Genomic DNA, 72,089 nt, shown 5'->3' with positions numbered 1-72,089 from the left:
TTGCTGGCGGGTTATCCGAGCTGATTCACCAATAGGTTCTCATCACGGGTTTTCTCTCTCTATTCTTGTCGCCGTTATTTGATCTGATGCTTGAGATCATTTCACTTAAGTTGTGCCGCGAGTGGGTATAGTCCAAAAAGGGGGGAAAAAACCTGGAAGCATCTTGAGCTTAGAGAATTCGAAAGTTTAAAAGATCTGTAAGTATTCAACCTTCTTAAGTGTTTTATTTATTTCCTCGTTTTGTTTTTCTATTCACATTTATTAGAACAATGTGTTGGAAGAATTTGAATTTTAAACCATATTTTTGGAAGTTGTTGCGTCGGCAACGTTTTAAACGTTGATGTTCTTACTTGTTGGGATCTTATAGTCTATAAAAGTTAAGCATGTGTATATTATCAAACTTAGATAAGGAACTTCACCAGTAGTATATGAAATTCTCATCCATTTTTTAAACATGATCGCGGCCACACATCTAAAGGCTCTAGGCTTGTGATATTACTTTTAAAATCAATGCAATTAAGCGAAGATATCAGCTAATTCTGGTTTAGAGTCTATATTGTCTTGAGCCTACCAAGTTAAAGTTGTATAAACCTCCAAGTCCATGACCCACTTCTATGTGCTCGCGGGCTAAGCTGATCAAGTAATTAGGATTTGTTCTTTATGCTAACATGCTGTATGCACTTGCCAGTCATGTTGTATAGATTCCCATATTTGAAAGTTTGACTTTTTTTTGAATATTCTTTCTACCTTTTCTTTTCCTTATCAGTATACTTGCAAACTAAAACTAACTCCCTTCTCCATTTTGCAGCACAATACTCGATTTCTTCAACAAATTCTTCAAAATAGGAAATCAGATTTTCTAGAGTGGCTTATTAATCATTATTGCACTGACTGGTGCCGAGATTCTTCCTTTTGCATGGTCGGCGTCATTTTAGGCTGAATGTGAGCTGCAAACAGGAGAGCTGGCAATGAGAGAACCCAAGCAACTATGATTCTATGTTTACTAAAATTTAAATCTGAAGATTTTGTTCTTTTCTGCCTTAAATGCATTAACACTTTCTACTTCGTCCCTTATTACAAGATCCTTTTAACTAAATTACGTGGTTTAAGAAAACAGTTAAAATTAGTTAAAAGCAATTAATATATAGCAAATGCAAATTTTTTTCCAAATATACCCCTATATATAAGTGGGTAGATGTGATAGAGTAATAGTGAGATAAACAAAAAAAGAAAATGTATTAAACTAGGGGTAAAATAGATAATAATGCATTAAATATTCAGACAAACTCAAAAGAGATCTTATAAAAAGGGACAAACCTATTCAAAAAATTGGATCTTATAATAAGGGACGGAGGGAGTAGTATTTTACTGGAATTTGCACTCGATTATTTCTACGTACAATACTTTTCTATTTGATCAACCTTTTAGATTATTCATTGGAACCCTAGCATCATGGCATCCAAAGAGAAGCAATCCGAGGGTATTGCTTTGTTGTCTATGTACAATGATAAAGAAGATAATGGGATGGAGGATGTTGAAGGAGGAATGGAGGGAGGAAAGCCATAAGAATAGGATGGTGGGGATCCGAGGATTGCAGAGGAAAATCTACAACCTAATGCTGAGATGATGATGATCCCTGATTCTGCTAATGAGGCTACTTTACTGACTGAAAATGATGGGATGACCCCGGAGAAGAGTAAATTTGGGACTTTAATGCCACCATAGCCTTTGGTTGATATGTTGGTTTCACAGCAGGATCAACAAGTAGTGTCTGTTGAATCTAGGAGGAGTAGGATAGGGACAGTTACCATTGTAGACTATGGTCATGATGAAGTAGCAATGCTGCCTAGGCTTGAGGTACTCTCTCTTACTTGAATCCACCCTTTCATTTTTTTAAGAAATGCATTTAAATAGGACTGAGGACATAGCAATTTTTGTATACTATTTGTCATCTATATGTTCCTTCATCATTATTTTCTTACATTGATGGAGTCCTGTTTCTTAAACTTGAAAATTGCCTAAAATGTTTAAGACCCTAACATTACCTTAAGCACCCTGGCCTTGCCATATTTTCTAGGCAGGTTACCTTCTGTTATGAAACTATTTTCTCCTTCTTTATTTTAGGTTATAAGTTAATAACTTATATTTGGTTCTGATATCAGGATAGAGGGCTTGATGGTAAATGGTCGAGTCATGTTTAGGGAAGAACTTCAAACAACAAACGGTATTTTCCTTTTTCAGTAAAGTATGTTTTGCTAAATTTATTGTATCCTTTCTTTGGACACCTCATCCCAATATAGGTTATTGATAGAACCCAATCTTTATATGGTTTTTTTCAAGTATTTTCTAATGTTTTGCAACACTTTTACCCCATTATGCATGCATTTATATTCATTTGATTATATTGAGTCATGCATTTCGTTTTTGTTATTTAAGGGGTAAAAGGAGTCATTTTTATCCTTAATTGTAATTGCCTTGATCTGTAATCAGTTAGTCTTTACAAAACTCCTTTGTTGTGATTTTTAAGCAATTGGAGAAGGACTTAAGACTCAAGGTGAAGCATGGATAGAGCCACAATGTTACAAGGACCAAAACATAAGAGTTTGGAGTGTTCTGCCTCCTTAGGTCGCAACATGGACTTCTGAGGTCGTGACCTGGATGCCTTTTTAATGAAACTATGCATTTTGGACCTGAGTCAAGATGAAAGCTCTCTGTCTTCCCAGGTCACGACATGAAACTTCTGAGGTCATGACCTGACACTCTTGAGGTTGTGACCTGAGTGTGTTAAGTGAAGTTGTGCGTTTTAGAATAGGTTTCTGAGCTTCTACACCTAAGGGGGTAGCCACCACAAACAGACACTCTCTCATTCAGCAGATTTGCATAGGGTTGAGCCACCATCATCTCCTCTCAAGTCTCCATTGATCCTATACCTAAACTTCTATTTTTCTTCATCTCTTCATCATTTTCTGTATTTCTGGACTGATCAAACTACTCTAACCACCTTCTTCTCTATTTTTTGAACCCCGTTTTTAGTTCCTTCATGGCTTTTCATACTTGGAGTGATTGCGATCAGTTTGAAGACATGAGAGGCTAACTCTTTAGCCTCTTGGTGATGGAGGATGAAGCTTGAGCTCAAGGATTTAATTGGGGAGTTTTTCTATAGTCTAAACTTGTGCTTAATGTTGTGTTGAATGTTTCTAGATTTAGGAATTTTTTACACTTGTATCAGACTTGGTTTATGATTGTAAATCTTGTGTTTAGACTATTTTATTGTATTTGGATTGGATGATATCAATGTTGATTTATATATATAATATTTCAGTTTGATTTCTTGTGTTCAGTTTGATTATCAGTGATTATTGTTGATTAATCTGTGTGCTTCGTATTCTGTGATTGTCAATTGACATTCCGAGGGCATTTGGATCATCCTTCCATCTATACTCTAAGTGGTTTTCAACAGTGTTTTAAGAGATGTTAATTAACTTTGATTAAAGTGAGTTTTGATTAATTAAGATATTGGACCCAAGTGATTACTTGGGGTTTTCTTCAGACTTAGAAGCTTTCTAAAACTCCCAATCATTTTTAAAGAGTAGTGATAGTTGAGTTTTCATCATCAAGAGACTATTTCACCATACTTCCATTTTAATCCAAAACATCTCTTTATTATATTAAAACACCAAAAATGTTTATTTCTCTGCACTTTACATTATTGCACCATCTTTTAAATAGTTAAAATCCCCCTTTTCTTCACCCAAATTTACAATGCTTTTGACAACCAACCTAGACTAGGATTTCCAATAACAAGCTCCTCAAGAAGAATGACTAGTTGTACCCTATGCTGTATTTTTCTGGTGCAATTCATTTTCTTAACGATCCGCAAGGCGACAATCCGGCCTCGATCAATACTACCGTTGTTGGGGAGCCATTGAATTGGTTCCCTAGTAAGTGGTTTTCCATACCATTGTTATTTGGGTCGATTCTCATTGAGTTTTAGTTTTTGAACTTAGCTTTTGCATTTCATAGCATCAAAATTTTTGAGAAATAGAAACAAATATCTTGCTTTTCTATACTTTGACATTTGCATTCTTGCACAGCATTTTGCATTTTGTTCCAGTTTGATCCTAAGTGTTTTAGCCAATTGCTTGAAGTTTTGAACTCTGTACATAGTTTGTTCAACATCTGGTTAAAGTACTCAATGATTTTTTTGAAAGGTTTTGTGAAAGTAGCTTTCTGTGACTTGAAGTCGCGACTTCAAATTTTTAGGTCGCGACCTCAGTGCTTACATCGTGACCTGACTTGTGGCTAGTCGCGACCTCAGCCTTCTATTTTCTAGTATTGCTCTTGGTCTGTTCAAGTTGCAACTTGACTTTTGCCAAGTTGCGACCTCCATTCCTTTTTCATTTAGGGTTGCTTTCTGTGCATTCAAGTCGCAACCTGGATTACTTAAGTCGCGACCCAAACTAGTTTTTCACTTTCTTGAGTGTCTAGATTTACTCTTTTGCATTACTTTGCTTTTTGCACATACTTTGAGAGTGTATAGCACTTCATACACTTCAAACTCACTGAGCACTATTTGAAATCATTGAGTTTGCCTCAATTTTGAACTACACACTTGGTAAATACGCAGTTTTGGAAACTACCTCTTTCTTGAACTCTTTTTTGCGCTTGAATTTTTGAGTAATTGTGCATGCCTAGAGCGCGTAGAGACAGGAGAGGTAGACTTGCAGCATCTCGTAGCCCGCTTATTTTACGAGACCTATCCCATTCATCTAGTGAGAGTGAGGAAGTAGAAGAAAAAATCATGACTGAAGTACCTTCTCATGGTCTAAACGGTAGGAATGGGAATGGTAATCATAATAGACCTAATAATGGTGATAATGAGGGGCAAGGAGAAAACAATGGCCAGAATAGGATTAATGAACAACCTAGGGGTAGAACCATTATAGAACTAAATCTGATGGGAATGTCTGGTGCTTTTCCTACTTTTAATGCAAATTTTGAAATTAAAGGTCAGTTGATCCACTCACTACCTAAGTTTCATGGCCTTGCAGGTGAGAACCCATACTTGTACCTCCGGACTCTCTACATACAGTGCTTGTCCATGAAACCAGTAGGAGCAAGTATTGATGACGTTATGTGGAAGGTGTTTCACCTATCTTTGGAGGGCAAAGCTAAAGAATGGTACATGAATATGCTCTCTACGTGGATAATGTTTATGAGTCATGGACCAGTTTGAAGAAAACATTCTTGGATAAATATTTCCCCTCTACCAAGATTTCAGCCGCTCGTAAGGAAATTTCGGTAGCTAAGCAAGAGCCGTTCGAGATATTCTTCGAGCATTAGAGCAGATTCCAAGAGATGCTTACCAGGTGCCCCAGTATTTCTACAATGGTCTGTCAGTATACGATGCACAAGTCTTGGATGCTACTACAAATGGGTCTATGGAAAATATGGAACCAAAGGCTGCATAAGAGTTAATAACGACCTTTGCTCTTAATAGACAACATGTGTGCTCAAGGGATTCAAGGGACCACAAATCTGAAAGAGACCCCTTTTTGGTCAAGTTAGCACAAGACATGTCTAAGCTTGCCAATACTGTTGAGAGTCTCCACTCCAACAAGACTCAATCTCTTGCCTTAGTAGCTATAAGTTGTGAAGTTTGTAATTCACCGATGCATACTACTCTAGATTGCCCTGGGCTAGTTGAAGAAGTGAATGCCATATACCAAAGAAGAAAGGGGCAATATCAGAAGAGAGACCCCTACTCAAACATTTATAACCCCGGTTAGAGAGACCACCCAAACCTTAGATGGGGTAGGTGAGCAAATAGACCAAATCAATTCCAAAGCAATCAATTTCACAATGCCAAAGCTTCCTCAAGTAATTTTTAAGACCCTTCAAGAGCTGTAGTGACAACTCCACCTAACACCATAGCATCTCAACCACTGCCAAGAAGGGATGACACTTCTAAGCTTTTAAAAAGTATGGCTGCACAGATGACAAACATAAAGGGGCGAATAAAGGAGAGTGATGAAAGGTTCGTCTCTATAACTACCATCTTACTAGGAATGCAAAAGGATAACTTAGATGTGCATAAGAAGTTGGAGGAACTCACTCTGAAAAATACTAATGTCACCAGTCATTTGACCCAACTGTTTAATACAGTCAATGACATACAAGCCAAAAGTAGAGGAAGCATTCCCTCCAATACAGTGATCAACCCAAAGGGCCTCAACACCATAACTTTAAGAAGTGGTAAAAAGGTTTGCTTTGAAAGTGAAAAGATAGACAAAGATAATTCTAAACAAGAGGTAGAGAGTCCTCCATTTTCCCCAATGAGGCTTGGCAAATCTGAGAGCTCCAAAGAAGAAGAGCTCATGATGAAGGCAAGAGGACAAACTGGGCTAGAAGAGAAGTCAACTCAAGAACAAGACCAAGACCAAGTACCTCAAGAAGCCATACCGGAAGATGAGAACACTATGGAGAGCTCAGCTTACAAAGGCAAGCAAAAAGAGGACAAGGTAGAGACTAGCATGCAAGGAGCCTCTAAACCTTCAGGTAAGGAGGTATGTGCTAGAAACCTTCCTTTTCCTAAAGGCTATTTCTTTGGTAAGAAAAAGTTTGATGCTGAGTTTGTTACTGATGCTTATACTTTGTTTAACAAACTAGAAATTAATGTGTCCATAAGCCAATTCTTGAGAGGAAACCCTAAATACTTTAAATTATTAAAGGAACTGTGCAATGACAAGCTAAGGTTTAGGCCCCTGAGAGAATTCAGGTAGGTGCTAATGTGTTATCCTTATTCAAGGTTGAACTACCTGTTAAGTGCCAAGATCCTTGATCTTATACAATCCCTGTACCATAGGAAAGGTTCACATCAATGGTGCGTTGTTAGATTTAAGGCTTGCTATAAATGTTATGCCTTGGTTGGTTTATTTGGCCTTAGGGATTAATGGGATTAAAGACACAAGTGTAGTGCTCCAACTGGCAGATCGGTCTATTAGGTATCTTAAAGGCATAATCGAGGACATTCTAGTTCAAGTCAAGGACCTAGTATTCCTTGCTGATTTCTATGTTTTGGACATGTCAAATGAACTTGCGAATAAAAGCACTTTGATTTTGGGAAGGCCTTTCCTACAAACCTCCAAGACTATCATAAGCATGAAATACAACCGTATAACAATGGAAGTAGGAGACCATGTTGTAACCTTTAATATGAATGAAGCTATGCGTTATCCCTTTGACAGTTCTGCATTTATTGGTTTAAATGCTATTGATTTAGCTGTTGAGCAAGCAAGGGAAGAACATGAGCTTAGTATGCATGATAGTTGTGACATGAGTTCATCTAAGTTGATTGGTTCTTCTGCTGAATCATCACATGAATCTTATGAACTTGACTCATCTTTGAGTGCTTATAATGAATACTTCATGATTGAACCCAATTGTTCTATGTTATTTCATATCATTTTAAAGGCATTTATTATAGATTTTGGCTCCTTTTGATGATAATTATACTTAATTCAGATTAAGAGTCCTTGCTTTGAGTTAGTGTTTTTTTTAGGGTAAAATTGCCATAATTGGTTATTAATTGTATTCAATTGATTTCTAGGACAATTGGTGCTTCAAATTGTTGCTTTTCATTGTAGGACACTTGAGAATTAGAGCTAAGATTGAAGACCAAAGCATTACACAACATGAGAAGTGATAATTTTGAGTTTAGAATAGTTGGTTACGGCTAAGAAAATGCTGTGCTGTGGCAAAAAGTCTGAAAATGTGCATCAGTGACTATTCTGGAATAGTTCACCGGGGTAAACTTTTGAGTTCACCGCGACAAACTCTCAAAGTCTCACTAAAATTCCTCTTCGGAATAGTTCATAGTGGCAAACTATCTCATATCAATAACGTCATATTCGGATCCAAAACGCAACAGTGGACCCTCTACTCATATGATCCGACCCAGATGGACCTCTAAAACCCTTAGAAACCCTATCTTCATCCAAGAACTCCATTCTATCATCTCCAACACCTCTATTCTCTCATCTTCTTGCCTCTCCACCTTCATCTTCTTTCCCTTCCCTTTCCTTCACCTTTCCTTCACTCATCTCATTTCTTTCCACTCCCAACTGCCATGGTTGACAGATTCACTTCCGTTAGATTTTCTTAAAGCTATGGAGGGCTAGGGTTTATCAACTCTTGAAGAATGGTGGAGTGGCATGAGTTTTCAGACTCTAAAGGGAAGTTTCATTTCAATTTGCAATTTTTAGCTATGATTTATGGCTTTCTAGGTCCAGGAGTTGTAAATTCTTAGTTAGGAACTTGGGATCGTTACTGTAATCATTGGTTAATGATTTACATTTGTAGTTTGGATTGGTTAATGTTGAATTCTGTGCTTCAATATATGTAGTCACATATATGTTTCCTTGTAGCTCTTTTGATTCTCTCTTATCTTGTATGGTCATGTTTTGATATTGAGTTGATTTTGGTTGCAATGAACCAATTGCATGATCATTCTCAAATTACACATTAGGAGAGCTTAACAATGTTTTCATTAATGAAGTTCATTGATTTAAGCATTGGACTCAATGAGTTATTGAGGTTGTTATTAAGAAAACCTAATGGATTTGTGAAACTCCCAATATTTTAAGTGAATTATGATTGCCATCAAAGCCATTCTCAAGAGATTTCTTATCATTCATTTCTATTTTATCATCATTATCCAAAAATACCAAAAATATAGTAGCTTAGGTTTGTTTTCATTGCATTTAGTTTAGTTACATTTCAATTTAATCTTAAAAACCAAACCCCCTTTCATTACATTACATGGAATTTAAGTTAGCTTAGGTCCATTTCATTAGGCTCCATTTAAGTGAAACGACCTGAGTTTGCACTATATTGCGTAACTTGGATTTATTTTTGATTGAGAACCCCAAAGCGAACGACACAAGTCCTCATCAAATGGCGCCGCTGCTGGGGAGCCATTAAGTGGTTCCCTAGACTAGTTAATTGTCAACTTTGATTGATTAGGGTTTTTATGAGCCTCTTAGGTTACATTTTTGCATTGTGCATGATAGGTTTTACATTGCATAAAAATTTTGAGATATACAAATAAAGATCTTGATTTTGATTTTTTCATATAGTTTCATACATTTCATAGCATTCTTTGCATTTTTGAGTTTCTGTTGCTTTGTGTTTTTGCTGCATTGTTTTGGTTTTCTCGCTATCTGTGAGACTTCACCATGGCCAGCTCCTTGTTTCGCTACGACCAGCTCCTTGTTTCGCCGCGGCCAACTTATCAAATTTTAGTGAGAATCCCTCTCAGGACACCTTTGCCACTGCCTACTTTGTGTTTCGCTATCACATCTAGTAATATGGCATTTAGGAATAGGGGTGTTCCTAAATAATTAAAGGTAAAAAATGACAAGGAGAAATAGAAGAATTTTGGCGGAAAATATAGTTTTCCAAGCCAATTATGAAAAGTTTGACCAACTAAGGAAAATTGGTCAAGAATAATTATGAAAAAATATTCAAGCCTCAAAAATAAAGAAAAAATAAGGACAATGTTCCTTGAGAATTATATGGGATTATAAAATTATTTTTATGACCAAATTGCCCTTAGAGAAATTATAAATGAATTTAAGGACGATTTAAGCTAGTTTAAGGTCCTTTATTTGGAAAATTCCAAATAAATATTGGGAAGGAGAATAAAATCCCAAGAAAATTCCTATGATATCCCAAGGAATTATAAGAGATTATAGAATTAAAAGAAAACCCTCAAGTATCCAAGATTTTTCCCAATTTCTTTGAAAAGTGGAAAAATCAATAAAGAGAAGGAAATTAGTTTTTTCTTTTATTTAATTATTGGGAAATTCAATTTGAGACAAAGAGGCCAATTTGAGAAGATAAAAATGAGGAGAATAATTTATAGATATGACAGAAAATAATTACAGAAATCAAAGCAATGTAATTATAGAAAAGAAATTAAATTCGGAGTAAAAGTGCACCGATAAAGTGGATACTAGAGTCTTGTGGCCCACAAGTTGCCACTTGTCAAGCCTCTAATGGATGGTAATTAAAGCTTTCCAAGTGTCAAGCATTAAGTGGAGAGGATCTTGACTTTGGAATTTAATTACATTATGATTTACTTAATTAAGAGAGAAATTTCAAGACTAAGTAGGAAGGTGACACTTGGCAACTCATTTATGATAGTGGTTGGGATATTTTGGTGCATTAATTGATCTCTTCCTCCCCCTAAATCAGATGTTTGTTTTTACCAAGAGCAAACCAAGAGGGAAAAGAGAGAGTTCAAGGAGAAATCAAGAGAAAAGGGCACCAACATTGATCATCCAACTAAGATCCGAGGTTAGTTTTTGGTTCTAAGATGTTCCCTGCCTTGTTTGCTTGAGTTGTATGGTTGGAATTTCTGGTTTTCTTCCTTCTTTGGTGCTGGCCGAAATGTATATTAAGTAAGGGAGGAAGTTTTATTGTTGAATCTTGCTAGAACACTTCAAAACATGATAGATCCTAGTGGTTGCAAGTGGTTATATGTTGTTTTTGAAAAGATCTCTTTGTTGGAACTCAGATGGTATTGTTTGCCCAAGACTAAAATTGAACCTTAGGATTCGTTTTTTAAATTTTTGAGGCTTCCATTATGTTCAAAATGAAAAATGGTGTGGGATAAACCTAAAGAACAAGTGTTAGAAGCCATAGAATCAAAGTCGCAATTTTTGGATTTTAAACCCTAATGGTTCGGTCAGTTCAAAACTAAAAGAAGAAATTTTATTTTGTTAAATCCAAGTAGATATTTGGGATCTACATGAAAAATCACGTAGGAATGAGTCAAGAGAGAATTTTTAGGGTTTAAGGAAACAAACTCTAAAAATTAAAGAACAAAGGTGGAAGCTTTAAGGGACAAAGGTTGTCCTTGAGTTATGTTGTTCATTTTTATGTGGAATGGTTGATTATTCTTACTGCTCTTTTTGTTGATTGCCATGTTAAGGTTTGGCATTTGTGGAAGTAAGAAAGAAGAACAAGAAAATCAAAGAGCATTGGATCAAGGTAGTAATATTTAATTAACCTTAATGTTGATTGTTGCATTGATTGCTATGCAATTTCATGTGCTATTATGTGGTTGAGCTAAATGAGGATGATGATGATGATTGTGTAGCTATACTCCTTGCTTTATGTGCCTTGACTATTGCATGTTAGAGTGCTACATGTATGAGGTAAAGTAGTTCCCTATTAATAGCAAAAGGTTGGAATGCTTGTAATTGATGCATGTTGATATTTTGGTTGATTGATCTTGCTACTGGGATTTCATGGAAATCTCATCCCCCATATGTAACTTAACATTTTAGGGACTAAATCATCAAAAGGGAGGCTGAAAATCCAAGGATAAATATGATGATGAACCATGAGGAAACATTTATATTTGGTTATGTATAAGCATGTATGGTTAAAGCTATAATCCCTAAGTAGGACGCCAAATTAGAGCCACGTTTTATTAAATTACCGAACAAATTTCTACACGAAATTTGATATGCTGAAAGTTGACGTCATGAGCTTCAAATCGTCATGAGCTTCAAGTTGACATTAAAAATGGCCAACTACATGATTTTTAATGATTTTTCAAAGTTAAGGTTCAGAATCTGGAAAAAAGATTTTTGCCAAATGGACAGAGGTAACTTTCACAAAAATCTGACACTTTTTCAAATAGAAATGGTTCACAAGATTATTTTTTCTTGAAAGAGCATTCAAAGAGCTTTTTATAGAATTTTGAACCACTCCATTTTTATTTTTCTAGATTAAGTTATGAATTTTTTAAGTTGGGTCAGAAAACTGGATTTTCCCCCCCAATAAACAGTAAAAATCTGAAAATCAGCATTTTTCATGGATTTTTGAGTCCAAAACCATCCAATGTGGTATAAAATGGTTTTGCTTAAACCCTAAGACGATACAATAGTAAGGTGTGACATTTGCAGCAGCGTATCGTGTTGAACCAAATTTCATTCTCCCCCTCTGGACATCTTTGCCGCGGCAAACCCTTCTTTTTGCCACGGCAAAGGGTCCCCTATTTAAAAAAAAAATTAGCTTCTTACCCTGTTTCTTTTACTTTATAGGTTAGGCTTTAGAACTCCTTGGGAATTGATTATTTTGCTTTCTTATGGCTTAGTTTAATAATAATTTATATCCATCTTATCACCCTTCCTCTTTTGTAGATGAAAACTCTATAATGGGTGATGATTTCTCTCCAGAGTTTAATGCCATATGACAAGAGTTAGATCTTCTTCAACCAAACATGGATCATAGAGAACATAGTGGGGCCTATCAAGGATATGATACCCCTAACCCTAACCATAACCATAGCTATGATTAGATGAATGACCCTCTACATTCCCTTTACCATACCTCTTCATTCCATTCACACCTAAATCAATATCCACTACCAGAACCATATTATGACTTATTACCTCCACCATACAACCCACACTTTGAACTCTTCCCTTCCCATCATCCATGTCATGAGCCAAACATTCCATCACGTGAACCCGACCACCAATACACTTCCTCATCTCACTAACCATTTTATGAACCATTACCATCATTCCATCCATGTTCCATTTCATAGCTTGTGAAACATCTTACCTTTAACCCCTCAGAGTACGCATTAGTAAGCGTTATGGTTCAAGCATGTCAAAATACAAGCCCGTGGATTAAAAATTTCAACATAATTACTCAGATTACTTTTCACTGTTTACATTCAGATTTTAGGTCCAATTTTGAAAAATTATAACTAATTCTATAAAAATCATATCTCCTTGTGTACACATCCGATTGAGGCGATCTACCTCTCATTTTAAAGCTTGGGATGTGTACTATGAATCTGCCAAATTTTGTGGCTTAACTCATTCATTTGATAGGTCAAACTGGAGTTACAAACTCACTGCTCCATAGCCTACGTTTTATCCCTTAACCTCTTTTTACTTTAATTCTTTCTATTTCTTTGGCATACATAAATTGGGTTTACGCTTTCCCAATTATCCTCATACATTTCTATTCCTCCCATAAACATTATAATTAAACACATGGCATCATTGGCATCCATAATATAAATTACATAATAGGAGAATTACACATTGAATAATAACATCATTCATTAACGTCAATAATTCTCCACTTTCTTCTTCTTGCCTCTCGTGCCATTACTACCCACCATTTGATTGACCTAAATGGTTGGTTAGGGAGGGGTGAGATTTGGGAGAATCTCAGTAGCAAACACTACCTATAAGCATGCAAGACATAATGCACATGCTTGACATGTTATAACATTAACACATGAATGCCATGGAAAGTAAGCTAAAGCATTTCATGCTTTCATAACATATTACCAAGGCAAAACATAACATAAACTTGCAACATAACTTTGCAAACATCTCATCATAGCTTAGTCATATCATGGCAACACAACCACATCATGCAAGCATACATATCAAGCATACAATATAGGTAAGTTCACTACCTTGTAACATAGCTTTCCTCTTGCTTTTCCTTTGATTCCCTTCTCTTTCCAACCATATGGATTTTCGGTCAACACCATTAAACGTCCTCTTAGATGTTCCAAGGCCCTAAACACATCAATACATGATGCAAAACAATTATTAGAATCAAGTCATCAACTTATCTTTACTTGATTCTTTCTTGAAAACTCTAACTTTTGAGTTTCAATTCCAACCGTCCTAAAATTATTTCCACATACTATCCCCACATAATTTTGTATCTAGAATCCATTTCCAAGTTCAAAACAATCAAAATCCAATCCTAACCATTCAAAATAGTCAAGGCCGAACAGAATCACAAACTAAGGGAAAGTTGGATTTCTTGCAAAATCAACACAGAACCATTTGATTCTTGTTGTTTCCAAGCCTTTAAACATGCTTTTAACATCCATATCATCTTCTCCTATTCCAATAAATTTCGTGCAGCACCTCCCCATAGGATTTCAATCATCAAAAATCCAATCAAACCAACCACCAACTCCAAAATAACAAGGAAGGTAGAAACTATATCAAAAACAGCACACATGCCTTGTTTTAGAGCTTGATCTGGCTTGGAACCGCTTGGCCTTTCTTTCTCTCTCTAGAAACCATTTTGCAAGAGCTTTCCTAAGGTTTCCATGGCTTAGGACGAAATGAGAGGGAGGGGAGGGGTATTTATAGAAAATAAGACTGAATCTCGGTCATTGATCTTAAAAATACGTGGCTTGATCTAGACCGTCCATTTTTTCTTTTTATCTTGTGATGACACGTGTCCTATGACATCATGCTTACCTCATTTTGATGACATCATGCTTATATCATCAAGCCACATGTCTTTAATCTAACCGCACACGTGTGTTGCATCCGATCGTACACGTGTCTTGCATCCAACCATACATGTAATACCTTCTTTTCTGATCTAACCGTATACTTGTCCCTTCCATATTCCTTCATCATTTTGGCATTAAAATATGGAAAAAATTAATATAAAATTCGTCCAAAATATAGCCCTTAGGCATTCCTCTACGTATTTTGCCATTCTGCACCGTATCGGGTACATTTTTGAGTCTTGACTTACCCGGTACCATTAGAACATGTTCTGGCACCATTTTCTCATCTTAATTAAGTACATATATGGCGCCATCTTAGAGGATCATAGATAAAAATAATTAGCTCTACTTACAGGCTACTTAACCTTACTAAGTCACGCAGTAGAGATTTCACTACAACGGGTAGACAAAGGACTGTCTAAAATATTCCCATACTCCGTACTGCATTCTGATTTTTATGCCGTCCATAAATATCTTCTGCTGACTCAACATGATGACTCGTAGGTGTCATGATTGCACTTGGTGACTCAGCATGATGACTCGTAGGTGTCATGATGGTCTTTAGATATTTTCTTTCTCCTTTTCTTAGAAATATTATTAAATAATACTTAATCGGGGTTACCTTTTCTGAATTCTTTCTATCGGCTCGTAACTTCGTTGATTTGTCTCTGGGTTTCATTCTTTCCCTTTCATCACAGGAAATTCCTCTAATTTTTCTCAGGTCAAAAGTCAAACTCTAAACAGCTATTTTAACTTTCCCCAGATGGGGTATAAATAGGCTTTAAATTTAATTAAAGCTAACCTTGCCAGTTTCTGGGGACAGAATTAATTTTACAATCTGCGTAAATTCCTCAACTACTGTTCCCCAGTTTTTCCTGATTATCTGAGGCCGTCTCATAACTTAAATAATTCAATTTAAGTTACTATCTGAAATTGCTCAACACCCTAGAATGACTTCAGGGCATTTCCGTCATTTCTAGCCTTATATCGGCTCTTGGATCCTATTCCCATTTTTCTGGAATTTTTCTAAGTCATTTGGGCCCTTTCTGCTAACTCTGAGCATTGGCCAACCAGAACTTTTATTATTTACAATTAGGTCCCTACTTAGCCTAGGAATCTTTTCTTTACAATTTGGTCCCTCCTTAGGCCTAACCTTCGGAACCATCTCTTGCAAGTTTCTGGCATAACCTCTTGCCCTTAGTTGTTTCTAGTTCATCATTTTTTAGTCCCCAAATACTATTGTTTTATACATTTGCCCTTGGAAAATCTCCTTTTCCTTCCGAGGGATCTCCGGGACTTTCGTTGCATTGGACTTAGTAATCATCCTTTCCTTATGCTATTACTTGTATCTATGAGTCAAAATTTGGGATGTTACACCTTGAACCATTCTCACTACATAATCCCTTCGTTGAACAACCTCCTCTACCAAATGAATGCTAGCACCAACCCTCATCCCAATCCATATACCAATCTCTTCCCCAATCTCATGAACATCAATTCAGTGAACTTGACCTATTTCTCACTACTCCTAAGAATGACCAGATACGATTTTTAAAGGCAGTGTATGGTTGCTTGAATTCATACTACTAATGGATCTACAAACTTCTGCTCTTTTGTAGATGGAAAACTCTATAATAGGTGATGATTTCTAGTTGGCCGCTTGAATTCATACTACCAATGACCAAATACGATTTTTAACGGCAGTTTATGGTCGCTTGAATTCATACTACCAATAGATCCATTGTAGATCCATTGTTTTGGTTTTCATCTCATTAAACCACTTTAACTACCTTCTTCTCCATTTTTCCAACCCCATTTTTAGTTCCTTCATGGCTTTTCATACCTGGAGCGATTGTGATCAATTTGAAGACATGAGAGGCTAACTCTTTAGCCTCTTAGTGATGGAGGATGAAACTTGAGCTCAAGGATTTAATCGGGGAGTTTTTCTATAGTCTAAACTTGTGCTTAATGTTGTGTTGAATGTTTCTAGATTTAGGAATTTTCTGCACTTATATCAGACTTGGTTTATGATTGTAAATCTTGTGTTTAGACTATTTTATTGTATTTGGATTGGATGATGTCAATGTTGATTTATATATAATATTTCAGTTTGAATCCTTGTGTTCAGTTTGATTATCAGTGATTATTGTTGATTAATCTGTATGCTTGGTATTCTGTGATTGTCGATTGACATTCCGAGGGCATTTGCATCATCCTTCCGTCTACACTCTAAGTGATTTTCAACAGTGTTTTAAGAGATATTAATTAACTTTGATTAAAGTGAGTTTTCATAATTAAGACATTAGACCCAAGTGATTACTTGGAGTTTTCTTCAGACTTAGAGGCTTTCTGAAACTCCCAATCATTTTAAAGAGCAGTGATAGCTGAGTTTTCATCATCAAAAGACTATTTTATTGTACTTCCCTTTTAATCTAAAACATCTCTTCATTCAATTAAAACACCAAAAAATTTATTTCTCTGCATTTTACATTATTGTACCATCTTTAAAATAGTTAGAATCCCCCTTTTATTTACCTAAATTTACAATGCTTTTGACAACCAACCTAGACTAGGATTTCCAATAATAAGCTCCTTGAGAAGAACGACTGGTTGCAGCTTATACTGCATTTTTCTGGTGCAATTCATTTTCTTGATGATCCGGAAGGTAACAGTCCGGCCTCAATCAGTTATTCTCAGAGAATGAATATTACTTGATTAATTTGTTGGCAGTAAAGAAGAATATCTCAAGAGCTTCATAATGTCATTGATTTGTTTTGGAACAGAAGAATTTTACAATTTTGACAAGTAATTTGTTCTCTCATTTGGCCAAAAAGTCTATTCTTTCTGGAACTTGTATAAACAGTTCTAATAAGATTATTATGAATATGAGCTAATAAATCTGAACTTTCATATTGTTAGGGTAATAAACATATAAAATAGTTAAAATTAACTTCCGCATGAAATATATTCAATCAGGAAAAATTGTTCAACTAACCTTTTATATGCAATTTTTTTTGCCTATATTTGATTGTTCAGCTATTTAGTTCTGGATAATTAAAGTGCATGAGAGTTTGTCTGGGACTATTAGTTTGAGAATATGCTAATCTTTTGGACTTTAGTTGGGGATTTAAGAATAAGATTATTGAAAAAGAAGTTGGGGTAGTTTTAGTTCACTTTTCCATGAAGTATATTAGATTGGAATGATCCTATTTTTTTATTTTGTTTTTCTGTTTATCATTTTGCTTCTTGGTCCACTGTTTTTCCCCTCTGAGTTTTGACACCTAGCAGTCAAGTTAACACTCCTTAGTTTTCTAAGCCATCTCATACCATGCAAGTTGATGCTGTGGCTGGATCAGATGGTGCAGAACATGAAGAGACAGCTAAGAAAGAGCAGAAGTTTGTAGATCCATTGGATAGATTTCTCCCATCCAGGTAACTCTGAAAATTCTTTCTTGTACATGTGAATTGTGTATGATTATATTGAGAATTTACTGATTTTTATATTACTGAAATATAATATTATGAATTTTTTTAAATAAATGTTTTGGTATGTTACTGATTTTATTGATTTATTGCTAGTAATTATGATCAATATTTAAATATATTAATAGCTATGAAATTATCATGAGTTGCTATTAAATGGTATATGAATTTTATTGCTATCTTATTTTTAATAATATATTTGAGAATATATTTATGATGTACCATTATTTACATATGACATGCATTGTTAGGGTAAGGATAGAAGGAGATTGCATGGATATAAATTACCACGTGGTATGCCATCACTCGGTACACAGTGGATGGCACTTGTCAGGCCCCTTCATCCATGTTTTCCTTTGGCAGGAATTCGTTAGAGCTGTGGGACATGTGACACCTCCCTATTCATAAAGGAGGGGAGCCATAGTCGAGCTTGAGCTCTATATCTCTAGTATGGCGAGCTTGGAATAATTTAGTAAAATGGATTAGTTCCTATCGGACTATGTGTTAGCCTATGGCTCCAGTCAGCGGTATAAAGGTGGACGGTGATATAAGGGAGGCAGCATATTGCATTATTTTTGGATATATTGAAAAAAAAAGAAATTGAATTGAATGTATCAAATTCGTGATTTTTAATATATACATATATATAGACATATAAACAGATTTTTGATTTATCATATATGGTTTGCTTGTATAGGTTAGAATTTCAGTAGTTACTGAGACGTTTGATCTCACCCCCTATATTAACAATTTTCAGGCGAAGGATCTAGTAAAATCAAGGGAAGGCACCAATGGAGTGAGCCGTGAAGACTTTTGTGCTCCTTAAGCACATGCTATGTTATATTTTTATTTGCCATGACTATAAGATTTCAATAGTTTATTTTGTTATGTTAGAAATGTTTTGAAATTATGACTTGTTTGAAGTGTTAGAAATATGTATGGACTTTTGAATTAAATATTTTGTTGTGTATATTGATATAATTATGTGAGGTGTTACATTTTTGGTATCAAAGCTGCAACGTTCCATGGCTTTTTATTTGACTATAGTGAAATAATTTCAAAAAAAAAAAAGGGGCTAGAGGGCATGGCAATTTAAATATAATATCATGTGCACTTCCCTTTAGTTTTATTTGTGTAACACTGCTTAGTTTACCTAGTGTCCCTGTGCTATTCTACATAGGAAGAAAGGATAGTGAACACTCGAAGGACTAACTCTACCCCAGTTCCACATCAAAATGCTTCTTCTCGCCAAGATAATAATGCTATTTTGCGAGAATTACGAGATCATATTGTGAGCATTGATCAAAGAGTGAAGAGACATAAGGACGAGCTGCTGGCAATCAAAGGTCAACATGATAGTCATCAAGAAGAAAATGGCCCTGTTGATGATAAAGCTCCTAGTGACCGCCAGTCAATAGGTGATACCCTTCGAGGCACTGAATCGAAAGGTGATAGCAGTGCACATTCTCAACACGACCTCGCGTGTATCACATTGCTCTGGGAAAGTTTTAGGAAGTTCGATCCTCCTAAGTTTGAGGGCAGGCTGAATCCATCTGAAGCTGAAGAATGGATCGAAAGGCTAGAGACTATATTAAGAATAGTAATCTGCACCTCGCAGGAAAAAGTGCAACTTGCTGAGCAGCTGTTACAAAAGGCAGCAAGGAAGTAGTGGGACAACATTAAGCCTTTTGAGAGTGTAGAGATAACTTGGGAAAGATTCAAGGAAAAATTCTTCCAACACTATTTTCCTAATGCCTTTAGAGCTGATCAAGAAGCAGAATTCTATGCCTTCAAGCAAGGGAATTTAAATGAGGAAGACTTCATTGCTTGATTTCTCGAGTTAGTCAAATATACTACTTATCTGCAGATGCAGCCTAACTCAAAATGGATGGCTGATAGGCTACTGGAAAAGGCCAGGCCAGAATTAAGAATAGCTCTAGCACCCTTGGAGATTAATGATTTTGAAAAAAATATGCACCAAATTGCGAATCATTGCTAGAAGAATGAGAGAAGAAGAAGCTAAGAAGAGAAAAGAATCTTATACAAGGTCCGTTCCATTCATGAGACCTCTAGGAGGAATCGATAAGAATAAGTGATTTAATTAGCCCTTAAGGAATCAATCTGGTGGACCTTCGAGGAGTCAATTCAATGGACCCTTGAGGAGTCAATTCAGTAGACCTTCGAGGAGTCAGGTCAGTGGGGGACAGAGCTCTTATAGGGGTTCTACAGCTCCTATCACAAGCACTATCAACAGTCAAAGGTGTGCCAAGTGTGGGAAGGTGCATCAAGGAAATTGCATTATCTGCTTCAAGTACGGGAAACCGGGCCACATTTTCAGATTCTGTGAGGAAGACTCACGAGGTGTCAATGATACTAGAGTTTTCTTCCTAGGAAGAGTGTTTGCTTTATCTCAACAAGAAGCTGACGCTACCCCTAATTTGATTAAAGGTGTTCTCAAACTCCAAGGCTTTAAAACTCAAGCTTTATTTGATTCTAGTGCAACACACTCATTTATATCTGATGATTATATGTCTCGTTTAAGTATGCCTAAGCATGATTTGCCCTGTGATGTGATTGTTTCTACGCCAGTGGGAGTCTCAGTGGAAACTTCTAAAGCTTGCTTGAATTGTATAATTGAATTTGAGGGTAGAACTTCCATTATAGACCTTGTTTGTCTACCCTTAAAGGGTATTGACCTGATTGTAGGAATGGATTGGTTGTCAGCAAATGACGCCATCCTAGATTGTAGAAGGAAGACCATTTCTTTGCCGGTTGCCTTCGCCAGTTCTAGTGGGCCACAACTGTTTTCTCTAGTGCAAGTTGAAAAGTGTATTCGAAAGGGTTGTCAAGCCTATATGGTGTTCTTCTCCGTTCAAACAGTATTTGAAAAAGGCGTAGAGGAGATTGCAGTAGTGAGTGAATTCCCGGATGTGTTTCTGGAAGAGATAACAGGTCTGCCTCCGGAGAGAGAAGTGGAGTTCTCTATTAATCTTGCACCTGGAACCGAGCCTATCTCTAAAGCTCCTTATCGGATGTCTCTATCAGAATTAGCAGGGTTAAAGAAACAGATTGAGGAGTTGCTAGAAGAGGGCTTTATTAGGCCAAGTGTATCCCCTTGGGGCTCGCCTGTGCTCTTTGTGAAGAAGAAGGATGGGAGCATGAGACTGTACATTGATTACCGCCAATTGAATAAGGTAACCATAAAGAACAAGTACCCTTTGCCCAGGATCGATGATCTACTTGACCAGCTATTTGGAGCGTCAATATTCTCTAAGATTGACTTAAGGTCAGGTTATCACCAATTAAGGGTTAGATCTGAGGACATCCCAAAAACTGCATTTAGAATAAGATATGGCCACTATGAATTCCTTGTTATGCCGTTTGGGTTAAGCAATACTCCAGCTGTCTTTATGGATTATATGAATAGAATCTTCTGACCTTACTTGGATAAATTCGTAGTGATATTTATTGATGACATCCTTATTTACTCTAAGGATAAGGAAGAGCATAAACAGCATCTTAGAATTGTACTGAAAGTGTTAAGGGAACACAAACTCTATGCAAAATTGTCAAAGTGTGAGTTTTGGCTCAAAGAAGTAAAATTCTTGGGTCATGTTGTATCAGCTGAAGGTGTGTCAATAGACCCTAATAAGATTGATGCAGTGTTAAAGTGGGACCGACCACAAAGTGTCATTGAAATCAGAAGCTTTCAAGGACCGGCAGGCTACTATGGGAGATTCATTAAAGGCTTTTCACAGATAGCCATGCCTTTAACTAGACTAACTAAAAAGGACCAATCGTTTGTTTAGACTGAGAAATGTGAAGCAGCCTTTTAGACTTTAAAGACCAAGTTGACTACTGCACCGGTACTTGTGATTCCAGACCCTACACAGTCTTTTACTTTGTATACTGATGCTTCTAAGAAGGGTCTTAGGGCTGTATTAATGCAAAATGGTAAGGTAGTTGCTTATGCTTCTCGACAATTGAGGCCGCATGAGGAAAACTACCCTACACATGACTTGGAATTGGCAGCAGTCGTATTTGCATTGAAATTTAGAGGCACTATCTCTATGGTTCGCAGTTTGAGATTTTTAGCGATCATAAGAGTTTGAAGTACTTTTTTGATCAAAAAGAACTTAATATGAGACAAAGAAGGTGGATGGAGTTTCTTAAGGATTATGATTATGAGCTAAAGTATCACCCAGGGAAGGCAAATATTGTAGCAGATGCTTTAAGTAGAAAATCTATCCATGCAGCCCAATTGATGGTCAAGGAGTGGAACCTACTGCAGGATGTGCAAAGTACACCTATTGATATAATGTATGGGTTAGTTGCTACCATAAAAGCACTAACCATTGAGAGTACAACTTGGAAGGAAATTAAAATTGCCTAGTTGAAGGATAAGTATCTACTAGGGGTTAGGGAAGAAGTTGAACGAGGAAAAGAGTCAAAGTTTAGTATTGGTGAAGATGGAATACTAAGATATAAAGCAAGAGTGTGTCTCCTTAATGATAAAGAGTTAAAGAAACTACTACTTGATGAAGCTCATAGAAGTAAATATACTATCCATCCTGGAGCCACCAAGATGTACCATGATTTAAAGCAAAATTGGTGGTGGCCTAGTATGAAGAAAGATGTAACTGAGTTTGTCTCTCATTGTCTAACTTGCCAAAAGGTCAAGATTGAACATCATAAGCCCCTAGGACTATTGCAAAATCTAGAGATTCCAGAATGGAAGTGGGATAGTATCTCTATGGATTTTATCACAGGTCTTCCTAGAACTCAATTTAGGCATGATGCTATTTGGGTGATTGTTGACAGATTGACTAAATCAGCTCATTTCCTAGCCATCAAGACAAATTACTCTTTGGAAAAGCTAGCTTAGATCTATGTGAAAGAGATCATCTGATTACATGGCATACCAAAGAGTATTATATCATATCGAGATCCACGATTCACTTCAAGGTTTTGGAGATCGTTGCAAGATGCCATGGGAACATGGTTGAGGTTTAGCACTGCCTACCATCCCCAAACTGATAGGCAAACAGAGAGAACTATCCAGACTCTTGAGGACATGTTAAGAGCTTGTGCAATTGAATTAAAAGGAAATTGGGATGATCACCTTCCTTTAGCAGAGTTTGCTTATAATAATAGCTTCCACTCAAGTATTCAGATGGCGTCCTTATGAAGCATTATACAGAAGAAAGTGTAGATCTCCACTTTGTTGGACAGCGAGAGAAGTTTGATAGGTCCAGAACTGGTGGATTACACAACTTAGAAGATTAAGATGATACAACAGAAGCTGCTTACTGCCCAAAGCAGACAAAAGAGTTATGTAGATAGGAGAAGGTGACCATTGGATTTCATGGTAGGAGACCATGTATTTCTAAGAGTCACACCGATAACGGGCATTGGTAGATCAATCTGAGCAAAGAAACTCACTCCTCATTTTATAGGTCCTTATGAAATCTTGGAAAGAGTGGGACCAGTGGCTTACAGAATTGCCGTACCTCCACAATGAGTGAACATTCATAATGTATTCCATGGGTCACAACTCAAGAAGTACCACCCGGATCCATCTCATGTGATCAAGCCTGAAGAGATAGAGTTACAAGAGAATCTTACTTTCAAGGCCGAACCTGAACGCATTCTAGATGTTAAGGATAAGCAACTTCAGAATAAAACTATTCGGTTGCTTAAAGTTTTCTGGAAAGGAATGTCTCCTGGGGATGCCACCTGGGAAACCGAAGAGTGAATACAGCGTGATTTTTCTAACTTGTTTAATTAGGAAGAGTTAGTATCATGTTAGTTTTGGTGATTGTATTATGTTGTACTTGTACTTGTACTTATTGTACTTGTGTTGTGCTTTTGATGTGTAGTATAGACATTTGTGTTTGTGTTTGTTGCTTGAAGTAAACTCTTTCTCTTTTCGTGTATCGAATTTTGGGGACAAAATTCTTTTTAGGTGGGAAGAATTGTAACGTACAAAAAATAATAATAATAAAAATATAATATTTTATTAAAATAATATTTTATTAGTAAACAAAAAAAAAAGCCAACCACCCTTTTCCACAGAGAGTTGAAAATTGGGGGGGGGGAATTAATGAAGAGGAAAAAGAAGGGGGGAGGGACGACTAGAGGAGAAGTAGGATGAGGTATAGGCAGAAGAAAATCGAGGAAAGAAATTAAATGCGAGGATTTTAAATACCTGCAACCTTTGTCTTCCCTTCATTATGTGCGAGAAGTAGAGAAAGAGAGAGCGAGAGGTAGAGAAGAAGAGAGAGCGAGTGAGCTGAGTTGCAAAGGACGTCATTTTTAGAGATCATTCAGGTACACAAAGCTACTTCTTTTTGTTGAATTTTCTTTATGAATATTTTCTATATATTTAGAACTTTATATTATTAGTATCATTATAATGTTTGGACAAAATTTTATCGTTTGGGTATAGAGTAAATATAGAGTTTTGACAACATTTGATCATAGAAATTTAAAGATACATTATTAAGAAATTTTAATCAGTTTATATTTGTTTATTGATGGTTTTGGGAATTTTAAATTAAGATTTTAGTTGAAAAAGTTGTTATTCAAGAATTATAGAATGTTTTTACCAATTAAATTTAAGTTAAATAATTTATTTGAGTTATTCAATATATTATTAAGATTTTAATCGGTTAGAATATTGAGTATGTCAAAGATATATTGTTGAAATAATTTTTGGAAGTATAAAGAATTGTAAATTGAGAATTTTATAAAAATTAAAATTTATTTATACTTCACAAGAGTCCCTTAGCTGCGGAAAAATTTTAAATGGGACTATAATAAATAGTTGAGATTTTAATATAAAATATTTATATTGTAAGAAATATATATTTATTTAAGTTATTAAATTCAAATAGTCTTATATGTAAATTATATTTTCAAAATATTATATTTATTATAAATAGCAAAATTTGGGAGAGTTAATATGTTTATGTATTTTTGGTTTAGAGGGTAGTCTTAGAATTTTAGAGTAGTTTTGGAATAGTTTCGTGTTTTATATTAATAAATATTTATGTGTAATTTTGTAGACCCTTGAGAATTTTAGAGTAAATTTTGTGTAATTATTTGTAAGCTAAAGAGTACCAGGTAACTCTGAAAATTCTTTCTTGTACATGTGAATTGTGTATGATTATATTGAGAATTTACTAATTTTTATATTACTGAAATATAATATTACGAATTTTTTTAAATAAATGTTTTGGTATGTTACCTGATTTTATTGATTTATTGCTAGTAATTATGATTAATATTTAAATATATTAATAGCTATGAAATTATCATGAGTTGCTATTAAATGGTATATGAATTTTATTGCTATCTTATTTTTAATAATATATTTGAGAATATATTTATGATGTACCATTATTTGCATATGACATGCATTGTTGGGGTAAGAATAGAAGGAGATTGCATGGATATAAATTACCACGTGGTATGCCATCACTCGGTGCACAGTAGATGGCACTTGTCAGGGCCCCTTTTTCCATGTTTTCCTTTGGCTGGGAATTCATTAGAGCTGTGGGACATGTGACACTTCCCTATTCACAAAGGAGGGGAGCCATATTCTAAGCTTGAGCTCTATATTTTTGGCCGAATATATCTCTAGTATCGGTGAGCTTGGAATAATTTAGTAAAATGGATTAGTTCCTATCGGACTATGTGTTAGCCTATGGCTCCAGTCAGCGGTATAAGGGTGGACAGTGATATAAGGGAGGCAGCATATTGCATTATTTTTGGATATATTGAAAAAAAAAGAAATTGAATTGAATGTGTCAAATCCATGATTTTTAATATATACATATATATAGACATATAAATAGATTTTTGATTTATCATATATGGTTTTCTTGTATAGGTTAGAATTTTAGTAGTTACTGAGACGTTTGATCTCACCCTCTATATTAACAATTTTCAGGCGAAGGATCTAGTAAGAATCAAAGGAAGGCACCAATAGAGTGAGCCGTGAAGGCTTTTGTGCTCCTCAAGCACATGTTATGTTATATTTTTATTTGCCATGACTATAAGACTTCAATAGTTTATTTTGTTAAGTTATATTAGAAATGTTTTGAAATTATGACTTGTTTGAAATGTTAGAAATATGTATGGACTTTTAAATTAAATATTTTGTTGCGTATATTGATATAATTATGTGAGGTGTTGCATATGCGACAGCAGTGAGATTCTTTCTCTTGGAGTTGCGACAGTGAGAAGCCGAGAAATCGGTTCCAGAAATAGCAGTCAAGGCTTTGCAAACCTGAATAATAGATAGAACAACCAAAATAATAATAATAAATGAAAATAAATTATTGGGTTGCCTCCCAACAAGTGCTTGTTTAGAGTCTTTAGCTTGACTATATCAGCAAATCAGGAAGGCGTAAATAAGGAGTAGACCATTTTCTGTCAATCTACTTCACCACCATGATAATGTCTAAGTCTTTCCCCATTCACCTTGAAGCAATCACCTGTTCTTTCATCTTTGACCTCCACAGCTCCACTTGGTGCCACATAAATCACTCTAAAGGGCCCTGACCATCAAGATTTAAGCTTTCCAGGAAACAACTTCAGATGTGAGTTATAAAGCAGAACAAGTTGTCCAGGTTCAAATTTTCTAAACTAAAATGTGCTTGTCATGAAATCTTTTGGTCCTCTCTTTATAGATTCTAGAACTTTTATAAGCTTGTAGTCGGAATTCATCTAACGCATTTAGTTGCATCAATCTTTTCTCACCTGTTTGATTCGTATCAAAATTTAATCTCTTTACAGCCCAAAATGCCTTATGCTCTAGTTCAATGGGTAAGTGACATGCTTTTCCAAAGATCAATTGATACGGAGACATACCAATAGGAGTTTTAAAAGCTATCCATAAGCCCATAATGTAGCACCGACCTTATCTGCCTAATCCTTTCTAGTAGGACTTAGTCTTTTCCAAAATCCTTTTGATTTCTCTATTTGATACTTCACATAGGCCATTGGTTTGAGGATGGTATGCCAAAGCGATTTTATGAGTGATTCCATATTTCGCAAGCAAACTTTTAAACAATTTGTTATTAAAATGAGTCCCCCTATCACTAATGATTGCTTTCGGTATGCCAAAACGAGTAAAAATGTTCTTTTTCAAAAATCACACAATCGTATTAGCATTATTAGTATGGCATGCCATAGGCTCAACCCACGTACTCACATAATCAACAGCAACTAGAATATATTGATGTCCTCTAGATGAAATAAAAGCGCCATGAAATCAATTCCCCAGACATCAACTAATTCTACCTCAAGAATACCTGTTTGGGGCATTTCATGCCTTTTTGATATGTTACCTATTCTTTGACATGCATCACAATGAGAAGCAAAAGCATAGGCATCTTTAAAAAGAGTAGGCCAATAGTATCCACATTGCAAAAATCTTACAAGCAGTACGGTTACCATTAAAATGGCCTCTGCAAGGAGCATCATGGCAAGCAGATAAAATTTCATATTGTTCATTTTGAGGCACACTTTCTTAAAACTTGATCAGCACATCTCTTATACCAGAAAGGTTCATCCCACACAAATAATTTCGCGTTGTGCAAAAACTTTTCCTTGTGGTACGAATTGACATTAGGTAGAAGAACACCACAGACCAGAAAATCCACATAATCAGCATACCAAGGCAATTCAGTACAGGTAATAACAAACACATGTTCATTAGGAAAGCTATCATTAATCTCATTTTCCTCTTTCTCATTCTCTAACCTAGACAAATAATCAGCAACGTGATTTTTACAACCTTTTCTATCAATTATCTGAACATCAAATTCTTGCAACAATAAGATCCATCTAATTAACCTAGGCTTAGACTCTTTTTTACTTGCCAGATATTTGATTGCAGCATGATCAGTAAAGACAGTAACTTTAACACCCATCAAATAGGCTCTAAACTTATCAAAAGCAAACACTATAGCTAATAGCTCTTTTTTAGCAGCAGTGTAATTTTCTTGAGCTCCAGTTAGAGTCTTACTGGCATGGTAAATTGCATGAAATACATTTGCCTTCCTTTGCCCAAGAACAGCCCCAACCGCATAGTCACTTGCATCACACATCACCTTAAATGGCAATGACCAATCAGGAGCAATAATGATCGGAGCATATATCAATTGTCTCTTAAGTTCTTCAAAAGCTTTCAAATAATCTTAATCAAAGTTGAAGCTCAAGTAGCTAACAGAGTGGCTTGGTGATCTTAGAGAAATCCTTGATAAATTGACGATAAAAGCCAGTATGGCCTAAGAAACTTCTCACAGCCTTCACATTTGATAGAGGGGGAACCTGCTCAATAACAGAGGTCTTTGCTCTATCTACTACCTCTAAGCCCTTTTTCGACACCTTATGACCTAAGATAATTCCCTCAGTGACCATGAAGTGATATTTTTCCCAATTAAGTACCAGGTGTGTCTCTTCATATCTTTTGAACACCATCTCTAAGTTCAGTAAGCAACTATCAAATGATTCACCAAATACAGAAAAATCATCCATAAACACCTCCATTTTCTCTTCTATCATGTCAGAGAATAAGCTCATCATACACCTTTGAAAAGTGGCAAGTGCATTGCAAAGACCAAATGGCATTCTTCTAAAGGCAAACATGCCATAAGGGCAAGTAAATGTTGTTTTCTCTTGATCATCAAGATGTATGGCAATTTGATTGTATCCTGAATAACCATCCAAGAAGCAAAAGAATTCCTTGCCAGCTAATCAGTCTAACATTTGGTCAATAAAAAGAAGTGGAAAATGACCTTCCTCATGGCTTCATTAAGCTTTCTATAGTCTATACAAATTCACCAACCAGTAACTGTTCAAGTCGGGATGAGCTCGTTTTGTTCATTAGTGATTACTGTCATGCCACCTTTCTTAGGAACACATTGCACTGGGCTAACCCACGAGCTATCCAAAATAGGATAAATAATTCCAGCATCCAACCACTTAATAACCTCCTTTTTTACCACTTCTTTCATCATAGGGTTTAGCCTCCTTTGGTGCTAAATGGATTTCTTATGATTATCTTCGAGTAGAATCTTATGCATCATTATGGCAGGTCTAATTCCCTTAATATCTGCTATTGTCCATCCTATAGCTTTCTTATTATTCTTTGACACCTGTAGTAACTGCTCTTTTTGCTCTAGTGTGAGCGATGATGAAATTACCACTAGTAATGTTTCAGAATTTCCCAGATATGCATACTTCAGATGGGACAGAAGTGGCTTCAACTCTAACATTGGGGGTTACTCTAAAGAAGGGCTAAGAATCGGAGTCGTTAGTGATTCTAGCGCTAAGGATTTAAATTGCCAATACCTCTTAGTGAATGTTGTAAAACATGCTCAATTTGCCCTTGGTTAATATCCTCCCCAATATCAATTTCAACTAACAAGGTTTGGAGAGGGTCATTATTAGCAATCGAATCCAACTCCTCTTGAATCAACTCTTCTATCACTAAAATACTTGCACATTACTCAACTATATTTGGATGCTTCATTATTTTCTCTATATTGAAGGTGAGTTGCTCATCACCAAATCGTACACTTATTGTCCCTTTCTCTACATCCACTAATGCTTTCACTGTAGCCATAAATGGTCTTCCAACAATTAGTGGAATCTCCTCATCCTTTTTAATGTTGATGATGATAAAATCAGCAGGATATATTAATGATTCAACTTTTACCAATACATCCTTAATGACACCGTATAGATATGAGAGACTTCGGTTAGCTAACTGAAGTGTAACAGTCATAGGACTAGCTTCTCCTAAATGGAGCTTCTTAAAAACAAAAAGGGGTATAAGGTTCACAGCAGACCCCAAGTCACATAGTGCACGACCTTTAAATTGTTCCCCAATTAAGCATGGGATAGAAAAAGAACCAGGATCCTTACACTTTAGAGGGATGTAGGGCTTAATTATGCTAGTTGTCGCCTTAGTCAATGCCACAGTCGCATACTCAGTAAGGCGTCTCTTCTTGCTTAACATATCCTTGAGACACTTGGCATATTTGGGCATGTGCTCTAATGCCTCAGAAAAAGGAATATTGATATGAAGTTGCTTAAAGATTTCCAGAAACTTAGAGTATTATTGATCTTTAACCTGCTTCTGAAACACTTGAGGGAAAAGAAGTGGTGGCACCACTTTAGGATGCTCAGCTGTCTTCTCCTTACTAGGCACACCATTAGTTTCCTTCTCATCAATAGTTGGTTCATTTTTGCTAAGTTCAGAACATACCTCACTTGTTTGTTTCGACTTTGATGCCTTAGGAGATATATCCGGCAATTGCTTACCACTCCTCAAGGTGATTGCGTTACACTCCTCTTCACCATCTTTACGAGGATTAGGTACAGTATTGCTTGGTAATCCTCCTTGTTGATGTGCATTCACTACAATTGCGATTTGCCCCATATGCACCTCAAGATTCCTAAGTGATGAGTCTACTCTTACATTAATGTTGGCTTGCTCTTGATTACTTTTAATTTGAGAAGACATGAGCTTAGCCATCATTTCCTCTAAACCAACCTTGGGCACTTGGTTAGGGATATGTTGCCTTCCCAATTGAGAAAATCCAGGAGGTGAGACTTGCCTTACACTAGAAGTTAACACAAGTTGGGTGATTCCGTGATCCTAGGTTGTAAGTGTTGGCACAAGGGTTGTTCTGATTATTACCCTGAAAATTTCCAACATAGTTCACTGGCTCTACTTCTTGAAACGTAGGGCACTATTCAGAAGTATGTCCATCTCCACAGTAATCACATAGGGTATATATGGCATTAACCCTTAGTTATCCTCTATTGGATTTGTCAACTCGTGCTTCTAAGTGGTCAAATCTTTTGTTAAGAGTATTGAGCATAGCTATCACTTGTGAAGAAGAGTCATCAGCAGCATTTTCTATAGATTTTACTTGTTTTCATTCATTACTACTCTGAATGTAATCAGCAGCCAAGTCGTCCAAGCAACTCCAAACATGGTTCATCAGTTGCTTGGTAATTCCTCCATTTGTAATAGCATTTAATTCAGATTTGGATTCAGGTGTCAACTGACTACTAAAGATCTGAAGTAGGACCCACTTCTCTTGATTATGTCCTAGGCTTTGTCTGACCAGTAATTTGAATCTTTCCCAAGCTTCATATAGGTGCTCATCAAATTTTTGGCTAAAATTCATTAATTTGGCTCTAGCGTTCACTATCTTGTTATGAGGGAAGAATCTGGATCGAAACTTCTCTTCTAAGTCATCCCATGATGAGATACTACCTTCTTTCAGGTTGTTGAGCCATTTTTTAGCCTTCCCTGGTAAAGAGTAAGGAAAGAGCCAGAGATGAATGACATCACTAGGAACTCCATTCTACTTGAAAGAATCACACACATCAAGAAATTCGATAGTATCCCCCAAATTGCCCAATAAATTCCAACATTTTGAGCATTGTTTGCTTAATCTCAAAATTAGTGGCTTGGAATTATGGTACTTTGATTCTTGATTGGTCTCCTCGGGGTTGTTTTCCCAAGAAGTCATTGACACCTAATCTATCATTCTCATCTTCAGCCATCTCTTTTTCTACAGTTTTGCAAATTGTATACTCCGGTGTTGTTGTCTTTAGAAGCTCATTCACGCTCCTTGTCTTCCTAGGTATATTTCTTGATCTACGTGGCATATACTATGAATTACTGCAAAGACAAAGAGGGAAGAGATCAAGAATCGAATTGGACAATGAAAAGAAAATAAATTAAGAAATAAATTAAAATTAAAATAAAGAAAATTGTCCTAACTATCAAAATAAGTAAAAATAAATTAAAAAAAACTAAATGCTTAAGCTTAAATTACTAAAGGTCCTCTAATTCTAAAACTAATTGCCTTAATTCCTCCGCAACGGTGCCAAAAACTTGATGCACACAAATTGTGAATAACGCAAGTGCACATGTTGATCAAGTAATAAAGAGTAAGTATAGAGTATCATTCCAACAAAGAATCAGATAAAATAGTGTTTAGGCATTAAAGTTCTTAGTTTCAATTAAGTTAAGCAAGCTGAATTGCGATTGATTGGATAAAAAGAATAAGGAAAAATTCAATATTAAAGGCAACCTAGAGTTACTAATCCCTTACTAGTTTCATAGACTTTTGCTTTTATTTAACTAATTAGTCTCAATGTTAATTTAGTTAATCTAGAGTATTTATAGTTTTAAAAGTGTCTTTCTATCCACTTATAACCCTCTCCTAAGTAATAAGGTTATGTCTAACTCAAATACTTAAGAGGATAAAATAATTTCAGTCTTCATCGATTATATGGGGCTCCTAGGTATACTTCTATCATACTCGCAACTTAGATAAAAAGTTAAGCCCGTATTACTCAATCCTAGAGCCTAATTAAGATTTCCTTTGTCAAGGCTAACCTCAATGCTCAAACTCATATTTAATGGTGGCCAAACATTAAACAGATATATTAAACTAAGATTATGTAACCAAAATTAACATCAAGCATAATTCATTAAATGAAAACAAAGTCTAATCCATATGTAAGTTCATAGCTACTCTAAGTCTAGAAAGAACTAGCCGTACATGGCTAAAATAAAATCCATAAAAATAAAATTCAAACTGAAAAGAAAGAGTTTAGATTCAACAAAAGAATAAAGATGGAAAGAGGAAAATAAATCTATGAGAGGTCCTTCTCCGCTGTTGCTAGAAAGAGAATCGCCACCTCTGCTTGCTACCTCCAGTCTACTCATCCCAAGTCCTCACTGCTGTCACGGTGGAACTAAGACTTACGATTTGATTCCACACTGCTCTCTCTACTCGCTGCCTTTTCCTCGTCTTTTAGCTGTTGTCGCCAGAAACAGCACGTAGAATTTGAGATGCTTCCTCGCTACTATCCCCGTTTCCTATTTATAATTGTTGTGCGTCTTCTCACCCTTGAATCCACTGCCTTTTATCCATACACACATATCTCCAATATAATATAATACATTATATTATCTCATGCTGATTTGCCTTGCGTTATTACGGTTCCTTTAACTTCTTCCTTGTAGTCAACATAATATACTATATTCTATTGCAACTAATTTACTTTTTGAATCCACATGCCTCACGCCTCTTCATCCCTTTATATCCTTCAAGATAATATATTATATTATATCATAATTGATGATTTGCTTCCTTCATGAACTTCACACTTTGATCCTCCTGATATGTGAATATATATATTATTTGCTACATATGTTGCTCCCTTTTGTCTCATCTTTTATTTGTGATATTTTCTTCTCTCAATAATTTTATATCTCCTGTATTAAAAATAATAAAAGATTTGAGTAGATTTTATGCAGGATCATCTTTTATCCTATAATTGATTTAAAAGAAGAAAATCTATAAAAGATAATTAAATAGGTATAAATTATTCACAGATTTTACTAAATATATTTCAAAATCTATACCTATTTAATTATAAAAATAATCATTATCACATACTACCCCAAATTACCCATTTAAGCAGAGAACTATGGAGCAGAGGAATGGCTAATTCAAGAAATGCCAAATAACAACACACTTGAAACTAATATACTAGAGACTATCCCTAAAATACATAATGACACACCTAAAACTGACATACCAGAGACTATCCCTGAAACACACAATGACACACATGAAACCTCTCTCGAACCAACTAAAGAATGTTAGAAGACATAAATACCAGACCTCGAGCAAATAACCAGACTACCACTAAAATAATTGAAGAGCAAACGAAGGATAGAAGCATAAAGAACAGAGTCAATCCCAATCCAAGGCATGACCATAATACTAATTCAAGGTCAAATATAGAGGATCTAGGCTAGCCTATTGCTATGAGAAAAAGGGTAAGGTTTTGTACTCAACACCCAATACAAAGATTTGTGTTTTACAGTAACTTATTCCCTAGAATATAAAGTTTTGTGGCTAATAGTTCACAAGTAAGGATGCCAGAAACCTACCAACAAGCTCTAATGGATCCAAATTAGAGAAAGGCTATTGAGGAGGAGCTAAAAGCACTAGAAGACAACATGACTTAGGTCTTAGCCACATTGCCTAAAGGGAAGAAGGTGGTAGGCTGTAAATGGGTGTTCACCCATAAATTCAATCCAGATGGAAGTCTAAACAAATATAAAAGCAAGATTAGTTGCAAAGGGATACACCTAGACCCATAAAATCAACTACCAAGAGACCTGTGCACTAGTAGCTAAATTCAACACTATCAATGTTCTCCTATCCATGGTAGCCAATTTGGATTGGCCCCTCCACCAACTGGATGTAAAGAGTGCCTTCTTGGATGGAGACTTGGAAGAGGAAGTCTACATGGAAATCCCTAATAGAGTTCAAAGATCAGATTATGCCACTAAAGTGTGCAAGCTAAGGAGATCCTTGTATGGGCTCAAACAGTCCCCAAGAGCCTGGTTTGACAGATTTGCTAAAGCCCTAAAGAAAAATGGCTACTCACAAGGGCAGGCAGACCATACTGTGTTTACAAGGCATAATAACAACAAAGTCATTATCCTAGTGATGTATGTTGATGACACAGTAATCACTTGGAATGATGAGATATCTATAGCACAACTAAAGAAAGCACTCGCAACTGAATTCCAAGTAAAAGATTTGGGTCAGATGAGATATTTCCTCAGGATGGAGGTCATTAGAATGAAGAAAGAGATCAACGTTTTCTAACAAAAATATACATTAGGCCTTCTACAACAGACTGGTCTCCTAGGCGCCAAGCCTGATGAAACTCCTATGGAAGCATCACGCAACTTAGAGATTAAGCCGAATAGGATCCCTGTGAACTTCGAGAGATACCGAAGGCTCGTCGAAAAACTAATATACTTAACTCACACGACCAGACATTAGTTATGCTGTTAGGGTGGTGAGCCAATTTATGCACCAACCCCAAGAAGAGCACATGGAAGCAGTATACCAAATCCTTAGGCACCTAAAATTGAACCCTGAAAAGGGAATATTCTTTGCCAAAAATAGGATGAGAGGTATAGAGATTTTCAGTGATGTAGACCATGGAAGGTCTGTGGAAAATAGGAGATCAACTACCGGGTATTGTACTTATGTTTGGGGAAATGTGGTCACATGGAGAAGCAAGAAACAAATGGGGAAAATAGGAGATCAACTATCGGGTATTGTACTTATGTTTGGGGAAATCTGGTCACATGGAGAAGCAAGAAACAAATGGTGGTTTCAAGAAGTAGCATGAACGCAGAACTGAGGGCAGTAGCACTATTTGTGTGTGAAGGAATTTGGGTTATCAAACTCTTAAAAGAACTAAGGGTTCAACATGAGGGAACCCTACAACTATAGTGCGACAATAAATCCAGTATTGAAATGACCAAGAATCCTATCTATCATGGTAGGACCAAACATGTGGAAATTGACAGACACTTTATCAAGAAGAAAGTAGGTGTATTAATTAATTTGACCTACATACGCTCAACAGACCAGATTGCTGACATCATGAGCAAACCTCTAGCAAGAGTTCAATTTCAAGGGCTTCGAAACAAGCTAGGAATGCTAGATATCTATTCTCCATCTTCAAGGGGAGTGTTAGAAATCATCGTCTAAGATCTCTCTTGACCGTTAATAGTATTTTTCCTTATTTAGTGTTCCTCATTCCTAGGCACAGATCATGGGATACTAATTTTTTTATTCTGCATTAATGTCCCTTTATTATATTCGATTCTTCACTGATTGTAATCAAAGCCCAGCACTCTATATAAGCACTGGGTTATTAATCAAATAATACACAGAGCAATATTCAGTATATTTTTACTATCTCTACTCTCTGCCCTGTAGTATTTCGATAATTATCATATTTTCTTATCCCCTTCTTGACATTCTGTACACGGGAACTTGAATGATCATCACTTTACTCCTTAATTAGTACACTGGCAGTTTAGCACTTTTAAGTAATAGTTTAAATTAAAAAATAATTTCCCTAAACTTTTGAGAAAGTAGAAAATTGAATAAAACTATTTTTAGCTTTTGCATATTTGTTGCTCTTTCATGAAAACGTGCTATGATTTTTATTATTATAAGGCTAGAAAAAGTTTTAATGCAGCAGTCCGCAATATGAAGGACTATCAGAACCCTGACTTCCTGTTACATGCTGTGAGGTATCAAGATATTGACCAAGTAGGATCTTGCTTTGATAAAGATGTATTCGACCCTCATGGATATGATCCAAGTGACTACTATGACCAAATAGGTGCTTAACTATTTCTTCTCTCCATCTACCTTCTGGTGCTTCCCTATACTTGTTTATTTTATGCTCATATTTTACATGATTTTGTCAATTATGTGATACTTTTTGTGTTCTTGCCGACATTAATATTTCATGCTGTCATATTCTAGATATATTGGTTGCTGGTATTTGGTTTGTTTAGGCTATTATTGTTCACTATGCTTGGCAGTGGACTTGATATCTGGAATTAAAGAACTAGTTTATTTTCTAACCTGATGTTGAAATTATGTTTTACAGTTGGATTGTGTTTCTTCTCTTCAAAAATCCTTTTGATATCAGCCAACATCTATACATAGTTGTGTATGGCCAGTTCTATCTGCTTTGGGGTTCTTTCTATGTTTTTAATGAATATGTTGGTCATGATTTTGGAAGTTAAATACTAGCCTAGTTCAAGTTTTCATTGTCAATTTAACCAACTTATTGGTCATGCCATATTTTGTTATTTGTTCATATTTTTCTCGACACATCACTAAGGCCGACTTTCATCCCTGGTTGATGGATGGGTCTTGCAGTCAAGCTTCCTTTAAATACTTGACACTGATGTTGCTTTACCGCCCTTAACTATCACAGAGGCAGACATGAGACGTGAAAGTGACCGGAAAGAGCAGGAGAGGAAAGCCCAGAAAGTTGAATTTGTCTCTAGGGGAGCACAACCAGGAATTGTAACTGGTGTTCCAAGGATCAATGTATCCGTTGCAGGTTATAAAGCAACCTAGTTTACCTATGGTATGGCAAAGGTCATTCTTACTACTCATTTTCTATTTTATGTTGATTTTCTCTCTTCTTTCTTCAGGTGGTTTGCCTTTGATGCCTCCTACTGCTGAGGCCACCAATCGTGATGGTAGACTAAAAAAAAAAAAAATCAAAGTGGGACAAGGTATTCATTTAAACAAATACACCAACACGTGCCACTTCAAATTTTTATCTGTGCTCACAAGATTTCAGTGAATAATAATCATGTTTAGGTGGATGGGGATTGGAAAAATCCTCTCCCCTTTGTGGGGCAGGATTCTGTGCCTACTGACACTACAATTTTATTTGTTACTAATGATGGTGGTGGATACATGCATTTTGCGTAAGATTATGAATAACTTTGAGCTTCTTTATGTATTCTAGAGTGAGATGGGTTTGATACTATGACCATTGTTGTAATGTTGGAAGCGGCAAAAACCACGAGAGGCAGAGGAGAGAAGGTCAATTGAAAGGAAGGAAAGAAGGTCATGAGCTCCACTCATTTTTGTCTGTTAAACTGATACCTACAACCATTTTGAAGTCCTTCAGATTGTCTTCGACAAAAATGTTTGTCTATTCAGTGAGTTTTGCCAAGTCACCATTCTATATATTATCACTGCAGGATTTCAGTCAGCTAAGTGGTTGATTTTATTTTGGTTAACTTTTTTTGCGAGCACACTGAATCAGATTTCAAGTAGGATTGGCATTCCAGTTGCTTGCGGCAGTGCAAATGCACCGCTGATTTGCTTTATAATGGTCTATGTATAGGTTTTTCTTTTCTTTCTTTCTTTCTTTTTTTATTTTTTTTATTTTTTGTTGATAATTCTTAATACATGTGAGAGACAGAGAGAGTAAATAAATGACCCTTTTTCATTGGAAATGATGTTTTGCGCTTTTATTGGATCTAGAAAGTGTGCTCTTGCTGTTGTCAATGTGAAAGCAAGTAAACCGAAAGATAAAATAAAGGCATCAACGGTAATTTTGTTAACTAATATCAAAAAAGTAAAAATGGTGAATTTAAATGCTATGTATTTTATTCATTCTAGCTAACAGTTCAATATTGACCTAATAAAGTTATCTTCATTATTTCATACCATTATCTTTCGAAATCTGGACCATAATAGATTGGCATGATTTAAATCTTATCTCTAAATCGATCTAAAAATATTATATCCAGTCATAATTATAAAACATTGTTTGTAGTCTACAAACGGGGTCTTATAATTAGAACTTGAGGTAATGTAACTTATCTAGTATGCTCGCAGTTTTTTTTTTTTGGCCAAAGTAGTATGTTCACAGTTAAGTCTCAATCAATTACACAATTTAAGTGATGGACATAAACCTTACATTTAATTTCATTTTTTGCTCTTCTATACTCTCACATATCATAAAAATGAATATTGTTTCATACAATTATGAAGAACTCCAGGGTCAATTGTGACCAATCTCATTAAACTAATTAATAATCTTAATAACACAAACAAACAAACCACACAGATGTTGAAAGCTTCACAATCACAACACATCAATTTTTGAATCTTTCATACATTAATGAAACAAATCACACTTTGGCTTGAGTTTTGTCATGCATCACCCAATGGTTTATGATAAAAACAGGGTCTCATTTATCAAATAACTGAGAATTCAACAAAAGCATCAACGCGCAAACGTCTGTTCATATTCATCATCACCAAAGGTGCAAGGAAACAAGAAAAACTGTTGAGTGTATTCTACATATATTCATGTTATCATATATAAATCATTTTTTAGTCAATTCGTCAAAAGGTCTTGTTTGTTTTCTTATTTTCAAAACTTTTTTTTGTTTTTAAAAACAAAAAAAAAATTAAAAAGTCCTGTTTTGTAATATGTAATAATTAAGTGTTTATAAAAACAAACTCAAAGACACAAGTAACTTTTAGTTTTTTTGTTTGTTTTTACCTTTCCTATTTTTTGTTTGGAAAAACTGGGAAGCCTTTTTTTCTCTGTTTGTGGCTATTTCTCTATTTAAAAACTTGAGTTCTCATTGAAACTTCACTCTCTGGTCTCAGTATGTTTTTTTTAAAAAAAAAAAACTTGTTTTAAAAAACAATTTTACAAAACTCTTTTGAGGGGGAAAAAAAACAGAAACAAACAGCCCCTATGTTTTTATCATTCTATTTTGTAAATATAGATGGTATTTAATGGAAAAATTGGGTTAAATAGCTAGGCGAATCAAATTATCAAAAACATCCTTTTTGAAATATGCCTGCTGTTTCTTTTCTTCTTAATCACAGTTGATCTCTTTAAAATAAGCAAAAGTGATTCATTAATTCAACCGATACAATATAGAGAGAATATAAAGAAACAAAGAAAAGTTTTATAAAAAGTTTTAAAAAAAAAAAACACACACACACACAAACTCATACTCACAACAAGATGGCTCCTCTGTTTCATCCTTTAATAATATATGTAGCAGTTGTTGATATTATAGTAACTACTATTGGAAAAGAAATTGAAATAAATTTCAACAAGCAACTCATATCTTTTAGTGATAGTAAAGCACAGACAAATGTAGCAAAAACATACACATAATTTAAGAAAAAGAAAAAATTGGCGTGTATGGAGAAAAAAAGAGATGCAAGTTCTTTCTTTTTTTTTTAATGCTTGTCCCCTCATATATAAGGCGGCTTTTATTGATATCATAATAACCACTAGAAAAAAAAAAACAGAGACAATAAGCAGAAAAAATCATAAAAGTAACGAACCTGGAAAGAATGATAACATGGATGATGGACTTATCCTTCTATATAATAACACTATCCTGCAATACCAAATCATAATATTAGCTAGCCTAAAATAGAAGGTAATTTTGAAAACAGACGTTATTGGCATAAGCACAATACAATCAATTTGCTATTTCCTTAGTCATTAACAACACATTTTTCGAAACAATATTTGTTAGTGCGGGTATGTCATACCTTCGTCGAGGATAGCATTTCTATTGTTTTGTTGAGGTCTCCTTTGTCCTTCCATTCCATCTCATGCTGTTCTATTTTTACTCTAGACAACTCTGGTGTTTCTAACAGTCCTAAACAAAACATCTTTATTTCAGGACATCGAGTTATTTCTATCATACTTAATCTTGGGATTTCAATTGCCTGACTTTGTGAAGAAAACATCTTCAAGCTTGGCATATCAATAAGTTCGAGCCACCACAGTCGGTTGAATGTGATTCCACCTTCTACATCTTTGTTGTTCTCATTCAATACAATTTCCTCCATCTTTTTACAATCATTTACCGCCAACCATTCAAGACTCACCAAACTTTTGGCAGTTGAACTTGTCATCAAATAGATGAGTTGATGACATCCAGATATAGACAGATCCTGCAAATTTTGAAATGAAGCAGAGGATGGTGCCAACTTGATCAAGCTATGACAACTTTCGACTTCCAGGCATGTTATTAGGTCTTGATGAATTGGTGGTAGTTGAGAGTCATCCTTCCAAATGCTCTTGAGTTGATCCAAATAGGCAATGTGTAATTTCTCAAATGGTGGGATTTTCCCCATAAAATCAAGAATCTCATCCTGTGAGGGGAATATCTCCTCAAATGAACTGTGCTCCACATAAAGCTCATCCAACTTGGGAAATCTCTTAAGAAAGCTATAGGGAAATATTACCCCTTTATCTGCGAAGCTTTCTACATAAAGAGCTCTCACTTTAGGAAAGACATCCCTTATCATTGTGATATTCTCTGCATTTAAAGCTATGCTTTTGGTTGTGAAAATTACCTATAAAATGATAATTAATAAAACAATTGCCATGATTAATAGACGATTTAGTAAATTACATCAAGATATTGTTTTCAAGGACTAAAACTCTTTTAAATGGATCACTTATCTTTTGCTAATATTTAAAATTGTTATCATTTCATCATAAAATAAGATCCACACATTAAAATTTAAAAAATCCTTTAAATTAACTTCATAGCCCCTTTCTTTCCTCTAAGTTAAGTTGAAAAAAAATCCATAATTTCCCTGGAATTCACATTTAGGGCTAGGCCTTGTTCCTGTTCAAAGATTATCGGTAGACTTATTATTATAAGAAGGCAATTTAATAAATCAGGTCAGAATATTTTTTTAAAATCATAATTTACTTATTTTTATTGTAGATAAAATCTTTCTTAATTGATCCGTCATCTTTTTTTAATACTTATATTTTTTATCAATAATTCCCCCTTCACAAAATCACTTTAAAATAAAAATAAAATTCTTTGAATCACTTTATAGACCCATTTATTTTTCGTCAGAGATCTACCAAACATTGTCACACTATTTGTAGTCCATCACATCCATTAATCGTCATTTGCTTATCAGATTTCGCGTGCGATCAAAGTCTTGTAATTTGATGAAAAGTTTACAATTTTTAGGTAGACGAACGAATGTCCAAACTTTAATATTTATATTAGATATTTATCTCATCCTAAATTTTGTAGATGATGAGGAATTATTTAAAAAGTGAAAAATAAGAATATCAGCATGTTGGACTAACCTCTTGAATAGTAAACCGATGTTGGATGGTAGCATTAAGATCAGTCATCCAAATATCTCTGTCAGATTCACATATTCTCGTCACTCGAACCTTTTGAAGCTGCGGGGCATGAATGGCTCCAGAACAGAACATCATGAGTTGAGGGCACTCTGATATGGTTACACATCGCAATAATGGAAACTTGAAAGTATACTTTTGGCTGCAAAATCTCTTCAATCTTGGTAATTCATCAAGTTCCAAAAACTCCAGTTTGCTGAAAATGATTTTCTTGTCCTCATTGTCCTCTTTTTTCTGTTTCATATATTCTTCTATTTGATGGCATGAACCATCTGGTGAAAATACTAAGGGTGGTACCAAGTTTATTTCTTCTTGGCGGTCATTATTGCTCAGCACATTCTTCAATTTTGGCAAACGCTTTAGCCTTAACTTTTTCAATGGCACAATCACTGATGATGACACAATCTCTTTATAATCATTCAAATCTTCAAAATCAAATACCGTCTCCAACATGCGACATCCCTCAACTTCCAGTTCTTCCCAGTTGCTTAAATATTTCAGCACATGAAGGGGCACCAATTTCACAAAGCCACACCTCCACACAGTAATAGTTTTCAAGTTGCTTAGAGAGTTGTGTGAAAGTTTGTCATCCCATATCGGTGGAATCAAACTGTTCAAAAGGTATAATTGTAATATCTCTAACTTTGGGAATGACACCTGTTGAAAGAAAATACAATTAAATGAATATCCTTCGGCCAAAAACGAAAACAAAGTTACTGTTGATTTGTGAGGCTTAGTTTTCATGAAAGATTGTTTAAATGTGTAAATATAGCTCTCGTGTACCACAATGTTCTTCAAGAGTTTCATAAAAGTTCAACTTCAAATTTCAAGTTAACCAAATAGAAATAACTAACTAAAAAACAAGAGAACTATAAAATGCTACGATAGCTAGCCTAATACCAAAGCATGTAATTTAGGTGAAATAATTTTTGTGGATATATTGAGGCAAGAAAAAATAAGAACATATTTTTACTGAACAGAGTAAATAATTCCAATGAAATTAATTTTCACAGCGTGAGTTTGAAATGAAGAAGTTAATAAAATAAGAAAATCTTGGTAAGGAAAAAATATACTAGATAAGAAAAAAAATAAATTAATTTTTCTCCCAAAAAAATAATAAATTGATTAGTAAATATTCTGACCTCCCTTGTATTTTGCCCTAATTATAAATTTTCCTTCTATTTTGAAAACATAAACTTAAGTCCAAATAATTAAATTTTTTGAGAATATTCTAAAAAGATACTTTTCTAATTAAAATTTATATTAAAATACTTTTGATTTACTAATTTACCCTTCATAATACTAAATTCTTAAATTTTGGCTAAAAAGTTTTGAAAATTTTAAAATGTTTTCTTTTCCTTAATTTTTTTTTCTTTTTTCAACTTTTTGCAGCTAGCTATTTCAATGTTTTTATTATATTAGGATTGAAAATAAGTAACTTAGTGAGTGGAAATTTGGTTAATTCTTTAAATAAATATATCATTGACTAAATGAGTTATAAATATTTCTCATTTGTTTAAAAATTTTAAACTATAAATTTAAATAATTTCTATAATCTATCAAACTTAGATAATCTATATTATATGACGAAAAGAATATGTATTCAAGTAATTCAACGTATTTTTTAGCCATTTAAACAATTAAAATTAACAAATTTTATTACATTTTAAAAAGTCTGAAAATACATGTATTAAAATTATTTTTTGTGGTATGAAAAATTATTTTTGCAAAAAAAAAAAAGAATGTTTAAATAACTTTTATGTGAAGAAGGGGTATCTTGGTCAAAATAAAAGTTTAAAGATCAAATTCAACGGTCAGCTTAGAGTTGGATAGATGGAAATGGAATCTCAAATCAAATATACAAGGGAGGTTTGTACAACATGTATTTTAATTTCAAGGTAGTTTTATATATATTTTTAAAATAAAAGGAAGGTTTCTATAACTTAGATAAAACCTAGGGCTAGTTAGTGTATTTTACTGCAAATTGATTTGAACATACCTTATGATTACTTGTTGCTGGGCCTTCAGTGTTGAAATCCGTTTTATGCTCTTCTGCTTTCAATCTTGGTAGACGACTGAGTTTTAATACTCTCAACGTACTGAACGTGATTCCACCTTCTATATCTTCATTATTCTCATTCTTTACAATTTTCTCCATCTTTTCGCAATCATATATGTCCAGTGTTTCAAGATTCACCAAACTTTTAGCAGCTGAATTTGTCATTAAATAGATGAGCCGATGACATTTGGACACCTTTAGCACCGTCAAATTATGAAGTTGTGGAATTTGATGAACAATGTGTGATGGGAATATCTCCTCAAAGGAACTATCCTTCACATGAAGTTCATTCAGTTGCGGAAATCTTTCAAGCAATGTATACGGAAATGTTACCCCTTCTTCATCAAATCCTTGTATGCCCAGAATTTCCATTTGAGCAAAACAGTCTGCTGGAAATTGGTCATTCCTTATCATGCTAACATCATACTCATCTAACACCATCTCTCTTGATGCCACAAATATCTGTAAAACAATTTTTGAATCAGAAGCATAGTAATATTAATTTATTAATTAAGTCGTTACTTCTTATTGAGTCAGTTATTATTTTGCTTTTTTAATTGTGTCCCAAAGTCCAATGCGCTCACTAGAAGTGTCAAACATTTTGATTTCATTTATTTTTCATAATTAATCTTGGAAAAGAAATAATTGTATCAGCCACAACAAAAAACAATAATACAAAAGCATTTCGCTGTGTATCCCATTAATTAATTAATTATTAATTATGACGTAATTGTTTGTGATGTTTTGCAATTACAATTATTATTTAATTAAAAAATGATAACTAAAATTTTAGTAGAAATTTCAAAACCGAAACAAGTATAGGTATATTTATATTAAATATCATAACAATGGAACATTTATTGATTCATATTTTTGTACAAGCAGGAAATAGCAAGAACGGAGCATTACTAGACGCACCTGTCGGAATAATGTTTTGTTAAGATTGGTGTCCCAAATTTCATGATGTTTTTCCCCCAGTTTTTGTGACAGTAGAACGCTCTGAAGAGATGGTGTATCAATGAGTCCTGGAGAGAATACTTTGAATTTTGGACATTCTGTTATGATCAGCTGATCCAATAACGGAAACCTGAAAGTATAATTGTAGCCGCAAAATTTCTTCAATCTTGGTAGGCGTTCAAGTTTCAAATACTTCAACTTGCCGAAAACAACTTCCTCATCGTCATCATCCTCTCCTTCCTGCTTCCATATAATTTCCACTATGTTAGAGCACCTTCTAATTGAGAGACTTGTGAGATGGACCAAGCTTTGAGCAACTGATGACGTCATCAGAGTGGTCAAATGATAACAACGTTTCACGTGCAGATGTGTGAGATTTGGTGAAGAAACTAAGAGTGGTACCAAGCTTGTGATAACGTCAATATCATCGAGAGTCAATTTTATTGGAAGAGGAACATCATCCCCTCCAGAAGCCTTCATAATGTCACCCCCCAGTGTCAGCTCCGCTAAATTTGGGAAGCTCTTCAACAACAATTTGTATGAAATAGTCGTTGCTTTCTGACCAACATGTAGATGCAGCAGTTTTACTTTGGGGAAGTGGTACATTGAAAGCTGGCCACTCCGTATCATCTGAGCTCCTTTACCCCACAATGTCAACTTCTCCAAATTATGAGTGACCTGCACAATACATAAATCATAACTAAATGTAACTAATCAATGCATCAAAATCCAGCCATGTGCATTTTGTAACTACAAATATTAATTATGATACATTAAAATGAAATAAATTTCTAGTATGGAGTTTCAATCTTTGATTATCACACACAAACGTTATTCCTCCGTTCTTATGTTTTTTAAAAAACCAAATTAAATCTTATAACGTCTTGAAAAAGGGGGGGAAAAAAACCCTCGCTTGATTCAAAGACACCTCTTTTCGGTGAAGATGGAAAGTTAAGGATTGGCGTCCCACTTTTTTAAAAAAGAAAAAAATAGAAAATTATTTAATTAATTTCTAAGATCTAGTAATTAATTAAAATAATTATTATGAATTATTCTTTTTTAGCTTTCTAAGTCAATCATCAAATTAATCCTAACATACATTATTCTAATAAATGGTTTAGTAACAGATATAATTCACATATTTGAGTACTCAAAAATATCAAATTCAACCATGCTTTTAGGTTGTAAAGCAAAATATGTTTTATTATTTATTTTACTGCTTAGAGTTATTTTTTTGCTCTTTTATTAGCGTATTTTTAAAATAAATAATGCATGAATAGGTAATTTAGAAATGTACCTTGTCATGGTATAGTAGAGGATATTTTAAGTCTGATGTGCTCTCTTCCTCATGTATTTCTACTGAACTTGAGACTTCCTTTTCAAATATCTCTAATTCATCACAATATGTAACAGATAACTGTTGAAGGCGTGGCCATTCTAATGTGTGTCTCCGTGGATAGAAATTCCTCAAATTTCCAAGCATAGAAAGCTCAAGGAAAGTAAGCCTAGGAAACTCTAACAGAGGAGCAACAGATTTTGAAACTTGATCCTTCGCAACAATCACATCTATACCACAATTAGATATTCGAAGCTCTTCAAGATCACGAAGCATGCCTTTGGCTATAAATGTAGGAAACAGACTAGTGAGGCTTTCACAATAGGAAACATGCATGCTCCTTAGACTTGGAAAGGAGACATCTCCTTCATAGTGATTGCTCCACACATTCTTTAATTTTTGCAATCTATATAGCGTTAACTTTTTCAGTGGCACAATCACTGATGATGACTCCGCTGCCCCTTTATAATTATTGAAATCTTCAAAATCGAACACAATCTCCAACATGTCACACGCTCTAACTTCTAGTTCTTCCAAGCTATTTAAAGATTTCAGCACACGGAGGGGCACCAATTTCACAAGGCCACAATGTTCCACAAACAATATTTTCAAGTTCCTAAATGAGTTGTGTGAAAGTTGGTCATCCCATATCAATGGAATCAAACCGATTGAATTAGATAATCGCAATATCTCTGATTTTGGAAGCAGCACCTTCAGTTCACAGAAAATATGATTAAATGAAAATCACTTTTAGTTTGTAGGCTTACTTTTCATGAAAGACTGTTCAAATGTCTAGATAAAACTCTCAACCACCACAATATTATTCAAGAGATCGCTGAAAGTTCAATATGAAAATTCAAGATAAAAAAATAAAGTAATTGAAAAATTAAAAAAAAACTGTAAAATGCTATTACCAAAATTAAGAACAAAATAAGAAGAACAAACTTGAAAAATGCCATAATAGACTGATAGCAAAGAAAATAATTCTAGTAAAAACTACTTTTTGCAGGCAACTATGTTTGAAGTTTTGTCGAAAAGTTAAAACCAAAAAAATAAGAATAGTTAAAACAACATGAAAATGCCATATTGTTGAAAAGGGATTCCAAAGTTTTATTACAATGATTAGTCATCAAAACCACGAACTACATTCTCAGATATTTTGGTGATAGGGACAATTTTCAAAAATATCAAATTAACATGTTTTTAGGCTGATGAATAATTTGAGGCTTCATTATTTATTTTAATACTTGGAGTCAGCTTTTCTCTTTTATTAGCTAATTTTAAGTCATTTCAAAAAATAGAAAATTGCAACCTTTCATAATAGCCTAACAGCAAAGCAAGTAGTTCTGGTGAAAATAACTTTTGCATATAAGTTTGAAGCCAAGTTTTTTAGGAAGATAAAATAAGAAAAAATGTGAATAAAATAATCTGAACATACCTTGTTCAAAAGTGACTCGGACATTTTATTGGATTTGTTATTTATTGCCGCTTCATGATGTGCTGAGTTCAAAACAATGGATCCCATAGTATTGTTACTTTCACTCTGAAGATGCCTTAAATGCGGAAATGATCTTCCATCATGACCGTGTAGAAAATTTTCAAGCCCATTAGATCCATATAAACACAAATCTTCAGCTCCTTTCATCAACTTTCGGACCCCAGGCTTCAAATGGATATTACTCTCAAGCTCAAGTTTCAATACCTTTGAAGTTTTATAGCAGACTGTCCACCATTCCCAGTGCTTCCCAATGAGTATTTTGTATCTCTTCAAATTCAAATCTAAGAACAAAGTCTCTGGCAACATAGAGACATTAGGAATATGAACATCGAGAGAAGAGATGGGCAAATCCTTTAACTCATCAAGACTTGCATTTTCATTAGCTTCACTAGATCCTTCAATTTTCCATTGGTTAAAGCTGTTTCCCATGTGCAACACTTCCAATTTTTTCAGGTTACATAGAAGTTTCGGGGGAATCACTTTGAGCTTAGAGCAATGGGCCAAATTCAACATTTGTAAAGAAGTCAACTCTGCTAATTGAACTGGTAGCGATTCAATTTCAGAGTAAGCAAAACTTAGGACTTTTACATTCTTCAAGCTTCTAACCTCAGTTATATTTTCTAACAAACACGAGTGTAGACACAATGTTTTTAGTTTTATTAGAAAACTAAGCGATGGGAGTGATGAAAAATGCACATTGCTAAATGCCAACAGTTTCAGCTCCTTTGAATATTTGAAAAACATGCTGGGTATGGTCAAATCACTGTTTGTGCTATCAAGTAGAAAGAATTCTAATCTCGGACAATACAACTCTTCTGGAAGGTCACTAATTTCACTCGGTCGTAAGCAAATTCCTTTATAGCCCTCTTGCATATTTTTGTCTGGCCATTCTGTCAACTTTCTGTGCCTCATAATGAATGCATGTAATTCATCGGATGCAATCGACAATGCAATATCTCGAAAGACGTCATGTATTGTAAAACGATGACTAGAAAGGCTATCAAGAAATAAGTTTGATGATTTTAGCTTACTTACAATAGCAGAGATTCCGTTGTGGGCTTCTTCCATGTTTTCTGTGTGTTTCAAAAAATCCAACCCCATAGAGTGCATAAGAAGGTCTTCAATTGAAGGATCATGGGACAACATGGCACCAAGTAAGAAAATATGCTTGCTCTCTGATGAGCTTAGACAATCGTAGCTCGATATCAAAATGGTATCTACCTCTCTAATTCCTGTGATGTTTCTCCTTAAGGGATTATTCAATCGGGCAAGGTAATCTTTCCAATCATTCAGATTTTTTCCTAGCAATTCTTTGGCAGCTGTAGCAATTGCTAGCGGCAAGCCTCCACACTTTTGAACAATTGCATTGGCTATAGATAACAGGTTAGGACTACTTGAGTCAACAGACAATTCAGCAGTCCTCTTGAACAACTCCCATGCTTCATCCTCTGACAAAAAACCTACTCTGATAGTTTTTTCACATTTCATGCGGTTTGACAGCAGCGTTTCGTTCCTAGAAGTTAGTAAAATTTTGCATCCTTCATTTTTTTTGTTATAATTCTCAACATCAAAAAAAGGAATTCCAACTTTGCCCAAATCAAGTTGCTCCCAAAGATCATCCAATATTAGGAGCATATTCTTCTCTTGCTTCAACCTCTCACACAGACGACAAGCTCTTACTTCTTCAAATGTTTCATTGAGTTGCATACCCAACTTCACAGCGATCTGGCCTTGAATCTTCTCAACATTCAATTCTTGAGAAACAATTGCCAAGATCACCTTTTCAAACATGTTTTGACTTTTTGCTACCTCTTTAGCTATAGTGGTCTTGCCAACACCACCAAGCCCACACAATCCAATCATATTAACACATGGATTCCGTAATTCCTCTATAATTTGATTCACAATTTGCACTCTTGAACCAATCCCTGCATTGCTTGCTCTGTTGAATAATTCCGGCATGGACTGTGGAGGAACGCGATATGAAACTGTATTGAAGTTTCTCTTTCCACAAACTTCAACAACTTCTTGCGCCATTGCCTTTGCTCTTTTGCTTAGTTTATAGCGTAGCCACGGGTTGGGACATGAAGTTACGCTACACTCTGTTTTTGCTTGAGACTCTTCATCATGAAACTTTTGAATTTGCTCTGAAATCTTATCTACTCTGCTCAGCCAATGAAGAACTTTGTCTTCAATTGGTTCTGCATTGTTTTTAGCCTCATGTATTTGGTGTTGTATGGAGCTTCTTTCATCGATGAGTTCCACAAGTCGTTCATTGAGCTGCTTAATATTTTTGTGATAGCGAAACAAATGATGAAACTGCTTGCAAGTTAAGTCCAGCACTAGGTCCCAGAACTTGTCAACAAAACTGCTCAATGTTCCACAAGTAATATCCATTTAACTTGTGCTCTGTTAAAAACATATAGCCAAAACTCAATTAATCTTGGGTTATTCATGCAGAAGTATTGGAATAAGTACGTTTACTTTGAACTAACAATAACCAATATGAAATTTTACAATATGAATGTATATAAACCTTCGATATACCAACGGTAAGAAGCTTTCACTAGTGTTCCAACACAAAAATAACAAGTTGAGAAATCAAGAAACACAGAAGATGTAAGGAATGCTGTGAAATTATGAAAAAAGCTAAGACAACGAGAACAAACGAAAACATAGTGATGGAGGAACATGGTGTGATCAAGAGCACGGGCAAGGAGCCCAAACAAAGAAGTCCAACATTCCAAAAGATCCATTACAAGGCATTGGAGGCCCAATAACAAGAGCAAGGACCAAAGCTATGAAGGAGGCCCTAAATTGTCTAATAGGAGAGCTAAAAGAGTTGGAGCCCATTTATTTAGAAGAAGCACATTTTAATGAGCCTAAAAGGAGTCCAAAAATGGTGATCACATTGCTAGAAGCCCAACAAGATGATGTACAAGGCCCATGTGAGGTTCAGATTGAAGAATTCACTTAAAATACCATGTGACAAGCATGTGCCTTGGACAAGGATCATAAGTGACGTCCAAAAATCTTCAAGAAGGATCACGAAGGTATCATTATGAATTGATTATGATTTAAATTCGTTTTTTTAGGTCAAGGAGTGTTCTAGAAGATCATGTTTTGATCTAATTTCCTATTTTTAAATAGCAGACTTGTTCTTAAAGTTTAAGTTATTTCCTTTTATTTCTATGTAATAAATGGCGTCTCCCATAGTCAAATAATCATTAATGAGGCATCATCCCTAGTATTTATGTCTTAGGATGTTGATTCTAGAGTGTTATATTATTGCCTATATATAGGTTATGTTTTTTGTAATTGAATTCAGATTTAGATGAATGAAAATTGAGTTTATTTCTCTCAGTGTGAGCTTTGCTTGTATCCTTGTATTCTCGTGAGAATACTCAACAGTATCAAGGGATTGATCAACCTTGTGGTGTCTTCATGGCTAGGGTTGTAAGAGACGGGTTCTCTTAAGGTCCTACCTAGATCAACCGTCCGTTCGTTACTTGATTCTAGCAGGTTCGTACCCCGTCATATCACATAGCAAATATTAATTAAAAGTGCCAAGAAAAGGATTAATAAGTTTAGTAAAGGATTTTTTTTAAAGATTGATTTGAAGCACAAGACATTCGCAAGACGCTCAAGGATTTAAACCCAAGTATATCAGTATCTCACTTCCACGAGGTTGCCTCAAGCATGCACTAGGGGTCAGGACTTCATTTTTTTTCATTGTCATTCCCTTCGTTTAGTTTGGCTTAAAAAAAAAAAAAAAGAGGAGGATAGAAAAGAATGGATAAAATCACAAATTGTTGCTTTGCCATGATCTTTAAAAGATAATTCCCATGGATTAAAAAGAATACTTGAGTTGGTTAGATGTAAAGAAGTGTGCTAACTTTCTTAAAATATAATTCATTTTAATTATTTATATTGAAGAAATTACGATGTATCTTATATCTCGTACAATAATTGCATAAAAATTATTTTAAGATACATGTTACTACAAAAATAGTTTAAGAAGGTAATCTCCCCTTTTTGTTTTGCCCTCCCCATCCAAACCAAGTTTAAGAATAAAATTGCACTAAAAATTGCTTTAGGATGTTGAGCGCTATTAAGAAAATATTTAATAGATGAAAATTGCATTAAAAAAAATTATTTTAAGATGCAATAGAAAAACTACTCCAGGCAATGATGGCAACTTATGTTTAAGTGATCGTACTTTTTACTTTGTACTTTAGGGGGGGAAATTGGGCCCAAAAATGTTGGCGGAATCAATCTGCTTTCTGATCTCAAAGTGTTGGGGAAGAAAAATGAGAAATCCAAAAGTACAGGGCTTGGTTTCTTGTTTGAAAACAAAAAAACAAAAACACTTGTTTGGTAAGTTATTTTTAGTTGATTCTTTTTAAAAATAAAAAACAGTAACATGTTTTTAAAAACCAAAACAACTTTTACATATTTTTCTGTTTTTGTTCGTGTTTTTCTTTTGAAAAAGTTTTGAGAAATCTTTTTCTCTTCTCACCTATTATCTATTACTTATTATTACCAACGACAACTATCACCTGTCGAATGTAGTTTTCTATGGTTTTTTTTTTCAAACATGATTTTTTTAAATTATTATCTAAACAAATTCTATTGTTTTTTTATCTTCAAAACTTGTTCTAGAAAACAAAAAGTTTTAAGAACAAGAAAACAAAGAACAAAAACAATCAAGCCCAATCACTAGCTGCTCTTTTTAGCTAATACTATATATTTTGTAAAACATCATTGCAATTTTAGAAACCTATATGAAATTATTGGTCAAAAAAAGAGAGAAAGCTATATGAAAATTTTAAAATATTAAAATCTTATACATTATGTATTTGTAAACATGAAACCCTGCTTTTCTGCATCTATCTTTCTCTCTCATTGTCTTAATTATATTCTTTGTTTTCTTTTCAATTTATCTCCTGATCTTCTTTTCCCGTTTTCCGTTATCTCTCCCATCTAATCTCTCAACTTCCCCAGTCATATCCTCAAATTCTCATTTTTAAAATTTAAATTTTAAATTCTCTTTCTTATTTATTTCATAATTTCATCTACAAGTTTCATCAGAATTTCATGAAATCCATTTTACGCTCTAAATCCATATAACATTTCAAGGATTTTGTTGAAATTGTTAAAAAAAAAGAAATCCTGATTTAAGTGTGAGATGATTTATTTATAACTTGCAATTAATATATTGTTTTCTTAAGACCAATTCATTATAGTGATGGCAATAAAAGTTTATTTTCACTATGCTATTTCAAATATTACCATAGCATATGGCAATTTAATCAGAAGCGAACACGAAACTCTGGCCCCAAAAAAAAAAAAAAAGAAGCGAACCCGAAACAAACGTGCGAAAGTATTAAAGGAAAGGTAAAACATAATGACGTCCCATTTGCTTGACATTTAATTAGAAAGACTTCGTTTTATTTTTAAAAAATTATAAACTTATAAAATTAAAATTTGTACAAAACAAACCGTCCTTATATATAAGATTATATTTTCATATACCAAAATATCAAGGGTAAAAGTGAGCGAAGTATCCTTATTTATTTTTATTTTTAGAGGTGTATCTAGTATCCTAAACTATTTAGTGGTGCAATTTTATTTCCAAACTAATAAAAATGGAACAATTCCACCCAACTTAACAGTTCCTCTTAACTCCGTTTGCTGATCAGCAAATGGACATTTCTTCTTTTTTTTTTTAATTTAATAATGATACATACTGCGTTGCGGCCCCACCTTGATCATCGCTGCCAAATGTACTGCACGCTCTTCATCATTTGTGCTTAGCCTCTCGATTATCACATTCCATTTCTTAGTGAGTAATTTCAGCAGATTCAATTGGCTTTACAATCAGGGATGGAGCATCCCGCAACTCTTCACTTTTTGCTTTGCCACTTTCCAGATTTCCTCTACAATCTTCATCCTCCTCTCTCTCTCTCTCTCCCCTCTCTCCCCTTCTCTCTCCCACCTCTCCATCTCTAACCTTTATACAAACACAATCTTGTGACGAAAACCTTCACCCCCAATTTCCCCTCCCAATTCTGGGTTTTCACCTTCTGATGAACAAGTTGTGGCTGCCTCAATGCGGTAGTCTTTTTTTTGGGGGGGGGGGGTGCCGATATGTCAATTAGCAAACAGTGTTAGGAGGAATCTGTTAAGTTGCGTTGCAAGGAATTACCCATTTTTATTGGTTTGAGGATAAAATTACACCACTAAATAGTTTAGGATTTTAGGTGCACCTCTAAAAATAAAATAAGGGTGCTAGCTGCACCTTTGCCCAAATATTAATTACGCGTTTTGGACCAAAATATTTCTTTTTAATGAAATTTTTTATTAAAATATTTTTACTGATGTTAAAAATGGAACCAAGCAGTGAAAAGATACTTTCTTTTTATTAAAATTAATTATTTAGTCTCTATATATGTTTAGAAGGAAAGCCTTATATTTTTTGGTTGAAAAAACCCTTATATTTTACTTAAAAAAACATACAAGTGGGCATCTTCAAAACCAATAGACGTCATATAAAGCTGAGGGAGCCACGCCTATATTCAAATGACAGCTTTGGAAGAAAAAAATTCAAAATGAGGGAGCCACACCTTAAGTATCTTCACTATGGCTGGAACACCTTTCTGCTTCTTCTTCTTGGTTGCTCTTTATATTCAGAAACACAAGAATATGCTACAAAAGTTGAAACACCATTAAACTTTGTAAATATAGATCAATTAAACACAGACTGACGTTGGCATAAATCTATATTTTTAAACTTACAGTAGGTATATAATCCTCAGATCTCCCAACAATAATCAGCTTTCCTCAATGTTCCAACACAGATCAAGCATGAGAGACCTCTTTTTTATGGTGTTTTGACCAACTTTAGGATACAGGTGCTTCACAAAAATCCAAGACGACTATAAAATCTGAAAGTTTTCCAAGAAAGATGATGAAACGAAGAAACATGATGAACTTGTGAAATCAAACAGGAAAAACAACATCAACTAAGCAATAAAGATACAAGAAATTAAGATGAACTCATCAAAAATAAAATCACAGGGAACAACGAGTCTTTTTTTTTTACCTTAAAGATATGAGCCGTCACGAATTGAAAGAGCAGTTTTTTTTTCAAAATTATTTTTGGGATTTTTGTCTTCTTGAAGAAAGATCACAAAACCAGCAAAATAAAGTTGAAAATGATCACAACAGCAGAGAATTGAAGTGCTAGCAAAGAAAATACAAAAAGCAGTAGATTCAGGATTTTTTTCCATTTTTTTTTTTGGTCGAGAAAAGACAAGGAAAAAGGGAATCAGAAAGTGGAAATATACAACACAAAGGAAACTCCAGAGATGATGAAGTAAAAGAAGAAGTAAGAAAGCAATAGAAATTAGCAAAAGGGAGAAAGTAGGAGATTTTTGAAACTATGGAGGAGGAGGAGAAGCAGATCTGAAGCTTTACAAAGTCTCTGGTTTTGATGGGAGTTAAGTCAATCCTACCTGGTCAATGCTGTAGGGTTTATATTATTGGGATAATGCATGACAATCTATGACCTTGTAAAACAAGTTAATTAATATCACTAATCAAATTCTCATCACTACTCAAATTTTCAAACTCCTCATGAACAGATTCCTCATATTTAGTACTATTTTTTCTTTTGGAAAAAAATCCCAGTTTAACATTATTATTATTTTTTTATGAAGTAGTACTGAATTGCCATTCTACATGGTCCTCTTTATGTATTTATAACGGGGAAAATGACAAGCAACCAACTTATTTTTAACCTAACGATGTACAGGGACGTCTAATTTGTAAAATTACATGCAACGGCCAAGGTTCCTATAAATTAAATAAAAAATAAAAATGCCTTCACGAGATCAGAAAACATAATTTAATGATGAAAAAATCGGGAAATTTATAAAATTTAGAAAATCAGTTAAAAAAATGAAACTAAGTTACAGCAAAAAAAGAATAAGCTTGAGTACGCACTACTTTGTTATGAATGGTTTCCATGCAACTTTAGATAACCTCTCCGCTTCCCTTCCCATACTCCTCCCTTATCTTTTTTTTTTTTTTACTATTAGATTAATATATTTTAACAGCTCAAAGTTTAATGTTTTATAAACTATTTATTAAAAAAATTAAAAGCATTTAATGCATTTGTAAACTATTAGAATTAATTTGAACCATTAAAATATTAATCTAAGAATTAAAAAAGGAAGAGGAGGAAGAGGATGGAAAGGGAAAAGTAGAGACGCCACGTGTCAACCATCATATAATAATATAAAATTTTATTATTATTGGTAGTAGTGGTAGCAATAGGGAAAAAAACACGTTGTACGGTTTAGGAGAATTATTTGTGCGTCATTTTAACATTAACTTTTTACTTCCACATGGTGACTTCTTTATGTATTTATCAAGGGGAGAATGACGAGCTACTAGCTTTTCTTTTGGGAAAATTGAGGAGAAGGACCTAAAAAAATTAGTATTTATTAAGAGGGATCTTAAAAATTATAATTAATTTGAATGACCAAAAATTAAAATATGAATTTATAATTACGAAATTATCCCTGGCCAAATCCCTACATTATCCCCAATGCCCATCCCAATATTTGACTATTAGTTATCAATATTTTTTGAGCAAAAGACTATTGGTTATCAATTGAAATATAAATTTATAATTACTAAATTATCCCCATTAAAATTAAAAGCTGAATACAGCAATTAACAAAAAAAAAAAAAATAGGGTCCTATTTTTCAGTCATTCATATATGCATCTACTAGCCTTTCATTCCGATATGGTTGGAAATTTTTCCAGCTTGCACGACTACGATTTTACCTTTCATTCCGATATGGTTGGAAAAATTATTAGTCAAGTTTAGGTTACGAAGTGGTAGTATTTACCTGATTTTCATATTTTGGTTAACAGAAAGAACTATATTTATATTAATCTAAGAAGCTTTGTATAGGTAGCGTGATTGTGTTCATATATATGTATAGTTGGGATTAAATGAAGGTACAAATATATACTTTTATATTCATCCAAAAAGACTTTATATTGGATGCTTTTAATCAAATATTATCAAAACAAGATACTAACGAATTAAGATTTAAGTAATTATAACTCCTCATTAACTTAATAAGGAAATTTGAACAATATCATTGCATTACTAAGGAAAGTTGAGTGAAATATTATGACATCAAACTGATGCTCAATAGTTATAGGTTTCAAAAATATACGGTTAATATCAAGTAAATCAAGCAACAAAGAAAACATTAAAAAGTTAAAAGTTCATTTTAGCAAAGCATATATCCTATGAGGGATGCCAACCATTGAAGCTACCCAGGACTTTGTCTTCCACATTGTCTCCATCACCATGAAACTCAATTTGAACCTGGATATATAATTGCACAAAATGCTGTGAGCAGATCAACTAGCTTATCATAATGAAACTAATAACTTAAATGATAAAATGCTAAACTAAATTTGAATAAATCATTCTAAGAGTTTAGACAACGTAAAAAAAAAAAAAAGTTAACAATAAAGTACAGAAATAAGAACTGAATCATTGTTTAACAATTATTATGATAAAAAAATGTAATTTAGTGTAGATATTGCACCTTATGTTTCAGTGGGGTTAGGATTTGTGCAGCTTGCACGATTATGCCCAAATTGGTGACATAGAGAACATTGATATTGCACCTTATGTTGGAATTGTGATTCACGACGCTTTTTTTGAGGTCTACCAGGAGGACGACTTGTAATGGGGGGTCGTAAAAAGATATTGGTCCTATAATCTTCAAAACACAATCGGTTTAGGTTGGGCATATCATGAGTTTCCACTGGAACCATGGTATTCATGTAAATCTTTTCTTGTGAGGATAACAAATAACACTCTTCAATATATGCGTAAATATTACCATGTAATTTTTTTATTGCGGCATAGGCATGAGGGCATGGAATTCCTGTCATTTGCCATGCTTGACAAGTACACTGTCTTAATGCCACATTAACATGCAAATGTTTACCGCCTACATGAACGAGCATTCGAGGTGGGCCATAGTTTTCTACCATCACGTTTTCAGCCAAAGCAACATGCTCTATAAGTTTAGCTTCGATCTTAGGTCCAATCCCATTTTTCCACTTTCCCGTAGCTTCTTTTGCAGCATAAAGCTTTTTAGCTAGCTTCTGTCGATGCTCATTTATTAGCACACATATGTTATCCCTCCTTTCTTTAACTAACCATGCATTAAAAGATTTTGCAAGGTTAGTAGTGATATTGTCCCAACGTTTAAATAGAAAGAGCGACATGGCCCACTTGTCAACATCACTTTGGGTCTCAACCCATATTGCTAATTCAGGAGAAAAGGACCTAAGACTTCCCATTGCCTTGACAAAATCCACATCCAATCGTGAATATGCAATAGCATCAAGAAATTTTAATGCTTCCTTCTTACATCTTCTGTGTTGTCCATGACAAACTTTTGAGAACTCAGCACTATAGTTTTCTTTTATATGCCTATAACAAAAAGCATGACGAGACCCACCAAATACTTCTCTAATTGCACCAATAATCGCATTGTGACGATCAGAAACAATAGTTATTTCAATAGATGCAATCAATTCTTTCACATTCGTTAAGAACCAAAACCAATCTGCATAGGTCTCTCCATTTACAATTGCATAAGCAAGAGGGTACATGTCATTATTTGCATCATATGTAGATGCAGCCAATAGTGTCCCTAAATATGGACCACTTAGGTGACAACCATCAATATATAAAATTGGTCTACAGCCTTGCAAAAACCCAGTTATGTAGCATCCATATGCTATGAAGAGCCTTTCAAAATGGTTGTTGACAGATGAGGTCCACTTGGGCACTGTTTGTGGATCAGCTTCCTTTAAACGATTACATAACCAAGGGATTAGCATAGATGATTGTTGTATAGACCCATTAATGTTATCCAAGGCTCTCTCCTTTGCCCTCCAAGCTTGATGGTAATTTAAGGATACTCCATATTCCCCCCTTCATATATGAGGCTTTTATTGATTTCATAATAACTACTAGAGAAAAAGATAGACAATAAGCAGGAAAAAAAATCATAAAACTAACCAACCTGAAAATGATAACATGGATGATGGACTCAACCTTCTATATATTAACACTATCCTGCAATACCAAATCATAGTATTGGTTAGCCTAAAAAAAATGTAATTTTAAAGAAAGACGACATTGGCATAAGCATAACATAATCAATTCTCTATTTCCTTAATAATTAAATATACATTTTTTGAAACAATATTTGTTCGTGTGGATATATCATACCTTTGCTGAGCATAGCATTTCTACTGTTTTTTTTTTTAAGGTCTCCTTTATCCTTCCATTCCATCTCATGCTCTTCTATTGTCAATTTAGACAACTTTGTTGTTTCCAACATTCCTGGACAAAGCTTCTCCATTTCAGGGCATCCAATTATTTGTACCACTTTTAATTCTGGAAATTTGAAGGTGCAACTTCATGAAGAAAACATCTTCAAGCTTGGCATATCAGTAAGTTCGATTCTCTGGAGTTGGTTGAATGTGATTCCACCTTCTACATCTTCACTGGTCTCATTCATTACAATTTCGTCCATTTTTTTGCAATCATTTATCTTAAAAAACACAAGACTCACCAAAATTTTAACGGTCAAACTTGTCACTAAATAGATGAGCCAATCACATATGGATACAAACAGCATTCTCAGTTTTTGAAATGAAGCAGAGGATGGTGCCAACTTGACCAAATTACAACAACTTTTGACTTCAATGTATTTCAGATTTTGATGCATTAGTGGTAGTTGAGAATCATCTTTCCATATGCTCTTGAGCTGGTCCAAATAGGCAATGCATAATTCCTAAAATAGTGGGATTTTCCCCATAAAATCAAGAATATGGTCGTGTGAGGGAAATATCTCCTCAAAGGAACAATGTTCCACATAAAGCTTTTCCAACTTGGGAAATCTTCTTTGAGAGTTACAGGGAAAGGTTATCCCTTCATTCTGAAAGCCTTCTACATAAAGAGTTTTCACTTTAGGAAAAACATCCCTTATCATGATGATATTCTCCAAATTTAAAGCCATGCTTTCGGTTGTGAAAATTACCTATAAAATTATAATTAATAAAAGAATTACCATAATGAGTAGGCGACTTAGTAAATTACATCAAGAATACTGATTTCGAGAACTTGTAAATGGATCACTCATCTTTTCCTAATATTTAAAATTTTTATTATTTCATATTAAAATTACATCCATATACTAAAATTAAAAAAATCCTTTAAATTAACTTCACAGCCCCCTTTCTTTACTCTGAATTAAATTGGGGAAAAAATCCATTGTCCCCTTCGAATTCACATTTAGCGCTTGCCTTTTTTTATGGCTCCGTTTAGATTGGAGGTAGAAAAAGTAATTTATTTTTAATCTGATTTTTAAAAATATTAGATTGGATGACGTAATTTATATTTGGATTAACTTTTATAAAAGTTAATTTGTAAAGTAGAAAAATTGTTCGGATTATGGTTGGATAAGCAAGTTTAGTTTGTATGACCAAAATAAATATGACTTTTATTAAATAACAAAAGAAATTAAAAATATGAATTTATAAAATATAATGATTTCAAATTATCATAATAGCAAAAAAATTATATTTAATGGATAAAATATATTTAAATTAGAAATACTGTAAAATTTTTAAATCAAATAATACTACCTAATTATGAAAATTCAAATTCAAATTTTGCATTGATATCAAGTCCAATATCAATTGAAATGGTTGTCTTTTATATATTAATAAAAAAAATACACAGGTAATAGGGGAAGAAAGAAAGGAGAATTACAATGAGATTCCAAAAAGAAAAATAATTACAAAACAAGTACCAGAAATTGTCATTTTATACTCTGAACTTGTTATTATAGACTGCTTAGATTGTTATTGAAAGTTTTTAGTAATTATTTTCTTTTTTTGGGATCAATATAATTCTTTTGAAAAAAAAAGGCAAAACACATGGTATATAATTAAATAACACACGCACTGAGGAGGGTATAAAGGGAAAAAAATAAAATGGCCTATTTGAATAAAGCTATGAATAAAACCACGAGGTCGTATGACAATGAAGTGTGAGACCCACAGCAATTAAAAAGAAAAAGGTAGCTTTAACGTGGGCATTTTTTTAAGATTCATTTTGGGTGCTCCTTCCTAACATTTTTGACTTGTTTTTTCTCGCCAAAAAAGAGGACGTAGATAGGAAGCTTTTTTTGGGGATGCCAAGGTCTCTTGGGGCCAGCGGATTCAATGATGTAGCGACTATAATTGAATACAGCTAAATAACACTACCTATGATTTTTATTATAAGATTTTATTTGTAGTCTGTAAATAAAATTTATAATTAAAAGATAGCACAAAATTACGTTGTGTGATTATGAAGCGTGAAACCCACAGCAGTTAACAAGGAAAACGAAGTAGTATTTGGTGGCTCCTGGGAGCGTTTACTTTTGTCTTTTATCTTTTTTTTTTTGGTCAAATTTGTCTTTTATCTAGTTAGACGCAAGGTAAAGGCATTTTTTGAAGATTCAGCTTTTTTAAGCTAAAGTGCTCTGCTATTTTTTTTAAAAAATTTTAATTTTTTAAATTTGTCTTTATTTTAGTTCCTCAAATTTTAAGTCATAAGTTTTGATCATTTAATTTTCTTTTCATTTAAAATATTAATTCCTATATTTCAATAATAGTTTGAATCATTTTGTCCTTAAAAGATCAAAACCTATAGTTTGAACTTAGGACCAAAACCAAAATAAAGATAAACTTAAAAATTATATTAACCCTGAAAAAATCTTAATGAGATAGCTTTCGACGGCTTATTATTATTATTATTTTGGGAAAAAGTGTGTTTCATGATGAGGTAGCGACGGCCAAGATAATTACTTTTTTAAATAAAACGCGTCGGAAGTAGTCGGGGAACCAGGCGCAACCTCCCAGTGTAATTTTTTTTTTCAATCAAACCTGAATGGGGAAGCGTTTGGTTCTACCTCTTGACATTTTTCCCCCCTAAATAAGACAATGAGGTGGTGTTTGGTGCACCTAACGCTACCATGTTTCAACTTTAACATATTTTAATTACATATATTATATTATATTATTTTTTGTGTTAATTAAAATATTCTGAATATGGCCCGTTAGTTTGTTAGGTTTAGTTCAAGTAGAGTTTTAGACTCAATTCCTTTTAGTCATTTATTGACCTTGATGGTGGGTTAACTTTTGACGGCTGCTTGAGTGAGCATCTGAAAAAAACCTAATTCATGGCTCTTGAGGTTCCTTAACTGGTGACGGCTCTTTTCTAGTTTCATTACTGTGCCCACCTCCCAGTTAAAAGAAATCTTGGTGTTTTTTCTATTAACAATATTTGAATCATTTTAGTTGTTCTAATTTAGATCAAGACCGAGAGCATTATGAATTGCTTTTTCAAACTATCTAGCATGGAGAGATGTATTTGTAAGTTTTTCACTGCTACTCTACTCTGATGATTGTAGAATTTCATATGACTATTTGGATAAATATATTTGTTCATATGAATTGCTCTCAATTGTCATATTTATGTATACAAAAACGAGTTTTTTCCTGAAAATAAATATAGTTCTGAACTCGTCCAAGTGTTTTCGTGGAGAGGTTGCACCTCTCATAAATCCTTGGCAGGTGTTAAAAAAAAAAAGAGGATATTCCACGCTAAAAGCTTCTTAAAAAATAGGGACAATCACAAATAAAAACCCTTGAAATTATGAAATAGCAAAATAAGTGCTTAAATTAACACAATTGTTATCAAAAACTGGGTCTTAAGTATGAATTACGAAATGTTGGTAAAAAGATTAGAACACCCCTTTTTTCTTCTCTTTCTTTTTTCTCTTCCTCTCCCTCTTTTAATCCTTCTCTTTTCTCTGCAATCTATAAACATTCAAGGCCTCCGGTGCTATTGTGCTTCATCAAGACCTTTACAGTTCTCTCTTCTGTATTAACATGTAACAATTGCGTTAGCTCGATCTTCCTTATTTATCAAGATCCTTTTATTCTCATTATTTTCTTCATCAGTATTTCTCTGTTCAATTTGACCATGTGCACCCATCAGCACCTGGTTCATTAATTATACACGGAAGTGTTTGTGTAATAGTAGTAATTTTGTCAAGTTGTTGAATATGCAAAACAAGTTCGAAGAAGAAGCAGAAGTGTTCGTTGTTAATGAAAGTGTTGATTGGCGAGGTCGACCTGCTGCGAGAGCTAAATCTGGAACATTGATTGTTGGAATTATATAGAGATGCATGATAAGTGGACACTAAAATTCCTTTATTTTCTCTCGACCCCTTGGAAAATTGAATGAGATGATCGCTCAGGTTGATATATGATAAGTGCTTTCTGCTGTACGTATACGAACACACACACAAATATTAAACAATTTAAGAGATATTTTATGCTTAATTAGAAGCATTATTTTCACAATTTAATTATCAATAAAAAATATAGTATGAAAAATAACAAATGTTTGAAAAGTTATTCACAATAACTTAAGTTTTACCATAAATTGATACTCTTCCGGTCCTAAATATAAAATTCATTTTATAGTATAAATTACACTACAAAATAGGTTTTATATTTAGGACCGAAGTAGTATTATTTTTACAATTTAGTTGCTAATGCCAAGTCTAGTATTTGAAATAACAAGTGTGAAAAAATTATTCACAGTAACACAAGTTTTAGCTGAAGTTAACATTATTTTCATAAATTAGTTGCTAATGACAAGTTTCATATGAGAAATACCAAGTATTGAAAATCTATTCATAAGAACTTAAATTTTAGTAGAAATTAACAATATTTTCATAATTTAGTTGCAAATGACAAATTTGGTATGGGAAATAATAAGTCTATTAAAATTAAATACCAATTTAAGCTATTCACTAAGTTATATATTACCTTATGTAAATAATACCTACTCATAGTTGAACTAATAAATTTATGTTATCTAGGATAAGTTTGAGGCCTTTTTAATAATTGATTTAGAAATTTGTTGGCCGCACAAAAAAAGGTATTAATAATTTTTTAAACATTAGAAACTCTCACCGCATTTTACCTATATATTTTTCAATAAATATTTGCGAAGATTTAGCCATAGCCTTCCGTCTGATCTCGAAGTCGTCAAATTTATTATCAGAACCAGGTGTTAGCATCTTGCCAACCTTTTGCCTTATCTGTTTTGCTAACATGCTTATTTACAATGATTGAACAAATTTCTAAATTAATTATTAAAAAGACCTCAAGCTTATCCTAGATAAAATAAATTTATTAGTTGAACTATGAGTAGGTATCATTCACATAAGGTAGTTTACAGCTCAGTGAATAGCTTAAGTTAGTATCTAATTTTAATAGACTTGTTATTTTTCATATTAGACTTGTCATTAATAACTGAATTGTAGAGTTAGTGTCAATTTCGGCTAAATTTAAGTTGCTGTGAATAGCTTTTAAACACTTTATTTTTTATACTAAACTTATTATTAGCAACTAAATTGTGAAAATAATGTCAATTTTTACTACAACATAAGTTAATGTCAATTTTCATGATTTAACTATCAGTCACCAGTCTTTATTGGGAAATAACAACAATGTGATCACTAATACACTACAAAAATCTGGACTTTCAGCGACCACTTTCAGCGGCGACAAAGGGAGTCGCCGCTGAAAATATGACTTTCAGCGGCGACAATAGTTGTCGCCGCTCAAAGTCGGCCTTTCTGCGGCGACAAGTATGTCGCCGCCAAAAGTGAGAGTTATGGCGGCGACTTATTATTGTCGCCGCCGAAAGTGTGCACTACGGCGGCGACAATTCAAGTCGCCGTTGAAAGAGGATTCAGCGGCGACTAACTGTCGCCACTGAATCTTCTTTCAGCGGCGACTCTTCTTATCGTCGCTGAATGTCGCTTCAGCGGCGACCTTTTGTCACCGCTGAATCCTCTTTCAGCGGCGACGCTTCCTGTCACCGCTGAATATAGCTTTCAGCGGCGACCTTTTGTCACCGCTGAATCTTCTTTCAGCGGCGACTCTTCCTGTCGCCGCTGAAAGTTTTTTCACATTTTTTTAATCTTTTTTTTTTGTAAAAATTTTATATTATAATCTTTTATTTGCGTAATTAAGTAACTTTGATAATTAATGTTTTTTTATGTATTTTTGTGTTAGAGACAGACTAAAAGAAAGATAATATGGTGTTTGAGAGAGAAAGGAAGAGGAAGAAAGTTTGGAGTGTGTGTTTAACACACATATCCCATATCCAAATGTTTGAGAGATGGAATAGAAAAACATTATGCATGGGAGAGAAATGAGATGGAGGCATGCATGAAAAAGTATGCAAGTTTGATGGGATAAGTAATGAAATATAGAGTGTGTGTGTGAGAGGGTGAGAGGTGAGAGGTAGATGTAAATATTATTGGAAGAGAGATAGTCTGTATGTGTGAGAGAGAGAAGGATATTATAATTGAAAGAGATAACATAATTAAATATATGTGAGAGATTATTATAATTAAATTAGTATGAGCATACTTAATTGACATAATAATATTTGATGATGAACATATGTATGAGAGGATTGAGAAATAAAATCATTAAAGGAGATAATATAATTAATTAAAAATGTGTGAGAGATATAGATAATAAAATCATGTATATAGTTAATTAAATATTATTACTATTTATATTTTTTAATTTAAAATGTGATTAATTAAATTTTGTAAAACATATACAGTTGCATATTATATATATTTTCTATTGCTCAATGGTTTCAATTAAATTCATTAGCCTGGCTGGCCACGCTTGTTCGTTTCAGTGTAGAGGTCATGTGTTCGAATCTGGAAAATGTCTAATTTTTACACATTAATTTTGGCTCAAAAAGGTTAAAAAAACATTTAATGTTACCTGGCGGGTTCAAATAGGGGACCTGGTAATTATAATAGCTAACACTCCCCTACCACTGAAGCCACGTGTGTTATTGGCAAGGCTGGCGCATTGTTTTTTGTATCTAAAGTTTCTTATTTTGAAACCCAAAACAATTTAACCCGCCCTAATCTTCTGAAAGTTTACTTTTCCCTCGCTCTCACCAGACTGGCGCCGCGCACGCAGAGAAGTTTCAAGCATCTAACTTATTCCAGCGTCCATCTGTGCTTAGTCCATCACTTCCAGCGTTCTTTCTTGCTGTCATCCACGCAGAGAAGTTTCAAGCATCTAACTTCTTGTAGTGCTGTATTTTTTTCCCCCTTTCTTGTTCTGTATTTTGAGATCCAATTTTTTTTCCTTCGGCATTAAATTTCACAGCTGAACACAGAAGGTTGCGAGAAGCGAGTGGATCCTCGTTGGGTGAAATCGTTGTTGGAGGCTTGCAAGAACAACGATCGGGAACTGCCCTTGGTCGCGGAGTGCACGAGCTCCGAGCGGTTCAATCGTCTGTCGTGGGGAAAGAGTAGTTCTGCCTCTGAAGGTTTCTCCCTTGGGCTCGTTGCTGGTGGCAGAGAGAAGGCAGCGCAGGATGTTGAAGAATCGCGAATCAGCAGCGCGTTCTCGAGCAAGAAGACAGGTTTTGCACTCATCCTAATCTGCTCTTTTGTGCGTGGGCGTGTTTTCTTTTTTTGAGTTTTATAAGAAACGACGAAGAGTTTCCCTGAAAAGTTTGCTCGTTCTACTTTTTCAAGGCCTCGTAACATTTTCAGGCTCGGATAGAATATATATGCAAGCACTTTGTTTTTCATTTTGTGGATGACAGCATATCAGAATGCTAATTGTGAACTATGGATTATAGAACTTTGTTTATGCATATTTATCGATTAGAGAATACCAAAAGATTGTTGAGTTTAGTTGAGTAGACTCTTACCGAAATTAGAATTTATTCATTATCTTGTAATTATTCATGATTGGCTTTTGATTTATATACGATTTTCAGACTGATTCTATCTAACAAATTTTCTTGTTTTAGGACAGGTATTCCCTTCCATTGCAATCGCTTTCTTGAAATGGTTTCTTGGGACCTTTGGTTTCCTTCCCTTCTATGAATGATATGAACAATGAATTAAATGAGAATGAAGAGCCTAACGTGCTGCAGAGCGAGCAAAGATGGAAGCAGAGCGTACGCAACTTGAACAAAGGATGGAGCAGTTGATGGAACAGAGAATACAAGCTCAGTTCACTGCTTTCATGCAAAAGATGCAGTTAAATGCTCCTGCAGATACCCCTACTTCTAGTGTCCCTAGTATTGATCCCTCTACGTAATTTTTCTTTTGTATTATGTAATGTATCTTTTAATTGAACAATTTTTTTTTCAGTTAGAGACATAAAGAACACTTTGATGGTTATAAATCTTATTATTTAATATACTATATTTGTGTGTTAATTACTTTATTTTTATTAAACCTTTTAATAATATTTATCAGTAATATAAATAAAATTTTTTGCATAATTAATAATTATAAAAATAATTAAAATGACAATCAGCGGCGACATATGTCGCCGTTGAAGCTTGATTCGGCGGTGACTTTTTTTGTCGCCGCTGAAGACCGTTTCAGTGGCGACAACAAAGTCGCCGCCGAATCAAGCTTCAGCGGCGACCACAATGTCACCGCTGAAGCAACCTTCAGCGGCAACAACAATGTCGCCGCCGAAGCAAGCTTCCGCGGCGACATTAGTCGCCGCCGATTCTCATGTTTCAGTGGCGACGTTTCTGAGTGGCAAACTCATCAGCTTTCAGCGGCGACATTTCGTCGCTGCTGAATGTCCAGTTTTAGCGGCGACTTTTTTTGTCGCCGCTGATAAGTTTCAGCCACGGTCGCTACGGCAACGACTTGGTGGCGACAAAATGTCGTCGCTGAAGCTTTTCAGCGGCGACTTTTGGACTTTCAACGGCGACATTTGTCGCCGCTGAAAGTCGAATTTTTTGTAGTGATAGCAGAAAATCAGTATGTGTTTGACAGCAATCATTTTGAATTTCTTGTTCAAGCAAAACAAGGATCTTAATAGTGTGATGCTTCACTCACAATTCAAGTTTTTTAGACATAAAAATCAATTCAAGACAAATTATTCCAATGTTGTTCATGTTTGCGGGTTTTTTTATGAGCACATTATGATTTGCAATTGGAGCATTTTACAGTAATTCATTTTCTGAATCAGTACAAAACCCTTCCATGATTGCATAATGACCAAGTTTGTGTTCGAAGGCTTAACAAAACTCTCATGAAAAATACTCCTCCGGTCCTTAATATAGGACCCAATTCTTGAATTGGTTTTGGTCCTAAATATAAGACCCATTTCTCAGATTTATAAATATTCTCTAAATTACCCCTATAGATACTCTCTCAACCATAATCAAGTAGAAAAGGGAGATGAGGTATTAAGAAGGATGAATATGATATTTTAGGAAAAATGTGTCACTTTTCTTATAATTAACTAACTTACCTAACTTCCTTAATCTAATCAAATTAGTTAAATGAGTCTTATATTAAGGACCGGAGGAGTACTATTATTTCTTCAAGTCTATAACTTCCGGCCACTTCCCAAAACAAATGCCATGGCCCATCTACATTAATCCCGAGTCTTTTTAAATTGATGGCAAACCAGCCACGTCGTTGAGCAGCAAAAGGGGGGGGGGAATAAGAAGAAGAAGAAGAAGAAGAATAGTGTCACCGGCTGCCACGAGCTTCTAGCATACTCACAGTCCCTTAAAAGATGTAAAACATCTTCCAGTCCGGATTACAGTAAGAACAAATATAAACCAACATATTCACAACAAATTTTTAACTGGGTTTATATCCTCATCGATTAAAAAAAAATTCAAAATGCAAGAACATAGATGGCAAAATAAAAATCATGAGCGTTGGTGAGTGGTAAGGAAGAGAAAAAAGAGTAGGAGAAGGAAGAAGAAGGAGAAGAGGAGGAAAGAGGAGAGGAGAGGATGAGATTGGAAAATAGAGAAGAAAAGGGTATTTTGGTCTTTTCTCTAATATTTTATAATTCATATTTGAGAGTTGGTTTTTTACAACAATTTTATTAATTTAAATATTTATTTTGCAATTTCATAATTTTAAGGGTTTTTTGTGATTTTTCCTGAAAAAAATTTCAAAGCTGGTCAATTTTTCATATTTTCAATAGCATAATGATGTGGCACATTATGCCCTCTTCTCAACTCAACGGCTGCAGTTTGGACGCTGAGAGAGTATCCTACTATCCTCTTCCGCAAAGGTAGAAGCAAGCAACAGAATCTTGCTTAAGAACTTGAGCGCGTGAAATCCACAGTTTTGCACTGTGAATAATAACTTTGATGAGCTGTTTAAATTGGATCATTCCAACATCTCTAACTTTGGAATTCACGCCTATTAAGGGGAAATAAGATAAAAACAAAATAACTTTGATGAGCTGACATAAATAATAAACATGCACTACATCTTAGCATTGTTAGAATTTTTATGATTTAATTAATGGTAACTGTATTATTACAATTTTTATTTTCGTATTATTAGCACTTTTTTTGCGTCCGAGAGAAAAATCAACCTAGTAATTAATTAATCATCCAATATAAACATATTCTTAATCAACTTCGCATTTTAATTCACTACCAAAAATTTAATTCAGATATATAGATCAAATAATTCCAACACCGTCTATACAAGATGAAACATTCCTTAGAATTTGTTGCCTGATATATCTAAGCGTCTCAAATATTGAAAAGAATAATTCTATTCAAAAAACAAACATCCTGAATTCGTTCGGGATAAGTAAACGATTTTTAAAGCTATAACTATAGGGAAAGTAAATTGTCAAGTTTATTAAAACTATATTAATTAAAAGAATAAAAAGCCGCAAAATAGGATCCTAAGCGAAGTAACTCTTTTTTTCCCCCTTTTTTCAAAGAACAATCAACAAAGTAATTCTCGTGAAATTGATTTTCATAGCATAAGTCTGAAGTATAGTAACAAGCTAAAACAAGAGACAAAATGAGCATAAATAATTAATTTGAACACACCATATGGCTGACTATCTCTTCTTCACACAATTGTTATATACATATGCCTTGTTATCTCATCCAATGCTCAACTTTGACATCAATTAAATGCTGCACACTGGTTTGTTCATCCTCCAGTTCCTTCACTTTCTTCTTCAGATCCTCAGTGTTGCCCACCGGAGAAAATCAAATATCCAAGGTGTCCCCCAACCACATTTACCCTATAATCCGAAATCTTTTCAGTAAAAGAGTAATGCCGCCAACTAAAACGAATAATAGAAGAGATACGTATGCAGCAAAATAATGATGCTAGCATATTAAATTTGTTTCCCACTGCCTTTGAGATAGAGACAGATATTTGTTTAAGTGAGCTCTCTTTCTTCCTTTTGATTTGAAAGTCAATAAGAGGAATTGAAGAGAATGAATAGAGAAGTTTACACCAACTGAAAGTGAGAACAAAGGGGGGAAAAAAAATAGAACAAAAGAAGAGTCTACTTAGCAAACAGAGGACTTGTAGAAACAATAAAACGAGTGCCACACACACTGTTAGTTTAAATACTATATCAATTCTTAATATAATAGCTAGTTAATTAATTTAAATAAATTAAAAAAATTTGTTAAGTTAATTATTTGTAATAAAAATGTTATCTTTTTTAGAATTTTTTTAGTAATCATGTATGTTAGTTAAAACTACCATTTAAAACAACTTTTAATATCCCTAATTATTACAAGAATTATTTTAAAAAATAAAGAAATATGAAAAACAAAATAAATAAATAAATTAGGGCAAAGCATGGGAGGTAGGAGGCAGTATAACAAGAAGAGGCTGCTTCTTTTCCTTTTTTATGTTGGGCTGTTAGGAAAGTCAAGAATATGTCATTGCATCAGTGAAGTATGGCCATAGAAGAGTTGAGCATAACAAAACAAGAACGCTTGAATAATTCATGAGACAATAGCAGAGCCTATCACTCATCGGCAACTAAGGCATAAAGATTAAGGCATACATATATCGAAACTAGAATGCTTGAAAAATGGAAACATGGAGGCACCAATGGCGTACGATCAAATCCGGTTATTTGGGATTGTGTTTTGTATGAATGTTTATGTAGGCCTCGGAAAAGAAGTCTTCGAACCTAATGAGGCGAATCAAAGTCCAGAAACTCGTCCTAAACATCTCTGCTTGTGAAAGTAGGCGGTGATCCTCTCACTAGCTGTACTAAGGTTGGCTCTGTACCCACTTCCTATATTTCTGCATGGGTTTAGATGACATATTGGATTTCCAGAAACTAAAATGCTTTGGCGAAGCATGTGTATCACATATAATATTGCTTTATGTCAAAGTCTTTCTGGGAGTTCATGTGTCTGCTAGTTCTTATACATGATAACTCAGTCAACGAAAGCATTACATCGATTTTGAATGTAGCAACCCAGAAGGAAATTATTGTGCAATGGTACAAGATTACTATTCCTCCGGTCCTTAATATAGGACCTAATTATTGAGTTGGTTTTGGTCCTAAATATAAAACCCATTTTTCATATTTATCAATTTTCTCTAAATTACCCTTATGATACTCTCTCAACTATAATCAAGTAGGAGAGAGTGGGTATTAAAAAAGATGATTATGGTGTTTTAGAAAAAATATGTCATATTTTTTATAATTAACTAACTTACCTAACTTCCTTAATCTGTCATATTTTTTATAATTAACTAACTTACCTAACTTCCTTAATCTAATCAAATTAGTTAAATGGGTCTTATATTAAGGACCGGAGAGTATATATAATCAACTGTAAAATCCATCTCCCTATTTATTTTTCTACTCAGTCCTCCTCTCATAGGTGAGGTGTTTCTCAATTTTGGCTCTGCAAATAAACCTATTTATTGGATATCTGTTTTTCTTGTACACATTTTATGGAAACTCGTAGGATAAGTAACTCACTGTGTTCTTCTCTGTTTCTCCATCCAGAAATAGAGCATTTTGATTACTGAGAATTCATTTTTTTTAAATATGTTTTTCCTTGATCTCTCTTGTAGAGTATCAAACTTCATATCCAGCCAACCACCATAAACGTCTCCTGCCACGTGCTTTCAAACCGGACATTTATTCCGATAGGAAATATCATAAAAATGTTTCAAAGTGAAACTAAATTAAATTGAGCAATTTTCGCTTAAGGATAAAAGATTAAAGCCGTTCGTTATTTGTACCTTAGTGCTTCCACCTCCAAATGAAATCATAGTAAGGAAGCTTAACTAGAACTTCAGAATCTTTTTTTTTTTTTTTTTGGGACCAAAAGTAGAACTTTAGAATCACAACACACCAATTTAAGAGTCTTTATACATTAGATTAGTACACAGTAAAGCAAACCGTGCCTTAAGGTAAAGTTTTGACCAGAATCAAGTCATTCATAACCCAATTTATTGGGAGGATTATTGTTTATGATAAAAACAGAATCTCGTTTATCAAATACTACCTGTAGTCTTAGTTATAAGACCCAGTTGACTAATTTGAGGAGATTAAGAAAGAAGTTTAAGTTAGTTATTTGTAATAAATAGGTATTGTCTTTCCTAAAATATCCTTACTAATTAATAATATTGGCTAGAACTGCAATTATTAGAAGGACTACCTTGGAAAAAATACATAAATATGAGACAAAGTGGATTAGGATTTTATATTTAGGACCAAAATAAAAGTCAAATA

At 34.3% G+C, this 72,089-nt stretch overlaps 3 protein-coding genes and 1 pseudogene across 3 annotated transcripts; 1 reads left to right on the top strand and 3 right to left on the bottom strand.

The window, feature by feature from the left end:
* Positions 1 to 29,363: 29,363 nt before the first annotated feature.
* Positions 29,364 to 29,909, bottom strand: LOC114740172 (uncharacterized). The gene has a single exon (XM_028928301.1). It carries the CDS (start codon positions 29,907 to 29,909, stop codon positions 29,364 to 29,366), a length of 546 nt encoding a protein of 181 aa, XP_028784134.1.
* Positions 29,910 to 36,735: 6,826 nt separating this feature from the next.
* Positions 36,736 to 37,381, top strand: LOC114740165 (uncharacterized; annotated as a pseudogene).
* Positions 37,382 to 39,840: 2,459 nt separating this feature from the next.
* LOC114740171 (uncharacterized) lies at positions 39,841 to 49,723 on the bottom strand. Its single transcript, XM_028928300.1, has 6 exons — positions 47,267 to 49,723; positions 45,790 to 46,539; positions 44,454 to 45,170; positions 43,476 to 43,997; positions 41,420 to 42,133; positions 39,841 to 40,659 (listed from the first exon to the last, which is right to left on the bottom strand). The coding sequence occupies exons 1-6, from the start codon at positions 49,721 to 49,723 to the stop codon at positions 39,841 to 39,843; spliced, it is 5,979 nt and encodes a 1,992-aa protein (XP_028784133.1).
* Positions 49,724 to 56,658: 6,935 nt separating this feature from the next.
* LOC114740170 (uncharacterized) lies at positions 56,659 to 58,277 on the bottom strand. Its single transcript, XM_028928299.1, has 2 exons — positions 57,381 to 58,277; positions 56,659 to 56,739 (listed from the first exon to the last, which is right to left on the bottom strand). The coding sequence occupies exons 1-2, from the start codon at positions 58,275 to 58,277 to the stop codon at positions 56,659 to 56,661; spliced, it is 978 nt and encodes a 325-aa protein (XP_028784132.1).
* Between the last annotated feature and the right edge of the window lie 13,812 nt (positions 58,278 to 72,089).

Source organism: Neltuma alba, unplaced genomic scaffold (assembly GCF_004799145.2).
Source record: "Neltuma alba isolate B1F8T4 unplaced genomic scaffold, ASM479914v2 tig00003072_pilon, whole genome shotgun sequence".
Taxonomy (NCBI): Eukaryota; Viridiplantae; Streptophyta; class Magnoliopsida; order Fabales; family Fabaceae; genus Neltuma; species Neltuma alba.
The sequence above is the reverse complement of the archived record's forward strand: the minus strand, read 5'-3'. Positions and strand labels throughout refer to the sequence as shown.

Bases quoted from the DNA above. Each gene is read 5' to 3' on its own strand.
- LOC114740172 (XM_028928301.1), bottom strand. From the start codon at position 29,909: ATGCCCAAATATGCCAAGTGTCTCAAGGATATGTTAAGCAAGAAGAGA.
- LOC114740171 (XM_028928300.1), bottom strand. From the start codon at position 49,723: ATGGATATTACTTGTGGAACATTGAGCAGTTTTGTTGACAAGTTCTGG. The intron at 46,540-47,266 runs GTATGTTCAGAT...TGTGAACTGAAG, and splicing joins CCGAGTCACTTTTGAACAAG to GTGCTGCTTCCAAAATCAGA. The intron at 45,171-45,789 runs GTACATTTCTAA...TGTATTGTGCAG, and splicing joins CTCTACTATACCATGACAAG to GTCACTCATAATTTGGAGAA.
- LOC114740170 (XM_028928299.1), bottom strand. From the start codon at position 58,277: ATGCTAATCCCTTGGTTATGTAATCGTTTAAAGGAAGCTGATCCACAA. The intron at 56,740-57,380 runs GTAGGCGGTAAA...TTATATATCCAG, and splicing joins CACCTCGAATGCTCGTTCAT to GTTCAAATTGAGTTTCATGG.